At 42.1% G+C, this 59,713-nt stretch overlaps 1 protein-coding gene across 11 annotated transcripts; it reads right to left on the bottom strand.

Moving 5' to 3' along the window:
* Positions 1-11,630: 11,630 nt before the first annotated feature.
* Positions 11,631-59,211, bottom strand: PLEKHA1 (pleckstrin homology domain containing A1). Of its 11 annotated transcripts, none has more exons than XM_016149077.2 (13): positions 59,110-59,211; positions 47,825-47,985; positions 44,081-44,137; positions 41,889-41,934; positions 36,909-37,006; positions 31,132-31,260; positions 26,543-26,686; positions 25,084-25,152; positions 19,011-19,075; positions 18,337-18,400; positions 16,612-16,701; positions 15,262-15,526; positions 11,631-14,023 (listed from the first exon to the last, which is right to left on the bottom strand). In XM_016149077.2, exons 2-13 carry the CDS (start codon positions 47,963-47,965, stop codon positions 13,821-13,823), a joined length of 1,371 nt encoding a protein of 456 aa, XP_016004563.2. In that variant the 5' UTR covers positions 47,966-47,985; positions 59,110-59,211; the 3' UTR covers positions 11,631-13,820. The 11 variants fall into 11 exon arrangements, with proteins under 11 accessions (XP_016004563.2, XP_036078172.1, XP_036078174.1 ...); XM_036222279.1 differs by having other exon boundaries at positions 15,292-15,526; XM_036222281.1 differs by having other exon boundaries at positions 15,262-15,367.
* Positions 59,212-59,713: the final 502 nt, after the last annotated feature.

Raw genomic sequence — 59,713 nt, 5'->3', positions numbered from 1 at the left:
AAGATTAAGCAAGTGCGGTTAACATTTCAGGAATCTGGGCTAAGAGTAAATGAGAGTTTTGTACTAGTTTTGCAACTTTTCTCTAAACCTAAAATGATTTCAACATTTAAAGAAAAACTTTTTTAAAAGGAAAAAATACATACCCTCGTCAATTGAATTATAACCTTAGAGGCGTCAATTAGTACATGAAAAGATGCTGAACATCATTAGTCATCAAGAAATCAAAACCACAGTGAGATGCCGCTGGGATGGCTACAATCGAAAAGTCAGGAGGTAACAAGAGATGGCAAAGACGTGGAGAAATGGGGACCCCCCCACACACACACACATCGCTGGTGGCAGTCAAAAATGGTGCAGCATGGCCATTCCTCGGCTCACCACATGACCCAGTAATTCCACTCCTACGTATGCGCCGAGGAGAAACAAAAGCAAACGTTCACCCACAAACGTGTCCAGGGCGTGCCAAGCAGCAGCATTCGTTATAGCCAAAGCGTGGGAAACCCCAACCGTCCACCCGAACAATGGAATATCACTCAGCAGTGAAAAAGAGTGACTCGCTGGCACCTGCTACAACACGGACGAACCTGGAATACGGGACCCTCAGTGAAAGAAACCTGTCGCAAAGGACCACGTGTCATGCGATTCCGCTCACGTGACATGTCCAGGATAAGGAACCTACAGAGACGTAAAATGGATCGGTGGTTGCTGAGGGCTCTGGGGAGGCTGAGGGGAGACAGGGGTCATGGCCAAAAGGTGAGAGGTTCTTTTTGAGGTGATGGAAATATTTTAAAACTCGATGGTGGTGACGGCTGTGTATATCCATGAATACACTAAACCATCAAATGACATACATGGTGAATGAACTACATGCTATCAATTTGAATTGTCTCAATAAGGCTGCTTTAAAAAAACAGCCTCTAGGGGGTGTGACTGAGCATCCCCGGTGTCCGGTTTTCAGAGCCCCCAGGGACCCGGATGAGCGGCCGGGCTGAGCGCCAGCAGACCCTGGCGACGCGGCGCTGCTTTGCGGCTACGTGTTCACACTATCCGTTTATTCCACGGCCAGGGGGACGTCCTTAGCGACACAAAACGCGGCGGCACTGGGAACCTCGTCTCACTCCAGCCCTCATTCAGCCGGTACCCTGTGTGCAGACGGGCGGCCACACCGCCCTCCCCCAACGGCTGGGGCGGCCAAGCGGGCGCTGCCGTCGCGTTGGCTGAAACAGACGCCCGCGCGCGGCCAAAGCCAAGTGCGGCCCCGAAGCAGAACATCTTCGTCTTGATTCCCACTTACGTTCTCCCCTTCAACCGGTTCCTCTTTTGATGTAACCTCCAGATGTCGGCACTCCTGGATGGCATGGCACCGGCCGAAGCGTTATCCCTGATGAATCATGGCCCAGGTACTTTTCCACTGGGCTCATGGCCACAGGCTGCTCCATCCTGCGTCAAAGGCCTGTCACCTGGCGTGGTAGAGACCGTGTCTTTCCCACGTCTTAGGTGCAGTTTCTGGGTGCTGAAGCCCAGGGCCAGGCACCTACTAATTAAATCAGTTGCTATTTCTTTAAAAAAAAAAAAAAAAAGAATCATCATCATCATCATCATCACTTTTAGAAACCAGGCCTGAAAGCCAACAAGCTTTTGCCTTTGCACCAGGCTTCCGGTCCAAAGACCAGCAGCGTGATAGGGGGCCAGGGGGAAACGGAGCCAGCCCTCCACTGAAGGAAGACCAAGCCCAGCCGCTGCGCCCATTCAAAGGGAGATCAGGAACTCTTCACTAAAGGCCCAACTTCCCCCGAATCCCTTTGAGATGCAGGAGGAAGCAAAATAATGACCCAGGGAGATACTTAAAGAAATGCAGGATGTGAGACTGTGAGCGCTGTTCGCTCCTGATTGGTCACTCGAACCTGGAGGAAACAAAGCCTGAGTGTTAACAGGGGAGCTTAGAAGAGGACCCGCCCCCTCTCCCCAAAGCTCCCCTCCGCCCCGCCCCCACCCGCAGGTCATCTTATGGATGACGGTGGGGCAATAACCAGAATGTCGGCTCCCTGCGGACAGGTACCCGCCTCACTGCCCCACCCTGGCACCAGGCCTGGCACATCGCAAGAACACAGCACCTTCTAATTTCTTGAGACGTGGACGCGTTGGTTGTGTGTGAAATGCGGGACTTCAGATTTTCTGTGTGTCTTCATCTGAATTTAGAGGAAAATCGTTTATACTATATTACGTGAGCTTTAGCAACATGCTGTCAAGTAAGGTTTGGGAGCGGTTGCGTAATTGATGGACAAGCATATCTTTTCCCCCTGCCCCTGCCATGACCAGCATTTTCCAGAGGGAGGCTGCTCGTTCTGCTTGGGCCCCAGGCCAGAAACAAAGGGCGGCGCTGCGGCCAGCTCGCCCTGGACAGAGCGTAACCGAGCAGCAGGCCTTATGGTTACGAGCCGCTGAGGTTTTGAGCCATAACTTGACTTAGTCTATCAGATAGCCTTTAGTCTGCCTCGTCGCAGGGCTCACTTTTGTGTCGCTGCCTCACTTATTTCTTATGCTCCAGAGTCCAGCAAAAATGTCTTGTCCATAGGAAGCCCTTGAAAACTAGAGATTGAATTCAACTAAGCACAGCATTTCTTCTGCTGGGAGGAAAAAAAAAAAACAAACAAAAAAAAATGGCTGAGCACAACCAAAGACATTTCGTGGCATTTTATTAATGCCTGTTCTAGCTTTAGGGCGAAGGACAAGAATCAATCATGAGCCAAGATCCATCACGTCAGCACAAATACCGGGACAAGTAAGGCTCCTTCAGAGCGGGGAGGGAGCTGTTGCAGAGCCGGAGTGAAATCCTGCGTTCAGCGAGTGCTGGCTCCTCTCCTTGGGGCCCTCCTGCTACTCTACGCAGGAGGGTACGACGCCTCCTCTGGCATTGACGCGGAACCCAAAGCCGGAGGAAGTCGGACTAAGCTAGGAGTAGATGGCACTGGCCCGGCCTTCTGAGGCCACGGATATGGCCATTGTTCTAAGAACAATGGAAAACTATCAAAGCGTTTCACTCAGAGGAGTGACAGTCTGATGTTTTAAATGTGTGAATAGGTTGTAGGGAGACAGTAGAAACTTGGATGGAACAGAAATTTTCTCAGAAATCATAAAATATGAATTCTGACAAAAGATAAAAAAAAAAACCTTAAATAAACCAGTATTTATGGAGAAAAAGAAATATGTGTCAAAGAAAAAAAGATCACCTCAAAAAATTCTTGAGGCCAAATGGTTTCATGGTTGAATTCCTTGAAACTTGAAATGAAAAGATAATTTCATGCTCTTTACACAGATAAAGAGCATGGGGAGGGGATGAAAAACTTCCCAATTTGTCTTACAAAGACGCACGTTCCGACATGACAACTTATGAAGGACAGCATCCCTTCTCTTCTCTCCCTTGCCGAAGAAATTTGCAAATCAGTATCATTTATAGGGACAGGTAGGGCCTACTAAATCCGAGGAGGTCTGGCATATTAAAGACTAGAGTAAGAATGAAAGAACGATACAGCATTAATTTTTCACATCATCTCGGTAAATTCTCACATCCCAAAAAGTATCTAATATTCATTCCTGAGAGGAGTTTTTTGGGTGGGTAACTAAAAAAAAATATAAAGGAACTTCTTTAACATGATAAAGAATATCTCAAGTCAATGACCATCTCCATACATAATAAAACACCAGGGACATTCTTGTTACTATCTGGATACTGAGCACTAGAAATTCAGGCCAACTCCATAAGAAAAAGAAATACTAAAAATAAAAAAGAAATGCCGAGGAGGAGGTTAGAGGGTCATTTGTTGCAGATCGGATTATTGTCTTACAGAAAACACAAGAGATTCAACTAAAAAAAAACTGATAGTGTTACAGGTGGAAAATTTTCAAATGGCAACTTCCGCTTCCATTGTTTAATGTGAAACAGGGTGTAGTTCTAGGAGATATTCGTGCAAAGATATGCTAATGTTAAGGGTGTCGTTATCCTGTGTAAAGATGTGTTAATGGCCAGCCTCTACTTCTGTAAACCTGCTTGCTTGCTAGAGGGGGTTTTGGGGCTTTTTAAACTATCCCCTCTAGAGGCTCGGGGCTGATCTCTTCTAACCCTGGTGGTAGAGAGCCAGTCGCCGGCCAGCTAAATTCATCTCGATTGGCTCCGTGCATCTTAGATTTGATCGCAACACAACAATAGTACGGTAGCCAGTTTTAAAAATTAATTTATATAAGCTATGAGCTTGGCTGTGGACCAGCAGTAAGTGGCTAGAAAATAACAGGAAAAAAAAGACGCCATCCAATAGAAGGAAGAAGATAAACTACCTAGGAATTTACTTAACAAAAATTACCTAGGAGATGTATGAATAAAGTTACTGAAGGATTTTTAAACACTCTTGGCTGAATGGAGGGCCTTACTATAGTGTTCCTGGATGGGAGAAATGTGACTGGGATCTGCCAGTTTTCACCCCGGGGATACATACGTTTCACCACCTCAAGGCCCCTCCTGCAGGACCGTGGGACCCGGCCCCACCTCAGAGTCTGCTGCCTGCACTGAGTTCACGTTGCCTGAGGGCAGGAATTGTCTGCCGAAGTCCAAGCCCCGGGAAGACAGGCCTGTCTTCCCGGGGGCAGAGTCGCTGCCGCCCCCAGTGCCAGTGAGTTTCAGAGAGACAGACCAGCATACAAAGGAGCCCGAGCCCCTCTTCTGACCCCCTACGATCTGTAAAACCCCTGAAAAACCCCTGAAGCAGTGGCGTCTGGGTCAATGTTTAGCAATCAGTTCTTTCAAATTTAAAAAAAAAAATTATAAATGTTGCTGAGGGATATACAGCACATGATTTATAAACCATAATAAAATATACAATGCTCTTTAGTGCCGATTCCATAGAGCGGAGTGATTGTCACAGAATGCTTTCTGAATTAGAGACTGGAGGTAGCTGAGGCTCGCAGGCCGAACCCAGCCCGCCTCCTGCTTTTCGACAACTTGCAAACTAAGAAAAGTTTTGACGTTTCTGAATGGCTGAAAAAAAAAAATGTGAAGAATTGGATGCTGTGACACATGCAAATGATACGAAGTTCGAAAAATTCAGTATCCACAAGTAAAGTTATCTGGGAACACGGCCCTGCTCATTCGCTTTGTGTTACCCTCAAATATGTGTTGAAACCGACCCCCAAGGTGGTGGCATTAGAAGGTGGGGCCTTTGAGAGGTGACCAGGTCATGAGGGCTCCGCTCTCACCCTGACACAGGGGACCCCAGAGAGCTCACTTACCCCCTCTACCATGAGAGGACAGAATGACAAGACGGCCGTCCGTGAGGCAGGAAGTGGGTCCTCACCCGACACGGGGTCCGCCGCCTCTTGATCTTGGACGTCCCAACCTCCAGACGGTGAGGAACACATTTCCGGTGTTTACAAGCCACGCAGCCTGTGGTGTTCTGTTACAGCAGCCCAAACCGACTAAGACACTGATGTTAAGCAGGATTTCAAATCGATGGGAGGAAACAGATATTTAAAACCAATATCATGGAGAATACTGGCTGATTTTTAAATACCAATATCAGAGAGAAAACTGTCTGTGTTGATGGGGGAAGGGTAGTATAGTAGATTTTTATATTACTTGCCAAAATTAATTCTAGACGTATTTAACTTTTAGAAGTAAAAAATAAAAATATATTGAGAAATGTTATAAATATACATATGTGTGTGTGAAATGACTTTCTAAACATGACAGCAAAGGCAATATCCATAAAGAAGAAAGATGCTCATAAATAAAAGTGCCATCAATAAAAGGTAAATGATAAGCAAGGAAAAGGTTTAAATAGAGGCAAAAATAAATTTAGGACAACGATTAATATTTATATACAAAAACTTAGAAATAAGAAACATTCAAACAGCAATAGAAAAATAGATAAGGACAAAAATAGGCGACCCACAAGAAGAAAAAATAGAAAAGATCGATTTAAAAAAAAAATACTCCCAATAGTTTTCAAAGAAACGTAAATAAAAATCACAGGGTAGTGTTTTTTCTAACCAGACTGACAAAAATTAAAAGTGCTCCGCAGGATGTGAAGACGTGGGTGCTGTCACGTGCTGCTGGCGGGTGCAGGCGCCCCGCCTCCCTACGAGATCGTCGGGCGCGGTCAGCACGTGATGTGCACATACCTGAGGGAGCGGCGAAGCCACGCGCCGCCGGGAGGTACCGTCAGCAGCGGCAAGAACGTGGCCCGCGGGGCTGGTCCGGAAAAGATGGGAACAATCGGAACGTCCAGTAAAGAAACGGGCAGAGAATTTTTCAGAGCTATACAAGAGAAAGACTACAGGTTTAAACCGTTGCAAATAGCAGGGTGAATACATATGTATCGATATGTGAAAGTGTCCATAATGCTTCGCTGGGTGGAAAAAGCGACAAACAGCACGTAGAACGTGGCCCCAAATACGTAAGATTCCTGTGGACGTGTGTAGACAGGCAGAGTGACGGCCCAAGGGCAGTCACGCGATGGCCATCAGGCAGTGTTCACGTTCATCATTTAGTGTGAGCTGTGTGTGTGCACATGGGTGTGATGTGTTGTTTCCAGAGGCTGAGAGCACTTTTACATGCGTGCACACACACACGCACACACACGCTATTTACATACACATGTACGAAAAGACTTGGAAGCATAATCACTGAGATGGGTCATTTCTTGATGAGATTGCAGTGATTTTCGTTTTTTTGCTTATGTTCCACAATAATGTGTTCGCTTTAGAATCAGAAAAAAAAAGGCATCGAGCATATTCTTCTTAAACAACAAAACATCCTTGTCTTAAGCAATTCTTAGTTTTGCAACAGAAAAAAAAAATGGAAGCAAAATAAAGTACGATGGTGGCCGTGGTGGCTGTGTCCCCGGGAGCGTGGAAACCAAAGCACCGGCCAGCAGGGGAATGCAGGGAGGCCTTCCGAGGGGCTGTGACATGGCACCCCGAGTCCCAGAAGGCGAGAAGGAGCTTTCCAAATGGAGAGAGGGAGGCAAAGGAGTTCCACGCAGAGGGAACTCCTTTACCAAATTACTCCCCATGGACTGTCCGGGGTTCCCACGGTGAATATAGAAATTCACTCATTTTCCATTTTCTACAAAAACTGCCGTTGAGGACATTGGTCCCACGTCATCCTGTGTCCCTTGCAGTACAACCCACATGACAAAAGCTTCTGAACGTTCATTGCCAAGAAGAATTCTCTTGCTCAGAAAAGATGACGTGCTTCTTCCCACCCAAGAACAAGCTGTCACAGGACTCGCTTTGCCTTCCCCGTTCCCAGGAGGTTCAGGGTGAAGCCGTGTGTGCGCAGTGAGGGCCTTTCCTGGGTTCCTGATGAAAGTCTGTCTATAAAGACCACGAAAAGAGAGAAACACGTCTTCTAATGTGAGTTTCCTCCGTCACAGCAGGTTGGTGCATGGGCTGAGTTCTCATCGGAGACAAAGGATCTGGAAGGTGGTGGCTGTGGGTTTTCTCAGTTCTGCTAACGGGGGTGCAGGGCTACGGGGGTACACCTCCAACTGTGGCCTTCTGAAGCACGGGAGAGGAGTTCACCACCTGCGACGCATGCCTTCGGGCAGCGGGCCTCAAACTTTAAAGGGCATCAGTCGCCTGGAGGGATTATTAAAACAGACCCGCTGGCCCTGTCCCCAGAGACTCCGAGGGGCCCGTAATTTGCATTTCTAGCAAGTTCTCCAGTGATGTTGAAGCCGTTGGTCCTGGAACCACACTGAGTCAATGTTCTCAGGATTCGTTCAGTTTTTCTCACTGCAGGTGGAGAGGAGCTGAGCTTTTGAGTGACATTGAGCTTTTGGGTGACACTGAGCCACCTGAAATTCAGTGTAACATGGACCGTGCACGAGTGTGACGGGAGCCGGGGCCCCTCCGGCAGCTGTGAGCAACAGCATAAAATTTCGCAGTGACCATTACTACTGGGATGTTTGCATTTTGCTTCCTGTTTTAATTTACTTCTCTTTTAGGCAAATCTAAAATCAGCAAAGAGCTAGATTTGGCCTGTTTCCATTTTCTAACCTTTTCCAAATTTTGAAGTCATTGGCTTTTAAAGGAAACTGCAGTGGAGAGAGAAAAAGCTATTTAGATTTAAGAGCAAAAGCTTAAATTGAATTCTAGTTCCAATTAACTGAATGGGATGCTGGCGTGGGAAGAGAGAGGGAATCAGCATCTTTGGGGTCATCGTGGCTTATGTCGTGGGGAAGATGAGAAAGCAATTCTAACACCTCAAGGAGAAAACTGCCTCTTGGCGAGAACTGAAGGACAGGTGGAAAGGAAAAGCAAAGACAACCCAGAAAGCGGCATTCGGACTCCAGGTAAGAACTCCAGGAAACAAAGACTGGTTCGTTAGAACTGGAGCGAGGGACGTACAAGCAGCATCACGTGAGAGTGGAAATGCAGGGCCTTGACTCTCAGCTAGGAAGTGCAAACACGGTTCTTAAGGAGAGTGTTTCTCAAACGAGACGCTCAGACTTGTTCTTCAGGGATCATGGGCAATGAGAAATTACACAGTGCACACTCGAATTTTAATTTGTAAAGATTTAAATGGCCTCCTTACCCCTGATTGCTACCCTTTTAACTCCGGGGTTCACGTTTGGGTTTGTAACCACGTTGGTGCCAGGTAAAAACCAGATGACATCACAACTTGTCTTGTAAATGGTCTTCACATTCATTCATATATTTTGAGTTGCAGACAAGGTGAATCTTGTACTATTTTGCTCAGTCCCATGCAAGTACATTTGAAAACTCAGAATGCATAATTTTCTAATATAATTTATTAAAATTGATTCCAGAAAAGATAGGAAAGCTAAGCACATCAAATTTCATAGAGGAAATGAGGAACTTGTCAGATGCACCCCTCAAAAGAAGTCTAGGGGGCTTTATAGGGGAAAGTCCACCAACTCCTTAGAGTATAATTCCAATTCTTTTTAGGCTGTTCCAGAACAGCTTAAAAGAAAAAAAAAAAATCTTCCAAGTTCTATGAAGCTACTATAATACCATAAAATCTACAAAGACTAGAACCCCTCCACACATTAAAAAAAAAAAAAAAAAACCTCCACAGGCCAATATCACTTATATTTATGCAAAAATCCCAAATAAGAGCAAACAGAACAAGCAACATATCTAAAATACATCCTAACCAAATGGTATTTATTCTAGAATGGAAGACCCTATATGGAAATAATAGTAGATAAGGTTCCGCAGGGGAGAGACCAAGTTCGCATCATGCGGGTTACCAAAGCCAGGCAGAAACGGGTTTTGGCGGCTGGTTCCTAAATCATGGTAAGTACCCGCGTTTCCCACCCATCCGTATGCCACCCCTGACACACACACATTTGCACGCTCACGCACACACACATGCACACACACCCCTAAAGAAAACCAGTCTGACTGGTGTTAAGCCCCAGAGTTTGAAAGGAAGAGGCAGTGAACCTCTAAGAGGGCAATTTAAATCTTTAATTACCAATTTGGACCTTTCAAATTCCAAAGCGACATTTACAAACTTATTGCCCCGTCACAGTTTTTACTTAGAGGACTTTTGTCTCTTCTGGGACCTTGTAAAGGCCCCTCCAGCACAACGCTTCTCTTACCCGCTCCGTCACTCATTGACCTTCTCGGTCTCTAGATGTGTGCGCAGTTTTCCACGCTTGATTTTATCACACATTGCACTTTATATTTCTTTGGGCCAATTCCTTGCGGATGTCTTCATCTTCTTTCCCGTGCGCTGCATATTGTACACTGACAATATCCATTTGACCTGAGACTTCATCAGAAGGTCAAAAGCTTCTTTACACAGAAAAACAGCTCACTCTCACCCTACACCAAGTGGCTATAACCAGTCTCTACAACTATTTCTAATGCAAGGATTGGGCATCCTAAAGATATTTTATTTTATAATCCTTATTCTAGTAAACTTATTAATTTATATAATGTCAAATGTCAGAGCTTGAAATCTCTCAGGGAGATTATGAACAGGATATTTAACTATTATTCTCAAACATTAAATTTAAATCTATCACTTGAAATATGGTTCTAGAAAATGTTGACAATGGATTCAGTGAAAAGTAAACTCATTAAAAATCTAGATAGTACAACATAAACAAAGAGGACTTTTTAAGACTTCTACTGAGGCAGTAATACCATAACAGTTAAGAACCCAAACTTGGATATCGAAAAGACTGGGTTATAAACCTAGTGCGATTTTTGGCAAGTGACTAAGTTTGTTTCTAAGCCTGTAGAATGGGAGATAGATGTTACGATAAGGGCAACGATGAGGGGCCCTTGCGATGGAATTGCTCTGTATCTAGACTATATTGATGTCAATACTCAGGTTATATTGTACTATGGTTTTTTCAGTGTTACCATTGAGAACTGAATGAAGGGTATATAAGAACTCTTATTTGTTCTTACATGTGAATCTATAAATTATCTCCAAGAAAATAGCGTAATGAAGTCATCTGCAAAGTTTGACTTAAACTTTATATTAATTTCAAAACAATCCTAGGCGATATCTTCTCTAATTTTCTATTGATGAATAAAGACTCCAAATTGCTTTAAATTTTGCAATGACATAACCAGAAGGTGGCGCTATTACTACATGACTATACCATAGTAAGGCACTATTCACTTTCAATGTCATAAAAATGGAATACTAGGATTTTATCAATCAAAACTAAATGCTAACCCAAATTCAGCAGTATTTGCAACACATGTCTTAAGTTTGGAAAATGCACAATTCTCAAGTCATTAAAAATAACAATTTTAGAGCTGTGTAACATGCTAGGTTGCAAATACAAAATACAAACTCTTCTATATTTTTCCTTACGTCCTATGTAGACTGGCAAATCTTTCTAAAGACTAAGAAGATTCTCACCAAATCTGGTATTAAGCTGTGATATCATGGTGCTTTTTATACAAATACTTCCTGCTTCACCAACTGATAAAGGTCTGAGCATCACCTTTAAGGAAAATTCTGCAACTAGAAGTAAAAGGCAAGCTGAGGAAGGGATTTCTTTTGTGAAAGCAACAAAGTTTAGAATGTTCCCATTTTTAAAAAAACTAAAACATTTAAAATACTTCCCAGAGGAAGAAAATGACATTGCGCCAGTTAATAAAAATTACCAAGACAGAAGTCCTTTATCCGACTCCATTATTATTAGATGCTGGATACACAGCAGACACAAACTATTAATCACTAAAAGTGGGGCTGCAAGAGGGGGCTCTAATGCCCGACGAGGAGTTCCTCATAAGTGCACGTCCACAGCCCACTTGGGGGTGAAAACGTCCTCTGCACGCCTCTTCCTCATGGCACGTCCAGTCTAACCAATAAACAAGCACTGCGAACGGCCCGGATGAGCCAAACGATGCTCTGAAGCCAACACATTTGATTTTGCTTTTGAGACCATTTTTATTTAATCAAAATAAGCTTCCCCCGCCCCCCCCAAAAGATTCGTTTTCCGTGTGCAATACCATATCGAACTATGCCTTTCGAATGTTACTAGTCTGTCCTTAAATATATAAATGCAGGTCAATTAACCTAACACGTTTTGTACTAGTTCTATTTGTTTGTTCACACAGAGGCCGAACCAACCGAGAAATAAGTTAGAATTAATTTGAGTAGTTTATTCTCAAGTCATTACAGTGTTCAACCAGTTTGACATATAAAGATAACAGACGGAGAAGTAAACACTGGGAAGCACACATACGTTCCCATCCTGAACGACGTTATCTGTACAGAAAAAAACAATTCAGCAAATATTAAAGTATTCGAAGTAATTTTTGGACAATTCAGATGTGACGTATTTACAAGAAAAGCATAAGTTTTAAAATAATTAAATAATTTTCATAGAATTATAAAAGTATTGAGATAAATATTAGGAGACCCCGACAATCACAAGAACACTTTCCTATGCTAATGAATACAAGGGCAGTTGCATAAAAAGTCCCAAAATAGAGCTAGTATTTGGCCTCTATGAAATATATCAAATTATCAATACCAAAATACGCTAAAATAAACATGCATTGTGGAAGCTGTACCAAAGAAAACAGCATTCGGCTCCTGAATATCACAAACTGTCTACACACAATCTCTTAGGTGTGCCATTAAAGAAGAACTTTCAACAGAGCCATTACAATGGATGAAAAAACGACAATCACTTAAAACTTTTTCACTTCTCATTTTCAAATGTAGCTGCAAAAAACCAAAAAATCTAAATATGTTTTAAAAATATTAGCTTATGAATAAAAAAAAGTTGAGTGGTGCATCATTATGCAGCTGAGTTTTGAAAAGGATGCTATAATTCTAGTATAAAAGACAGTCACCTCTGGACCCCACACTCTATAGCAGGAAATCTCTTTCCAGAAAAGAATTCATCTTAGAAAATGAAAAGGAGAAACATGACATGTGTGAATTTAAAACAAAACAGTACTGTAAAATGGTAAAATTAAAAAAAAAAATAGCAGCATGTGAAGTTCAAGACTATATTCTTAAAGCAAATGTTTAAGACTGAACCGCAAAAATGGTACTTGCTCAAACTGGTCCAACACCTCGACCTCGGGTTTTTTAGAAGGGTGCTTATATTTATGACAGCCCTGTGATTAATGTATCCTCAAATTTGTGTTTTAAAATATATATATTGCACGTGTGGTAGTAGAACACCAGTGTTCTGGTATCTCCAACATAAAATATCTTATTTAACATATTAAACTGTGCTACTGGAAATTAAATTTATTCCAATGTTTAAAGCCAATCACAGGACTTTCGAGCACGTTAACAAGATGGAAAACACAGGCACTTGCATAAAGGTTGTTGGTGACAAAAAGTAGAGGCCACAACAGCATGACTCTGGGTAGAATGTCTTTACGTATAAACGTGAGGTCTTCCACTGATCCAAATATAGAAGTAAGAACTATGTACAAAACTTTGATAAGAAAATCAGATCTCCTAGAAATCTCATCCTAAATCATTTTCAGTGAATAAAGCAATGACCGCTTCGAGTCCTATTCAAGCTTTTTCAAACGAACATTCAAGACACGGCTGCTTCAAATCGAATTTCCCCCTTTTCTCCAGAGTACAACTCACGAGCCTCACTGGCAGCCCAATAATGTCCTCTATGCAAAACTTAGCACTCACCTTGAGAGCCAGGGCATCAAAAATGGTTATCATGTCAAAACAGTCCCCACTGTCGTATAAATTTTACAGCACCACAGACATCATGACTTTAGATATCTTAGTCTGGTAACATCTCATTCAATAATATTAACCAGAAAGAATGTGTAAATATCGACATCTAACAGGAAATCATAGTAGCATTTGAAAAAGGACCAAAACGATAAACATTTTTAATGTTTTAAGTTGTTAAACATTTAAATTGTCAAAATCACTAGGAAAGAAGGTCACGCTCACATTTTCATCACCCATATGAGAACACGCGAAACTTCAGACAGTTGATACTGAGACGCTTCAGGTTGTTTGCTTTCTTTCCTTCTTTTGAAAAGAGATGACATGTAGTTTGGCCACTCCAGAGTCTTGGTTTACCAGCTTAGAGAGTACATCGAAGAGGCAGGAGAGCATGTGCACGAAAACCGTTTCACCCTTTCTCATCTTTGGCTAGAGGCCCCGTGAAAGGAAAGCCAGGGGGCGAGGGGGCGAGGGGCTGACTGGGCTCCGCGCGCCTCCACCTTACACGTCGCTGACGGGGAGGCTGGCGTCGTCCAAGTCCACGGGGTCGGGGTCGCAATCTTTTTCCTGAGGGCCGTTTTCACTTTGAGGTTTTAGCAGAGCTTGTTCAGTCACTTTGGAAGCTGGTTCTCTTGGAGAGACAGTCTGGACCTTGAAGTTCCCTGGCTTGACCTTGGCAAGAGATTCGTAAAATCCTCGCTTCTCCACGGTAAAGCTTGAGACCAGAGAGTGGCTGCGAGAGGCTGTGGGATGCGCGGTGGCGGGGGCAGGGCGCAAGGCGTGCTTGGGCTCTGGACAGCTGGAATGCTCCTGCAAAGGGGAGTGCTGGTCAGACAGGGTCGGTCACAAAGGCCCGGGTTAGTAACTCAGCGTGAGACTTTACTCTCTGAAAAACAAACCACACACGCGCACACGGACAGAGCAGAAGCGTGAGCCATGCAGCAGACGCGTGCAAGTTCTCTCCCAAAGCGATGCATTTTTAGGAGTGAGTTTAGAGCGAAGACGGCCAACATTTCCACTAAGAAACCAGTTCTGTCACCAAAGCCGAATTTGGCAGCTTTGACACTGAAGACTCGGCCAGCCTAAAATGGAATACGGCGGTCCAATTGCAAATGAAGAGTGTCTGAAAGGGGGCCTACCAGCTTTATCATTTTATTTAAAAGTTTATTTTCAATCAGCCGTAGAAATTATCCTACGTATTTTAGAAAAATAAAAAATGAAACGCAGCATATAAAAAGGAAAGGCCATATTTAATAAGCAGAATTCAACATCTTTCAAAATCCTATTTTATCTGGCAGTCTGACAGTTTTTGCTTCCTTGAATTTCACTGCAACTCACTTACTAGTCTTTTTTTTTATTGCATTTATTTAGTTTTGAATATGTCATACATTCACATGGCTTAAGATTTTAAATGTAACAGGGTATGTATGTATTTAATCATTTGTGACTGGCGAAATTAACAGTTGTGAATGTTAATTTCGATATAATTCTAACGATATCAAATCTGAAGTTATCCTTAAATCTGACCATTCTGAGTACATGGCTACAGTTAGCTCCTAGTATATCGTGTTCATTTAAGATACCAGTGGCTTTGAAAAAAAAGCGCTATAAACTACTAACATGGTAGATTCCTATGAGATGGCTAAATTTTACCTGAGATTTAAAATGCCACGCAAACTATAGTACTGGCGAGTTTATCCAATGCGCGAGTTTGCACCTATTAGCACGAAGGCGCATTTCAAGTGGTAGAGTCCACAAAATTTTTCAAAATACGTAAGATATAAAAATTGAAACTTCTACGGCAATTAGGTGAATTTATTTTAGAAGACAACTTAATGACTTTCTCAATTAGTAAAGTTCTGTTTTTTCATTATGTATCTTTTCTTTTTTCCCTAAATGCATCTCCAACCTGATGACGGTAGTGACAGTTTGCGTTAGTGCTGACGAAGTCAGTTACGGTGACTGCAAAAGGCAGTTTAGTGAACTCGACTTTCTAGGGTGAGCTGTGAGTAGTGTGAGAAGGCACGTTTGCGTGAGAGCCCACGTACGTGCTGCACGCCCCCGTCCTTGATGTATACCTCTGTATACAGGGGTTCGACAGCCTTCTGGCCTGCCGCATCTGGAATACAGTGCAAAGCTAAGATTAGAGTCGACCTGTACTGGGGAGAGGGAGGAAAAGAGAAAGTTCTGCTGACAGTCACAGCTAGATAGTCCAGTTTGCCCCCACCACGAAGCACAAAACACAGACGCCCTTCTCCGAATTTTCCTCTTCCCAAGAGACACGGTTTTTGCAGAGGGTCCCATACTTGACTGCTGAAAGGGTCACGAAAGACACAGGCAGTTACCAAATGAACCCAAGAAAGCAGCTTCTGAGATATTCCAAAAAAAGGTTGTAAAGAGAACGAATTAAGAAATGAGAAAGGTGGATTTGTATATACTGATTTGTAGTTATGAATAGCAAGAAACTATTAATAGATAATATTACTACCAGGAAAAAACTAAAAGAACAGAATTCTAGCTTTTACAATGAATCCAGATAATAAAGGTTATCATGCTGCATATCGTATTACATTCTGCAGACCAAAGTGCTACATTTCAAGACACGTCAAATATTTTTCATTCCTTAGTAGAATCTGTATTTTCATATCAGACCAGTGACGAAAGTATCTTAAAGGCACATCTTAGTCCTATGATGTTCTTGAACATGACAAATTCTAAATTACAAATATTTTTCTTACTGCTTCTGAGAATGCTCAGCTGTTTCAATTTTGTTATTCTCCTACCACAAAGATAATTAGGATTGTGGAAGGGGGAGGCGGCCTTTTAAATTAACCTACTAGAAAATGAGAACGAAACATGAAGTGGAAAATGCTGACTGAGCACACCAAATTGCATTTAAGATTCCAGCTGCTCGATAGTCTTATGGCATTACTGAGCAAAAACAAACAAACAAACAAACAAACCCCGCAACAAAAACAGGGGGAAAAAAAGTTAACTGAAATTACAAGAAGTAAAGAAGAAATGGAGGGGTTCCCTAAAGGTGCCTTCCACGATTAGGCCACGTCCCATACTAAGAATTACTTGGTCCAGTAATGCCAGATCTAGGCTTACTGACCAGTGAGCGCTCCTGAAACAAAGGACGGAGACGGTCATTCTCTCGTTGCCCTGCTCATGCACTGAAGACAGTACAATGCGCAGGAAGTTATGTTTACGTAACACTACACGGAAGCACCACACTAGAAACACGTTATATTTTGCAAGTCCAATTGGTATGAAAGTCACCATGCAAATAAATCTCAATACAGAAAGAAACCAGGAGGATTAGGGGGACAGAAAGAAAAATAACTGGACAGGATGGAGGAACTCGAGCGTGTCACCCCAGAGAGCAGGACACATACAGAAGACGCCGAGCGGCCAGGCCCCCGCTGAGCCACGATGGCCCCGGACACCGCCTTAATCCAGCTGTGCATCTCTTCAGGGCTGTCGGCCTGCGGGACAGAAAGGGCTTGTTCAGTCCACTTTTCCTCAAGATCAGCTCCTGTGGCCGTAAATCCAACGTATGCATTTTGGTAATTAATAGTGTTGACAACGAAATCATTCTAAGGCCACCAATGGTTTCCGAAACAATTTATAAATCGCTTCTTTAAACCAGGCTTTGCTGGATAAATTATTACACAGAGACGTAAGTTGGGCACTTAACATTTCAGACCAGACATATCAAAACATGTCAACATGCACACTTCTGTAGGGAAAACGAGGAGAGGAAGAAGTCAGTGAGCTCATTTTGCTTTATCGATATTAACTGCGATATTGTCTGTAGTTGCTACAAGAATATTTATATCATTATATAGAGTAAAAAACCATTTTGACATCATTTTATATATTTTTTTTTCCTAGAAATAATTTCTAGCAGTGCCATAACCCTAAAAGACATATTCCTTTACAGGATCTTGGCTTCCAATGTGAATTAAAAACCTTACTATGACTTTAATCTAATTAAATTAGGTCCTAAGAGGGGTATAGAGATATTGGCCTTTACTTCTAGATTCTAGAAGTTCAAAAATTTTAAAGATATAAGGTAATATTTTTAAACCAACAATATTAACAAATACTTTTTCAAAGGAAAAACTCAAAGTAGGCAAAGGTAAAAAGCACGCTTTCATTCAGTGCGAACAGGAACACAAGTCTAGAAACTCATTTGGCAAAATAAAGAGGTTCGAAAAATTTTGCGCTCTAATAGTTATTCCTGATCTAGAAACTCGCCCTAAAGAAGAAATTCAGGCACCTTTACACACACAAATGTTCACCGCCACGTTATTTATCACAGTCAATGTAAGAAAACTATGTACATGAATGATCAGCGGCACAGCAGCAGCAGAGACACAGTGTAACTGTGGCGCGCTCAGGCGAGAGCACGAATGCACCTCCAAACGGTTTCCAGAGAATTGTTACTGCTGTAGAAAAGTGACTACAATTTATTCAACAAGTGAAATGTAGGATTGTACTTCATATGCCCACTTGTTATAAAAATATAAACCTTCAGAAAGGCAGTAAAAAAATAAGAGCAGCTCCCTGACGGTGGACGTCTGTGTTTTACAGACCATCCCTTTCTTCGTATTTTCCTATATTTTCTAAATTTTCTGCAATAAGTATATGTTTTATAAAACAAAATGTTCTTTTAAAAATCTTCAAATTTAATTAATGTAGTAAGTATTTTAAATTTAAATACGGAATGCCTATCTACTGCTAGTGCCACCAGGAGATCTACTGTCTACTTGTACTGCAGGTATTTAAGGTCGCCCCTTTTATAGAACTACCAAAAAAATGACATAATTAATTCCAAAACACGTGCAAAAATAATCCAAGCGGAAAGCAGGCACTTGGCATCTAAACTAAAGCAGCACTGCCCTTCCTCCAAAAGCTACACATTTCTGGTCAACTAACTCATAGTGATGAATACCCTGACTTGCTGAACATACGACAATCTTAAATAATTTTTTTTATTAACTTGGCAAATTACAGTTGTCATATGTTTTGTTTATTTTTATAACCACCAAGTTCGTTTCACCTCTAAAATTATTAATTTCTTGTTAAGAGGATCTATTATCTCCAAAGTATCTTACCTGCACATAGAAAGTTCGAGACGATGTTACAATTTCAAAGAGGTTGTCTCTCATCATTATGTCACTGTTAACAAAAACATTTCCAATTGTACTTAAATAGCAATTGTTTGATATTTTTTCTTTCACTTATTTACCCAACACCAAATATGTGTCAATAAGAAAATAAACATCAAAGTTAAAACACCGATATATTTTAACAAAACTGAATCATCTTTTCAATTCATGTTTGCATTTAATTTTACTTATTTTATGTAGTTATATATATATTTTTAGGAAAGGGTCATAAAACGACATTAAAATTTAAAGTTTTCAACTATGAAGAAATCAGTTTGCTCAAAGAAATGCTGGCACAGCTAACATTTTCTTACAAAGCTCTAATCTAAGGCAACCTTGAAATACTAAAATTACGAATACATCGATTTGTCAAATGTGACTAAAGTTGTTCATATGAAAGTTTTTCATTTCCACTGTCTCCTAATTTTTAGTTTTCAAACAAAAAACATCTCAATACTTTAATCTGAGGGTTTTAAAAGTTCTTGCATATCCCAACTATTCGGAGTTAAAAATAACTAGAAGTCATACAGAAAAATAGCATGTCGGCACGTCAGCCAAACTACGGCTCCACTGTGCACTAACGCGCAACATGATAACACGTGGGCAGAGCCGGCACTTACCTCTGCTTGCATTCCTGGACCTTGTGAACCTCCTTAAGTGGTATTACGCGGAGAGGTTCCTTTTCCTGATCACCCCCAAAAAAAGCAAACGAACACATATGAGGTACATTCTTAAAATCCTTTTAAGGGTTAGTTGTCTTATTTGGAGATCTACGTGAAAACTATGCTTCTTTCTTAAAGCACATCTAAGACATAATCTACCTTCTTGAACTATCCAGCATCAGAACAGCTGAAACACCATTAACTTGTGCACATTATGGTTTGAAACAAGAAAGCCAGCATATAACCCATATTTACATTATTCCTGGCCTTAATCACAGCGGAGCTATGAAAAACCATTCACTATCAGACCTTTCCCCAAGGAAGCCCTACGCACCAGCAGAGGAACACTTTTGGAGTATTCTTCTGATAAAGAAGGCATAGGAGTAGTGAATATCCAGATTTCTTTAAATTCGTCATTTTAAGACTGTTAGTTTTATCTGAATACATTTTAACAAGAACCATTTACTGAACATTTACTAAGTGCCAGGTCACCCCCCCAGATTTTAAATGTGTCTCATTTAAACTTTCCACAACCCACAACACATGCGCTGTTATTCACCTGGGGGAAACTGAGGACTAGACATGCTGAAGACCTCACCTAAGGTTGCAAACTAGACCTAAGATGTAAATATAAGAGATAAATAGTTCCTAATAGCACGATGTTTATACTATACATTCCACGAAACACTATATACTGCATTTCACTGATACCATGAGATTAAGACATACCATTATTTTATACAGCACTAAAAAAAAAATTGAACCATGGCTGACCACTTGTTATAAAACCATGATTCTTTCAAGTTTTATAGTTTATTTTAAAATAATTTCAGACTGTAAAAAATTAATAAAAATAATACCACACCGTTTTCCAAGATGTTAGTATTTCGCATTTTTAAAAACCATTCTGTTTGTGTACATGTATATGAATACATGGATATGTATTTTCCCTGAAATGTCTGAAGGCAAGTTGTAGATACACCTGTACTACTGAATACTTCAGTGTGTATTTCCTAAAACAAGATGTTCTCTTACATAACCAGGACACAATTACGAAAACCAAAAACCCCACAGGTGATGCGACACCATGACCCAGCCTACACACTGTATTCAGATTTCATTCACTGCCTTGCCTTTTCGGCAAAAGAAAAACTATGTTTTCTGATGCGGGGTCCAATCCCAAGCCACACCTTCCACCTCGCGGTTGTCCCAGGCCCCTTCGCAGGGGAATGGCTCTCCAGTCCTTCTTGGCCTCGACAGTTTTCAAAAGCCAGGCCAGTTGTTCTGGAGACTGTCCTGCCCTGGGGTCTGTCGGGCGCTAGCCGTGCTGAGTCAGGTGATACAGTCCTGGCAGGAAGCCACAGATGCGAGGCTGGTTCTTCTCGGCACATCGCCCTCAGGGGGCGCGTGACAGTGGTCTGTCCCGTTACCAGTGTGTTAACTCTGATCTCCTGCTGAAGGTCATGTCTGCCAGACTGTACGATCACTGTTCTCCCCTTTGTCATTAGTAACTATCCTGCGGGGACGTACATGGAGTCTGTGTAATACTCAGTCTCCCGTTGTAATTTTTCCTCTGGTTTTATCAAACACTGAGGATTCTTGCCTAAAACCACCATTACCATAGTGGCTACCAAATGGTGACTACTTTTTTAACCTCATCAACTCATGGATATACATTAGCCAGAATTTTACTCTAAGAAAATGTCTGTCCTCCATTTACTTATTCGTGACTCACTGAACACTGAGTTATGATCCATATTCATTATGTTGCTCAGATTGTCTCACTTTGGGGCGGTGGGGGCCCCTGTGTCCTTTTGACACATGTCCATTGTTCTCTGAGCCACGTCCTTATTTTCTGTCAAAATCAGATATTCTAGATGGGCTCAGCTTGTACTTAACCTGCCCTAGCTCTGAAACTGGCCATTTCTCCAAGGGGCCCTTGTGGTACACAATGGCATGCATGGCCGCTTTTCGGGGAGAGCATGCCCCCCGCCTCTTCACTCAGCCATGGCCTCCCATAATAGATGAGAAGTAACATTTCTGTTACATTTTAATCTGTGCTTCTCTAATTATCAGTGATGTTAAATATCCTTTTATATGTTTCAGGACCACCTTAATTTTTTTTAAAATGAACTATTCGTGTCTTTTGCTCATTTTTCTACCAAATATTTTCTCCTCAAATTTCTCTTTTTAAACTTTGAACCAACCACAAACTTAGACAAAGGTTAAAAACACAGCACAAGGAGCTCATTTTCCCGAACCATTTCGGAGCGAGCTGCTGGCCTGGCTCCCACTACCCTGAGTATTTCAGTATTTCCTACAAAGGCGTTCTCTTCTATTATCACGATACAACCATCAAAATCAGGAAGTGTCACCCAAATGCCTTTTAGTAAAGGAAAAGAATTCAGTTCAGAATGACACTTGTCTTGGAAGTATGTGAGAGCTTGCTTCCCAGCAATTATCAGTTTGGGTCATATAAACTCTTATAAAAATTCAAAAAACAAAAATCGCACCAGTCTTCTCTCTCTCCTTTCCTTCGGTCATTCTTTGCCGTCCACGGTCCTGACTCCGCTGGAGACGGCAGGGCAGTTACTCTGCAGCCCGCCCGCGATCAGAGGCAGGCCACGCGCCCTGGGCAAGAATCACAGGAGCGACACCGTGGTCGTCTCAAGCTATCCTGTCAGGCGGTAAATGACTTCGATTCATCTCTTCGCTGCTGAAGTTCCCTGCAATCACCTGACCACCCGATGGAAGCAGTATCGGCCCGGCCTCTTCCCCGCGGTGACTCCTTCCCCCTTCGCACTTAGTGCCTGTGCTGCGGACAGGCACTCGGGAACTACGTCGTCTCTCGTTCTCTGTCCTACGTACACCCGGACCACTGTTCGCTCATTCACTGTGTCTGCACGGGTTCCTGACTGCGATTCCATCCAATGGGCAATAATCTGCTACCATCATTACTTATTTTAATCTTCGAAATGCTCCAAATTTGGTGATGGGGAGATTTTCAAAAGTTGGGTTTGGGGTCCTACCATGTCCCTGTCGTTCTGCGAGCACTAATCCTTGTAGATTGTTTCAAATGATCCTGCATGTCTGACACAAGACATCCCAGGATCATTTTACATTTATTTCTCCCATCCCAACTCTGAAATCTTGCCTAGGTTTCTTCCCGTGGAAAACGGTAATTTTTTCAGTGCTGAGAGCTAGGGAGTATATTATATGCATATATATATATGTAAACACATGAATACATTTATATTTGTTTCTACATCTACGTATCTTAAAAGTTCACATCAATATTCCAACTCCAATCTAAAAAAATATTTTTTTTATATTACTCCCTTCTTCAACAGCGAGAAGGCTGGTTTTCATTACCCTTAACAAATGTCCTTATTTTACCAGTGAGCACAGATGGAACATTCTCCCATCTCAGCCTCCACCGCCTCCCCAGAGTGGATGCCCTCGTCTCTCCACCCCACGCTGGGCGGACTCAGATGGCCTCCGCCCCGCAGGGGCTCGGACGGCCCCACCCGGCTACTCTAGCTCCTTCTGCGCCCGTCCTCCGCTCCCCTCCACCCCGCTCCACCAGACACCTACACTGGTTCACCGTGCCTAAAAAATGTAGGTCTTAATCATTTAGGATTGATGGAAGAGGGAAAAATGGATGAGAAAAGATCCCCTCCTTTCAATTTTAAGATTCCTTATATGTTAGAAACATTAACGTTTTATCTGATATATGCTACAGTTTTGCACTTAAATCTTTTATATTGAAAAACTTTTGGTTTTTCAGTTGTGTACTTAAATCTTTTACTTACTGAAAAAACTTTTAAGTCTATCTTTTAGAGATATACACTAAAATAATTATAGATGAAATTATGTCGAGGACTTGCTTCAAAATATGGAGGAACTGGGTGGTGACACAGAAGATAATTGTAAAATCTCGGTGACGGCTACGCAGAGGTTCAGAATACTGTTTACATTTATATTTAAACTTTTCCATGATCAAAACATTTTGTACTTTAAACATTAATATCATAAATCGTTCTTGAGCATACAGAAAAACAGATAAGCAAAATAAGCCGGGTGAGGCTGTCTGAACCTTCACGTCCGGAACCCAGCCTTCTGACGCTGTCTGATCAGGAGCCGGCTACGCCTTTCCCTGCAGACCTCCCTCTGCGCCGGAGTGCGCGGACGAGGCGGCATTTCTTAAGAGTGTGTCACCATGTCCCTGAGATTTCCGTCCAAGCCACCAGCACCTTCCCCGCAGGTTCTGATGCTGGTGTCTTTCAGATCTTCCCCAAAGGTGCTGGGCACACGAGGGCTGCCGCCTGGCGGCCCCTCCCCCACAGGGACGCTGAGACACCCTAACATTTCAGAAAAGCTAAAATGTTGGGCGGGGGGAGGATCATATCAATCTTAGCAATTACTAAACATCAATAATTATAAATATCTTTAAGTTTTCAATTATATGTTTTCTGAATATTTGACATATTCCTAAATACATATAATTTCCCTATCACCTATGACAGTTCAGTGTTCTCTCAGATTTTATAGCATAATGTGAGAACACAGGTTTTCAAAATTGAATAAATATTTCTATAATAGCTCGTCTTATCGTAATTACTGCAGGTAACACAGGTACATGTCAATTTCTCTGGCAAAACTGGAACCCTGAAGGCCAGAACGTTGCTGTTTTTTACTCCCAGTTCCCAGAACACTGCACCAGGGCCCCGAGAGCTCAATGGACACCTGCTGCATGAGCGCCTCTTCCCAAGAGTACTGGTATCTGTTAAAAGCACTGACTCACCCTCCGAACAAAAGCACGCACGCTGCCTTCTCAGGCACCAAGGCTGGTAGTTTTTGAACCAAGTAACTAGTACTTCCAGGCGAGGTTCTCAGAATTTGAAGTCTGAGAAGAATCCCAGGCTAAAATGGCCACTGTTCATTCATTCAAAAGCACTTACTATCTACTGAATACTGGAAGCTGTGTTCATGAAAGGGTATGTAAGAACACCTTTGCTCTCGGGAAGCTTGTGTAGTTGACTGGTAAAGACAATCATACGATTGCAAAACAGAATGGGGAATACGACACCAGTGGGCATCAGGTACCACAGCGTGCAAAACGAAGGTATTTAATCCAGGTCCAAAAGCTTCCCAGAACAGACGCCCGAGACGATTCCCTAGAACTCCACTGTCCCACGCAGGAACCACGAGCTACGTACAACTATCTAAATTTACATTAACGAACATTACACACGATCGGTTTTAATCTTAAAATTAAAGGTCTGTTTCCTCAATCACACAGACATATTTCCAGTGCTCAAAGGCCACATGCAGCCAGCAGATGTGGCCACTCAGACATGGCACGTTCCCGTCAGCGTAGAAAGCTCTACTGGACAGAGCCGTTCCGGTGCCTTCATCCATGTAAGTAGATGGTTCCCCTGAAAGGTCCCGTAAAACAGGAAGAGGCAGGACAGATGTGTGAAGTCGAGAACTGCATTTAATTTACCCAAAAATCTACTGCAGAACTCAGGTCACATGACAAGAATATTTTAAATAATGATGTTGCTCAAATGAAAAGGGAATTTCGATCTTTGATTTTACCTTCGGATAGGACAGAAACATCTCGTATAAAGAAACTTAAAAGTCAACCTGAGAGGAAAAGAAAACGTGAAGAGGGGCGGGGAGGAGAAGGCGGGGCTCTGGGGTTAAATGCGGACTTTCGGAGACTTAACTCCACCATCTCCGCCGGGGTCCTTTTATGACGATCTGTAGACTGAGGGACTGACATTTTTAATTCCTTCAAGGTGGAATGTCTTTGAAGATATGACTTTTTTTTAAATTTAAGATATATTTAACATCAATACCATTAACGAAAAGCATCACAACAAAAACTGAATTGTATGTACCTCTCAAAACTGGAATTTAATTATTGAAAAAAGAGAAAACAGGACAAAAATGTATTTTCCACACTTCATCACAGTATAACGCTTCTCGAACATGTTAAAGTAACATTTAAGACACGGCAACATACCAGGTCAGACTTGAAGTAGCCTATTGTGTTTTCGTCCAATTGAAAATATCTTCTTTTCCAGTTTTTCATCTACCGGAGAGGAACACAGACATAAGACTTCTACGAACACCAAATGGTAAGAACCACTTAATTATTCTGCCGTGAGCCCACACCCAGAAATGTCGAGCCCCGGAAAACCTCGCCGCGCCGTGCGCAAGGAGATAAATGTTTGCTGCTCGGGCCTTGAGCTCCTAATGCGACTTTGGGGTCTGGCTTTCAGCTTTTATCATACAATTTTATAACGCAGTTTCATTTTTTTTAATGCTCTAAAATTTTTTTTTTAAAGAGCACTTCCCCATCCTCCTCATACCCCAACCCCCACAAAATAAATGCTCTGAAGAGTTCAAGAGCAAGAACAGGAAATGTTATTAAACCACATCAAGTTTCTCCATCTGCTAAAATGCACAAATCTTTCTATAGGTACTTTATACTTAAGTAGTAAAGCAACAGAAATTTAATATTAAAGTGAACCTATTTTGCACGAACTTTTTTTGCAGCGAAATATAGTTTTTGTGGAAGCATTTCACTCTTTCTAAAGGTTGACATTTTAGCCTTAAGAGTAGAACAGAAAGAAAGGAACGTCTCCTTGAAAACCCGGCCACACAAGAGTCACGGCCTGATGTGCAGGCTGCCTCTGCCCACAGACATGACTGAAGGAGAGGCCTCCACCCTCCCCTCCATTTACCTTCGCCTGAAGGTCGAACGATTAGGAAGAAATTTCCCCTCAGCTGACCTAAGCTAACGAGAAGTGCTGTCTGAAGCCAGAACTGCCAGGAGAGTTTTAGTATTTCCTGACTCACAGATTTTTTCTTTTTCAAACGTTACTGTACATTTTCTCATAAAATTCTAAAGATGTAGTTAGAATTACTGTACATTTTCTCATAAAATTCTAAAGATGTAGAAGGAATGGCCTGGAAAGGTACTTCGGAACCTCCGCAGTACCGACAGCTTTGCCTGCCACAGGTCTGCCTCACCAAAAGAAACTGAGAGCCTGAGAGATTAAGTAAGCAGCCCAAGGTCACAGAGCTGTCAGCTGTCAGCCCCACACCCAATCGAGTGCTGGGCTGACTCCCGTCCCCCCCCCCACCCCCCTGACACCCTCTTCCCTGTCCCCTCCCTGCTAGAGCGCTTTCCCTGGCCCACTACCAAGTCAGGGAGATCAATAGAAAAACTTTCTGGAAAAATTAAACTGTTAGAAAAGCTCATTTAAAACTGAATGTCAGTGACAGTCAGCATTACTCTCCCAGCCGCTCACAGACCAAGAAAATAACAGCACGGAGGTACGGACACAGGACAAGCCTCACTCCACCTCCCCGCTGCCCCGCCGAGCCGCCCCTCACCCCGGGTCTCTCACAGCCACGTGTGCGCAGAGTGCTGACACACACTGTCGTCACCACGCACGCGTTGTTAAGCTACTCACCACTGCCCCTTGCTTCACACAATACCCAGCTTTGATGACCGCACTATCTGAAGGTGGTTTAGACGTAAAGTAAGGAAGATGGCTTTGCGATCGCTTCAAATTGTTTCTGTCGAGACTTTCGGCACATTCATTGGCTTCTTCTTTCTAAAATGAAGCAAAATAAAGAAATTCTGTTCCTGCTTGTTTAGCTTCAAAGCATATTTATACTTCATGTTGTTTATTATTCTAGTATAAAGTCTTAAACCCTATCTTAGTTCGGTTAGGAACATAGATTTGAAGTGAAAAGTTTTCTAATTATTTTGAGATACTTAATCATAACTCACGTATTAGTGATCAAACCAAAGATTTCTCTTTCTCTTGTTCTGTAAAAGTCCTGCCGCCAGTGCTTTTTTCTGTGTGGGGAGGCTAACTTTTATTTTGAAATAATGATATAGATTCACAGAAAGTGATAATAAAAGGTCCTGTGTCTCCTTCGGCAGGTCCCCCAAACAGGGGAACTGTGTGACTGCAGCACATTATCAAGACTGACACCGAAACACTCCACAACCGTATGTGGATTTCGCCAGGTTTACATGAACTCACTTGTGTGTGTGTGTGTGTGTGTGTGTGTGTGTGGTCATTCTATGCAATTTTGTCACATGCAGATTTGTGCAACCACCACCACCACCAATGCACAGAAGTGTTCATCACCAAGAGGCTCCCTGGGCACCCCTTTTGAACCCCAAGCCCTAGGCAAGCACTGATTTGCTGACCATCTTTATTATTCTGACAGTTCGAGACTATAATGCAAATGGAATCATGTAGAAGGGGACCTTGTGAGACTGGCTTTTTCAGTCAGCGTAGTTCTCTGAAGGTTCACCCGGGCTGTTCCTTGCATGGGACGCTCACTCCCTCTTACCGCTGGGCGGGCGCCACGCTCTGGTCACCACCGGCTGTCCGCCCATTAACAGGCACTCGAGCTGTTTCCAGCTTTTGGCTATGAGCAACAATGCTGCTATGAATGTGCGTGTACGGGTTTGCTGTGATCACTGATTCTTCATTTCTCTAAAATGAATGCCTAGTGTAAATGGGGTCACGTATTAACTGCAAGTCGACTTTTATAAAAATCTGTCAAACCCTTTCTTAAAGTGGCTGTGCTATATTTTACATTCCCACCAGCAATGTATGAGTGATTCTGTTTCTCCTCATCCTAGTCAACATTCGTGTTACCATTAACTTTCAGTTGAGTCATTCCGATAGGTGTGCAGGGATACCGCACTGTGGCCTTCATTTGCATTTGCCTACTGGCTAATGATGAACATCCGTTCTGGTGCATATTTACCATCTGTGTATCTTTTAACTTTAACTGAAATCTCTGTTCACTCGTTTTGCCTATTCTCTAATTGAACTGTTTTAGTGTGCAGTTTTGACAGTTCTTTATATACTCTAGGTACGAGTGCTGTGTTAGATATGTGGACTGCAAATATTTTCTCATGATATACAGCTTTTCTTTTCATTCAGTTAACAGGGTCCTACGAGAGCAAACATTTTTAATATTGGCAAAGTCAAAGTTACCAATTGTTTCCTTTTATGAATTGTGCTTTTGATATCGAGTCTAAAAGTTCTTCACCTAGTACTAGATCCTGAAGGTTTTCCCTTTTGTTCTTTTCTAAAAACGCTGTAGTTTTACTTTCATTTTTTTACATGTAAGCCCAGTGCTTTAAAAAAACTAACTATACTCAGGTTTTCATGTCTCCCAAAGCACTAGTTTCCTGTTTATTTATAACATATTAACATGTGATAATCTAGAACACCACATATCACCAAAGGTATATTTTTAAGGATGCCTAAATTGCAAGAGAAAAACTAAATATTCAAATCATAACTTGAGGAATTCTCAACTTGTCCTACACTCAGGTCAACAGCACTATTATGTACTTAACTTTATAATCCCAGCCCTTAAGTAAATGCTAACCTATAGGTACAGAATAAATTAATCATGCAAATGAGATTTATTCAACATTTTCTTGATACCATGTTGTCTAAATACTTTTATAAGTAAATACTGCTTCACCATTAAATAAACTATATTGCAAAATGACAGAGCAATAAAATTCTTTGGGATCTTTAACAAGGCACCACAGAGTCTTAGAACCTACTCAGTACTCTATACCGAAATTAAAACAAAATCTTAATTCTGTTCAAAATTAAAACAACCACATATAAATAATGAAAACAGCCTAATACGACTATAAACAAATTGTCTTGGAATCACGTATATCCACACCAGACAACAGAGGCGAAAGCATCTTAGTCTAGCTGTATCTTAACGAGGTCTTATGGGTTAAAATTGTTACTTTAAAAAAGTAAACATACACACACACAAAATCCTAGATTATTTCTTAGTGTATTTTGATGAAAAATGTAACCTCTCCCTAAATCACAGAGTTTTTACTCAGTATAACCCTTTGCCTGGCATACAGAAAGCACTCAATAATTTTTTTCCCTCACCCAGAATCATGGGAGGACGGGAGTGAAAGGGTTCCCGGCCTAAGTGGCATGGTAAGACCGAGGGGTGGGCCCCTCAAGTGTTTAATGTAGTAGGAAATCTCTTTCCGCTAATCACTCCCCGCTGACAAAAGTCCTGAAAATCATGGTGGATGGTACGATTGGGTTTTAAAGGTTTATAAAGTGTCAAAAGTTTATAAAGGTTTATAAAGTATCTGTGTACCTTTTAAACCTTTAAAAAGTAATGAAAATGTCCAACACTGGCAATACCAATTAATTACTTGAAAATATTTGGTTTATCCACTGCCAATAATTTAATTTACCTTACAAACTCATTCAATAGCAACACCTGAATATGATTTAGCATATCAGTACTTTTGGAATAGAATTGAGTCAAAATTCCAGTCCTTTCTTTAGCTCATCTAGGCCAGGTTGTTGAAAACCAGGTTTAAAAAATTATATACATTAACAAACACTTTTGACGCAGCAATTTTATTTCTAGGAGTTTATCCTTTAAAAAAGGTTGTTTATGTCTCTGAAGCTCATGCTACAAGAATGTTCATCACAGTGTTTATGATATAATAGAAAAAAATATATGTTTGTCTCTGCCCTGGTTCCTGGCACAGAGCTCCTAAAACCCTTGCAATTTCCTCCATAATAACAGCACAAGGAGCATCTTTTGTTCTGATATTTGGTGTCTGATCCCGGTTCCTGACACAGAGTCCCTAAATCCCTTGGAATTTCCCGGGTGAGAGCAGTGTCTTCTGTCCTAGTTAGGTGACGGCTGGTGGGCTAATGGACGGCTCCTGAATCACGGCTCGTCACCAGAAAGACCAGGCCATACCTAGGAGCGAGGCGTTTTCAACCCATCCCCCATTCTCCACAGAGGGGCGAGGGGCCGGAAACGGAGTTAGTGATCGATCGTGCCTATGGGAGGATACGGGCTGCGGGGTTCGGACAGCTTCCGGGCTGGAGAACTTGTGGAGCTGCTGGGGCAGTGCTGTGTCCAGACAGGGCCCCTCCCGCGATCTTGCCCCACACGTCTCCTCCACCTGGGAGTTCACCTGTGCTCTTTGTCATACCCTCTTGTAATAAACTGTAAATGACAAGTACACTGTCTTCCTGAGGTCTGTGAGCTGCTTTAGCAAAGTAACCGGCCCCAAGGAGGGGGTTGTGGGAAACTCTCGCTTACAGCCATGGGTCAGAGTGCAGGTGAGCACAGCCTGGATTGCGACTGGCACCTGTGGGGCTGAGCCCTTAACCTGTGGGGTCCAGGGAGACACCGTCAGAACTCAGTTAAACTGTAGGGCACCCAGTCGGTGCCACAGAATGGCATGGTGTGTGTGTGGAGGGAGGGGACCCACACCTCTGGTACGTGCTGTGACTGGGACAGTAGCGTGGGAAACGCAGGAGAGAGTGGGTTTCTCCTGATCACGTCGTTCATTTTGAGAAAAGAAAAAGGAAAGAACTGTCCGGCAACAGAAGATTTGCAAATTGTGTTAAATTTGTGGCAAAATATTACACAGTCATAAAAATGAGGCAAAATAATCGCCGACATCTTAAAAAAACATTTGCAATGTTAGTGAAAAAAGCTGTTTACCAAGTACAGCTGAGCCTGAACAACGGCTGAGTCAGGGCAACCGAATCGTAGCTGCCCCTCGGATCCGCAGGGAGTCGATTCCAGGGCCCCCAGACCCCAAAACCCACAGTGCTCAGGCCCCCGATATAAAACGACAAGCCCTCTGCGTGCGAGGGCTCCGACCGCAGAGCAGAACCAGTGCAGGCACTGACTGAAAAAATCTGAGTATAAATGGACCCGTGCAAGTCGAACCCATGCTGTTCAGGGTTCGACTGAACGTCCGCTTCCAGGCGCGCAAGTTCACAGAAGGAGGCTCAGGGAAAGCATGAGAAGTGCCAGGTGCTGTTTATCGGTGATTTTCAGATTTTTTACAATAAACACTTGAAATAAGAAAAAAAGGTAATCTTTTTTGTATTCATTGACTATTATGTTAATTTGATGAAGGTGTACTGCTTTAGTCATATTAACAATATGGAAATCGATAGACAGTCATTAAATCACACAGTAGAAGAAGTAATGTTACCTGAGTTGGAGTGATGATGGGTACACCGCCCACAATATCAGTTCTGTAAGACACCTGCTTCTTCGAACCACACTCACCTTGGCGACTCACGTTCTCAGAATGAGGCTGTGAGTCCGACTGCTTTGGTACCTAAAATAACAAGTCAGCGTGAATGGTTTTGCGACCCACATTACACACGATACCCTCGTTTATCACAGCATTTCCAACTAACAGTCTATTTACATGTAAGAAACATATATGAAAATTGACAGTGGATGTCTCTGCTCCCCTTTAAGTTCTCACCCTAATTCTTTTCACAGTTAATACTTCATAACGCGGCCACCCTCTACGCAGTGCTCTCCAGGGCAGGCACGTTTTCTCCTTTAACCCTCTTGCCGCACACTGTGCGCGGAGAGCCAGCCCCTAGCAGTCTTAAGAGCGAGCCGCAGAGGCCGGGGCAGCAGGCTCGGCTCCTGGCTGTACGACACTCTCGCCAAGTCTGTGTGACCCTCGTCCACACCCCGTGCATCAGGGACTTAGCACTCCTGCGCTCTTACCTCTCCCTTCCCTCCATCCCTACCCAGGATTCTGAAACACCTCTGAGGACAGGGATCACGGCACGGTCATTATTACTGGCTTCAGGACAGAGTCTATCACTGAAAACGTACTGAGGAAATGGTGGAAGACTGACTCAATGGATGAATCCAACATCAGCAGGAAAAAATAAAATGTTTAATATAAATTAAAAGTCAAAATGTTCAAAATAACTTAAAGCTTAACAGGAATTTAAAAAAGGAATGCCAATACTTATATCAGTGACAAATCAGAGGCATGAACGAATATGACTGTGGCAGCAGTGGAATTTCATATGTTAACTCCTCACTAAAGTAGAATCAAAGACATTGAAAATGTTAAACATATATTTTCGTTTCTCTTATGTGGCCTAATCAGGAAATAAGGTACTTGGCGAATCGTTATTTCTGCCAAGAGACTGTTTCATGTAGTCTGTATTTCAATTATAAATTTTTAAGGCTTTGAATAAAATGTAATACAGTATGTTCAGCACCAATTATGATGCTGAACATGATATTCAATCTCTCTCCAATGATTGAAAGGGCATTCGAGGATCTTGCAGGTTTGCAGAAACATTATAATAAATGCTACCCACAAGCACAGGAGAAGTGGTGCAAAAACGTTTAATTTAAAATTAAATAACCTGTCGTACAGCTAATCCCCGTTAACAGGGTACTGCACAGCTACAGGGAACATAAACCCACTCGCCCTGCATTCACAGACTCAAAGCATTTATGAATATGACTCCAAAGCAGTACAGCAGTTTCTCAAGCTTTAGTGTCACCCAGGACCATTATTACAGACTTCAGATTCCTAGGCTCCATACCCAGGAATTCTGATTCAATAAACCTACAGTGCAGTTGGCAACACTGTGCTTTAAGCAGGATCACCAGGCACTTTGATGTAGGTGTTTCGTAAACCACGCTGCTGGAAACACTGCTCCCAAGGCTGAGCGATTTTGTGACGCTGCTCCCACTGGGGCTGCGGGAAAGCAGGTGCACGATGGCATCTGCAGACAAGGCTTTACAAAGGAGTTTTTTTGCAAAATATTGGGCAAACACGATCTGCGTGTCTATGAGAAAACGCTGAGCTGCAACAGGTCCCAATCCACATAAATAAAATTTACGGACATAAATAACTTATCTCTTGGTGACTTCTGAAACTTCCTCTCATTTGCCGCACCTCCGGGTCCCCAGAGATGCTTCCTGTCAAGGCTTTCTCCCAGGCCTCGAGCCACCCTCCCCCACTTCAGCATTATCTACAGGACAATGCCAGGGACTGGCAGAAACAAAAGAGAGCTAGAAACAGGACAGGAAGGGAGGAGAAACTCATGCTGAGGGGGATGCCTCCTGAATCCCACAGGAGTTTTTTCTAAGAGGCTGCACGTTTTGGAGTGCTTTTAAAAGGCAGTACCACAATGGACAAATTTTACTTGACAATTTTACTTCACATGAATACATAAATGCAAAAGAGCTACAAAGGACACAACACCCAGAAACAATTCACTAAGGAGGCACACGGTGTTTCCTAATGAAGAGCAGCATGTATTCAAATTACGTCGACAGAGAAAATGTGGTCAAGTTACCCATTAAAAACAGAAAACAGCATTAAGAGAATTTGAAAGGAGAGAACATTACCAATGCAAATGTATTAGCTGAAATGTGCTAAAAGGCGATCCATGTGAAAAAGTTATTCCCTCTTTCGAGAAGTTAGTTTAGTCGTACATGAGACCTTCCTAAGAAAAACCTCTAAGATCACCCTAAAATATACTGAAATGTACATTGATTTTTCTATTTTCCTTCTAGAAATGGCAATATTAAAAATCCTTGCCTATGCTGTTAAGTGCACTGCTGGTTTGTCCTTATAACAAAATGCTTATTTAATGTAACAAAATTCCAATGTTAGAGGTTCAAGAATTAACTCATCTGCATTTTAAAATAAAACTTAGCTAAATTATAATCATCTTATACAAACAAAATACTCACGAATATAGTAACTCCCTTAAAAGTTCTGAATGAGAATTAGTCTAAATTCAGCCATTAAAAACACATATTTTCAGGGGTAAAAAGAAAGCCAGCCCACCGTGTCATGAGAATCAGAAAAGTGACTCGCTAGGCTGATAACGAGTATCAAAGACCTGCTCAGGCTTGGTTTCACTGCTACTGCTTCTCCTCTCCCTTGCTTTCTACCCTTTTTTACTGTGACTGTTTTTCTGTAAAAGATTTAAATGTATTTTTAGTAGGCATTTACATGCAATCCTAATAGTAGAAAATTCTAATAAAGAAAAGGTAAAAAATGACCTGAGGGTGAAGAGATGAACAAAATGGAGAATAATGACAGAGCTTGAGGATCGAAACTTAAAATGTTCAAACACAAACGCCTGCTAATTATGACCTTTCTGAGGGCTGCACCCAAGGCCTGCCTGCCGGGTGGAGTCTAGCGTCAGGCAGAGAGAGGCCTTTTGCTCTGGGCACATGTGTTAGGACCAAACTCTTATATTCCGCCTACTCTACTTGCTCCCAGTTGCCAATTTTTAAACAAGTGTGGAATTTTGCCACATTTTCAAAATATTTTTAGATTAAAATCTAATATTGATTTTAAATTAAAATCTTTGGTGAAAAAAGACACTATTTTTAAATAGAGTGGCTTTCTAGGGATATACCACATACATCTCAGACGTTTCTTAATAATAAGGAACCAGAGACCACCGTATCTGTATTGTCGCTACTATAAATGAATAGTTGAAAGCATACTTTAAAATCTGATTTTCCAAACCCTAGTCACTGATACTTCAGGGTTGGTTTCTCTACTACTGCTCTTTTTCTTTTTTTAAATAAGGAGAACAATTTTTTAAATGGCAGACACCCACGCACATTCACACAGACTTCAGGAAAGTAATGAAAGCCACAGGCCACGGTGTCAGAGGCCAGCCCTCAAAGACGGCATGGTGCCGCCGTGAGGAGCCTGTAGCTGAATCATTCCCATCCCCACTACCCCCCGGCCACCCCTATTCTGAAACGACATACTTCCAAAATCTAATTTTGGATTTTCAAAAATTTTAAGTTTACATGACACACTGTATTCAGGAGGCTAATAAGGTACATAATTGACCGAAACACTATTTGGAGTGATTCCACAGAGAGGTAAACTGCACGTATATTAAATTGTAAACTCTAATTTTTCAAAGAAACCTACATGTACATTATCAGCAATCTCCACAGAGAAGTAGGGCGAATTAGATGCCACACCCTAACCCACTTCGATGTGTAAAACGCAAGTGATTTAAAACTGCTAAGGTTTTTAAAGACTGAAATTACATAAACTACCTTATTAAAGCATGAGAAATTCTTCCATTGCTATCTATGAGGTAAATGTGTGTCTCTGTAAAGTTGACTTTTAGTAAGTGTTACCCGTTCTATACTCACTTTAATAGTTCAAGCACTCTACTGATATGCTAAAAATGTCTATCTTATATGTATTTAATTTCCTAACTTTGAATTATAAAAACGAATACCAACAGATTTATCTTCAAAACTATAAAAATTCAGTATGTCAAATAAAGGTGCCAGACACAAAAGCCCTTTGAGCCCGCATCCTTCTGAAGCGTCCCCCAATCCCGCCTCAGTTTCTCTCCCCTAGAGTAAGCTGAACCCTGTCACGTGTATAAGACAGTTTTAGACCATCGACTCCGACGGTGAAAAGCCTGAGATCATTCATTACTTTTTCTCTTAAAACACCAAGAAACAGCGCTGCTTTTTATCAAAAATTGTAAAAAACGAATAAATTCAGTAAAATTACCGGATATTGTCTTTCTAAATAAATTTTCCAAACAGGGAATACTTATTGGGAGAGTTCAAAACCACCAATGAAAGCCTTTGAAGAACGTGCACTTCCGATGAGCTCAAACGCCTGCTTTCCTGAAGCTGCACAGACCCACGCGGCTTCCGCGGAGCCACGGGGCAGAGGCGGCGCGTGGGCGGCGGTGCGTGGTGCCAGGCGGTGCTGGTGCGAGGCCAGAAGCCTCCCGCAACCCCGGGCAGCTTAGTTATGTTAACTCTGCGCTGTGTTGTGATATAAACATGGAACCATTTGTTTTAGATGGAAACTGACATATGCTGACTTTCAGAGCATTTTTTTTTTTTTTTGAGAGTAAGTCGTCTGAGGTCAGTTAAATAACTGCACGTTAGTAAAAACGTTTGATTTACACGGAGCTCACAGAGGACTTCCTTCCTGAACCTTTCCATGTGGGCTCCTACGTGCTTCTCCGCCCGTGTCAGGTAAGGAGGACGACCAGGGACCAGAACCGGTTTTCTTGCTTATCATCGCCAGCAGCGAGCTGTCTCAGAAAAGCTTGTTTTTGGCAGTAAGCACAGAGAGGGCTCTTCTTCAGGAAGCAGTCAAGGCACTGTGCTTTGGTTGGGCTCTCGAGTCAGACAAGACAGGGTTTGGCTCACAGCTCCACAACTTACCAGCCATGGAACCTGCAAAAGTTACTTAATCCGTCTAAGCCTCACTTTTCAGATAATTTAGGTAAAACTTTCAGTGTAAGGCCTGCACACTGTAAATAATCAACGCATATTAATGTTCGCCAGAAACCCAAGAAGAGAAAGAAGGCTGCTGAAAGCAGAAAGCTGTAGCACAGAAAAGGGGTGCGAGGGGAGCAAGCTCTGAACGCAAGGGGAAAAAGTGGGCGCGGCAAGAAGCTCAGAGCCTGAGACAAACTCCCCCAGGGCCACGTGGCGGGGCCCCCTGGCTGCCACAGCCCTCGGATCAGTCCCTTCACAGGGTGCTCCTCCCGATGCTCCTCCCGTCGTCGGCTTCCATCTACCCAGGTACCAGTCACAGCTCCGAGACCCGAAAGCCCCCTCCTGCTGCCTGGGAGGGTGGCAGGAAGGCTCTCACTCTTCTCCAGGAGGGAAATACACATCCTCAAGGAAGAACTTGACCATGCACTGCCCCTAAAACATTACTGTAAGCAGGGGCTAAAATCTACAGTGATGTGTACCCTTATTAGGTGCCTAATGGGTCAAAGAGGCACCTAAGGGCTGATTTTACAGGCCTGTACTCACCATGTATAAGAAAAGGTGTTCACATTATAAACACCTGTCTTAAATAAATTTTTGGTATGCAACTTAGTAATTCAGTTATTATTCAGGAGGTGTATTTTCAAAATGTAAAGATTACTTCCAGATGTTAAACTTAAAAAAATAAAAACAAATACTTACTGTAATCTTTATAGCTTTGTTCAACACATTTACCCATTCTACTAGGTCCTGCTGATCATTGGCTTGTAGGAAATATTTCCTCATCCCTGCATTCATAACTGTTAAGAGAAAAAACAAAATACAACACATGAAAATTTGCCCTCGTTTCCTCTAAGTTTATGTTTGCAGCAGGTGAAAAACCACGCTAGGTTCAACACTGTGACTTTCTCGGATTTGACAACATGTTACGCCACATATAGCACTACTATTATTACTTAGTAACATAGTAAACTCTTACTTTTAATGGCCATGTTTGTCATTTAATGAAAATACCACAATGTACTTAGCCAATCTTCTAATGATGCACTTTTAGGCTATTTCCAATTTTTGAAATTACATAAAATATCCCAATGAAACATCATATACATGTTTTTCCATATTTGGACTAGCATTTCTATAGGATAATTTCTTTCTTTCTTTCTTTCTTTTTTTTTTTTTTAAGGATAATTTCTTAACATAGACTTGTTGAATCAAAAGAAATTCACATTTAAAAGTTAACCGGCTAACTGCCTTCCCAAAAAGTGAGCCCCTTTATATTCCCACCAACAGTGCATCCAAAGACCTCCTTCTTCTAATACTCCCGGCCACCTGTGCTCGTTATGGGCCTGTTGAGCCCCAAGGACTTGTGACGCGGGGGCTGGGAGCCTGCAGACAAGAGTCCCTGCACTTCCTTGCCAGCTCAGGTCATGTTCTGCTCTTGGGACGCTCTGAGGGGATACTGGAAGGTGGGAGACAAGGGAGGAGAGGGGTCTCTTGCAGCTCCCTGCTCTCGCTGACCTCCCTCCAGCAGCAGCACACGAGCAGCTGCTTCAGCCCTCGACCCGTCCTCGCAGGCCCATCGCCCGCCACTCACCAGCCCCATGGTGGCCCCTCCAAAGCTCCTGGGAATACCACCTTTTCTCCTTCGTCTCTCCAGCCCTGGGGGTGGCAGCCGCTTCATGCAGTTTCTAACTTGTGGGTCAGTTCAACATTCCCTCTGCACTTTTTCAGCCTTAACAACATTTTGGTGACCAATCCCTTTAACAAACCCCCTGGGTTTGAAGTACCTGGTTCCCGGTGCTTTTCTGACTGGACCCTGACTGATACAGCACTCTGACCACCCAATTGGCGAATAATTATACCTTGTTTAAGATTGAATTTCTTCGATTATTGAGATAAATTAGTTTTATATGTTTATTGGCCACATGTATTTGTGAACTTTGCATATTTTCTTTACCCATATTTCTCCTGAGTTGTTCATTTATTTTTTTGTAAGAGTTTTTATATGAGTCCTTACTTCTTTATTTCAGGTACTTTTTCCAGTTTGTCATTTGTTTCTTCACTTTGTTCATGGTATCTTTTAACAAACATATTTAGAAAATTTCCCCAACTCAAAATTATAATAACACCTTTACTTTCCAGCGCTTATGTATTTCCTTTATATTTAAAATCTTAATATATTGGGGATTTTAATGCAATTAAATTTATATACACCTCTTTAGTGACTATCTACTTGTATAAAGCAAAGCCTACCTCTGCATATACAGTTGCCTACAAACTACAACTTTTGTATTAAAACTTACAATTACATATCATGTGCATTTATTTTTAAAACAAATATTCTAGGAATATTTGGATAGCTACATTTGAATAGCTACACTGTTGCAATTTTTGAAATATAGGAATAATTTCCAAAAGTCTCCACTGAAATTTTAAATGGTATAGCAGCACTCAGTTGAACACGACTAAGGGAAGGGGGAAATGAAAACCCTTTAAGGAAAATAAGTTATTTCTCAAATGCACAGGATTTTGAAATTGGAACTGAGACCAAGACACTAAACCAAAGCTTCCTTGAATTGAGATGAGACTCTCAGAAAGGAAATCAAATAATTTCTTGTGAAGTGCTATAAAACAACTAGTCTGAAAACTAAAGAAATTTAAAACCCTGTAAATCAGTTCTTTCATATCTTACTAGAGGCTGGAGAAGTTATAAATGCCATAAAGATAAACTAAGATAAATTAACTCGCTAGGACAATGTCAACATTCAGCTTCTGTTTTTAACCTCTAACCATCGGTAAAGCATCCTTTCCCAGCTCAGGCTGAGTCCCCATGATGGCTTCTTCATCTCACGGCTGTTTTGGGAATCGGCCTAGAGCATCCGGAGAGTTCGAACTCTAAGCACTTAGTGATGCAGTACACCTGCCACCAGGTAAGTGTTTAACACATTCGCTTTTGCATGAATAAAATTTATATAAGCATCTCTTTCATGGGAAAGAAGAGAGGCAAATACACCTCTAAAAAGACTCTTAGCTCACCTTGCAGCCTGAATAATAATTCGTGTGCTTTACGTATTGTTTCAAGAGGCATAGTGATATGATGGGTTAAAATACCAGAGCCCGGAGTCAGACCTTACTAGCTCATGCACTGATTGGCAGCATCATCTCATAAACATTACTGAACCTCTCTGAGCCCTGTTATTCTCGTCTAGGACATGGAATGCCAGCCATCCCTTCCTGGAGGGTTAGAGGTGATGTATGTAAGAAAACTGCACAGTGCATGGGACAAAATAAATATTCTTCAGCATCTTTACTTTCCAGTGCTTATGTTATCTGGAGATTTCCAAGTAAGAAAGCTTGGTGGAAAATTACTGAAAAGTGGCATATCTGCATTGCTGGGGAGGAGACAAAGAAAGAAGGAAATAAATCTTTGAATAATAATAATAATAAAATGTATGAAACTTCAAAGTTGCTATGCTTTTATTTAAAGCCTACAGTACCTGGTCTTTCTAGGGCACCTGGTCTCCCTAGGTGGTCTCCCATCCAAGTACTAACTAGGCCTGACTCTGCTTAGCTTCCGAGATCAGACGGGATCGGGCACAAAGCTGCCATGCTTTTAAAGTTTCATCGTTTCTGATAAAGGAACATATCTCTGAGGCTTGTGTTTTCACTACCTTTTCACTTGAGCACTTCTTTATTTCATTTCGAATCTTTACTATCAGAATGAATAGATCAAAACCTGAAGCGCAAATACTGGCATAACTGCAAACAATAATCATTTCACAAACCAGGATCAACCTCATTATGGGTCAAATATGGTTATGGATCAAATGGGTATGAGAAATTACATCACATTATTTCGTCAATTTTCTCTATTTCCTCTATTCTTTATCCTCTCCTCCTCTATTAGTCAGACGTTGGACTTTCCTAGTGGAACCTCTAATTTTCTTTTTTCTCTCCTATTATCCATCTGTTTCTCTGTTCTCCTTTTAGGTTTTTTTGACTTTCTTTTCCTGAGTTTTGCATGGTCTCATGTTCCTTTTTCTATTTGATCATTCTCAAAAGTCATGTAATCCTGGGTTGTCTATTCGCGTTTAAAAACAAGGTACTAAAACCCTGATTAGAAGCTCTTGAACGCATGCAGGGCTGTTGACTGGTGGACTTTGCTGCGCACACTCTTTCAGCAGAAACGCCCAGCAGTCACCTCCCATGGCTCTCTTCTCTGGGGGGTTCAGATGCTTAGCCCACCTACCCCTGGCTCTCCGATGCTCTGGGGCTGGATGCAGGAAAGGGCTGCTCGCAGTGGGCAGACTTTCATTTAATCCTACCTTCAGTTTCGTGCTTCACCTCTCTCCTTCTCTGAACTAGTGTTCGCAAGCACGGAGCCTCACTGATTCTATTTCTGGAGATGCTATACATGCCATTACTTGCGGGAAAGGGGGGTGGGGGGCTGCCTGACTGAGCCAGATGCAGGTAGAGGCTAGAGGTTGTTTCTTATACAGATGTTCAAACGAAGTCCCTTTTTTTGGTCTCTCCTCACTATTGCTTCCCTGACAAATCCAGCATCCGAGTCCACGTAGAGTTGGAGCAAGGGCAGGACACTGCAATGGCCAACTCTCCCAGGTTGTTTATCAGCTCTCCTCCATCAGCCTTCCTTCTTTATACGCTGGGTTACAGATGTCTGCTGGTTTCATCAAAGATGGTTTGAATGTTTCTTGTTCTCACTGTTTTTGAGCAGTTTGAGAGGAAGCAGAGGCGGGAAAGTCTATGTTGCCATTTTGAGTGGAAGCTGTGGTTCCATTTTACAAGCTAGAGGCTCCCTCTCCAAAGGCAGGCATTTATGAATCTTTTCTCTACCCTCTCAGTAGCAGAGAACTAACTATTAGCAGACCGATAAATGATCAGTCTTTAATCTTTGATTCCAACTAAAATTACCCATTCTAAATACTCCTATAACTGAATGTCTAATCTATTACTATATATTCCTATTCATCCAAAATGTAAGTTTGAGATTTTACATTAAAAAGACTTACCAAGAATATGTGTATGACAAATTCTAAAATACAAAGTTCTCTGTTGACTTGCCCCCGGAAAAGTCAGAAAAGGAGATTGCGCACTCTTTTTCTGACCGTGATAAATGCAGGAATTGCCTGGCACTGTATCTGCCTGTGGGACGCCAGCCTGTGAGAGTCACAGGGGTGGCAACCGCATCCTGCCGCCCTCACAGCCCGAGATGAGCAAGGTGCACATACATGAGACGTTCACTAAATGTCTGACGAACGAGTTAATCAGATACCCTCGATTACCCCACACTGTGAACTTCTCATTACCTACCAGCTGAAAAACAAATCCTTTCATTATTTATGTATTAAATATAGACTAATACAAGGTAGGAAGTTAAACATTACCTGAAACCTTGCAGGAGGTGATCACTGTAAAGACCTAGACAATGATTACATATGGACAGAGGGAGGAGGCTGTGCACGGGACGGGACTCAGGAAAGAGGCTTCGGGGGTGAGAGAGCAGTTTTTTCTGCACCTGGACGGTTGTTTCAAGAGAACTTGCCTTAGAATAATTCATTAGCCATTAGGTTTGTGCTGTGCTGTTTTTGGTGACTGTTTTACAATATGGTGTGATTACATTAATCTAACTTCAAATAACTCACATGAAATACAGCTACTTACCAAAGCAGAACTCAGCCTTTGGCCTCAGCTTAGTTGCATCGCTAACCTAACGAGAGAGAGAGAGAATCACTTACACTTCTTCATGGGCTACGATAACCAGCCTTAAATACTGTGCAACTTCCGAGTGTACAATTTCCCAATAATCATACACATCTAGCACACAGATATAAAATTAAACTTTAAAGGCAACTGAAAAAGAACTGCAAACTAAAAATAGGATGAGTCCCAACTGTAAGGTGTTTAAAACAAATGATACTTCAATGTTCTCTTTGAACAAACTTGTTTTTTTCTTCCAAGGAAACGTGGAGCTGAAAGTAAATGATTAAGTTTTATGTCACACATATTAATATTTTTAATTTAACATAATTTTCAAAATACCCTCACATGAATACTGTACAGAAATGATGAATCCTTCCCAGACTGTATATTTCTAACTTAGCTATCGAAGATAAGAGAAAAGGATGGTGAGCCAAGGGGAGACTGTGTCCTTAAGAAAGTCCGAAACCCCAGAAGGCATTCGTCTGTAATGAGGAAACTCGAAACGGCCCTGGATCCCCTCCTGTACATCAGAAGGGTCCAGGATGGCGGGGTCGCCGTGCTCGATGGCGCACATGGCTCCTTTCAGAAGGCGAAGCGACTGACGGCGCCTGGTGCCGCCGGCCCCGCACGGGCAGCAGCTGCCGCGGGAGCCTGCTCGTGCCGGCTGCTGCGCGGCTGCTGCCCAGTGTCAGGGCTCAGAGCTGCGGCCTCTGTTCTGTACCTTCAAAAGCACTTCTAAGTCTGGGGTTCCTGACTGATCCCAACTATAAATTCGCAGCTCTGAGTCACACTGAAATTTGTTCCAGGAATAAATTCTGGAAAAAAAAAAAAAAGTGGCGTGTCTAGAGTACAAAGTGTACGAGTCAAACTTCCGTAGGCTGTGGCACAGAGATGAAAGTTAACAGAACTGCACAGAGGTTATATTTTAAAAGGCGAGCAATGGAGGAAAAACAGCAGCTGGCCAGTCGGCCTGCCTGCTTAGTTAATCGTTTATTTTTAAAAAGCACTCTCATTTTTAAAAAGACCAGGCAACGGGCAACTGAAACAGATACCAGCAGATGGGCAGTCTCTCTCTCAACTCCTTATTTCAATAAAACAGGGCTTTCCACATTACGACATTGAGAGGCAACAATGTTTGCAGCGTGTTTGCGTTACGGTATACATATAGTGTAGGCATCAAGCCAACTGAGGACCTAGAACTTATTTTACAATGACATCCTACACTTTCTAATAGTCTCTATAGAATTGAAGTTGCAAGCTACCCAGACGCAAATTAAATGATGTAAATTAAATGTTTTAATTTACAGGAACACTTGAGGCAAACAAACAATATTTGTTTTATAAATTTACATAACATGGCTTTAACATAAAATGTTTCCCTTTAAAGAATGTAATCTTGATTGTCCAAGGGCTAATTTTTTTCTCATCAGTGAGAATGAATAGCCCTTTTGTTACAGTGATACAATATTTTATTTAAAAAATATCTTTTAGACAGAGGCACACTTGCAAATTCGTCTCTGACGAAGACCTGTGCTAACAAATCAGTCTGTGCAGAACAGTATCCACATGCGTATTACTTCATCACGCTGCGTTGCTCCTCCCATTTCACACATTAAGTCATCAACAAGTGTATAATTTTGTGCAAAATACAAAAAAACTCAGAGGACTAGCTCCTCGGCACGCAAAAATGCCAGAAAAATCAACAAGAGATTTAAGAAACAAAATGAATTGAAGGAAAAATCATCTTTTCATCATGAAGATGATTCATATTTTCCCCAAAATAAAATATAAACAAAAAGTCAAAGGTTATGGAATTAAAAATTAGAAATGGCTTAAATATAAGACTTAGGAAAAAAATCTCCATTGTTCCCAAAGACAGAACCTAACTGTTAACTGATTTCCCCCTTCTAATATTTATATACCTGATCATAAAAGTTAATGTTAACTTTCACGATTTGCCACACCTCTTGTTATCTCCATATTTTTTCTAATTTTATCACACAACATCAAAACATAGTAATCAGGTACTATTTTCGGCATTATGTGAACATCATCATTAAACAACACAGAAAGGAAATCACTCCTTTTATTCGCACGCCCATCCCAAGAGATTCTGATCCAAGCATAAACATAATGTGATATAGAAAGACTACCTTTGAAATGTAGGTAAGTTTGATGGCTCCAACACGTGAAGATCCAGAAGGCAGGTTCTGGAAATAAATGATTAATGTATAATTAATATCCACCACTACAAATTTATGTTATAATACTGTACACATACTGAAAAGTTAATAAATTAGATTTTTCAATGTCACATATTGCGAATCAACTTTTCAGTTGGGTATTTACTATGTCTGAAATCAAGCTGACAATGTGGATAACAAAAGTGAACTCTATTCTGTTTCACCTTAATACATTCTACAACTAAAAGGCTATTTTTCTTGTTGTAGTTAAACTTATTTTCTGTTTCCTGGACTTAAAAAAAAAAACCTTCCAAAGATAAACCCTAAATAAATATGGATATAGAATTATAATTTTTTAATGTGTAAGTAACTTTAAACGATTGTATTCTTATACAAAGTGTTTTATGGTTTAGAGGTGTTTTTGTTTTTCTTTTCTTTAAGTTTGGATAAGGAAACAAAATGTTAAAGTGTCTTCAAGACCTAACTACTATGAAAGTGATTTTTTTCAAACACTGCTACCCTTCCATTCAAAATTGTTATTTTTCTTTTAAGTCCTCCATAACTCTATTACCTTGCCTAGATGAATACAGCTCTAAGCCTTTGTGTGAGGAAAAGAAATGAGAAGCTATCTCATGGCTGGATGACATAAAGGGTCATAGATTAAACAGTGGCACAGTACAGAGAAATGCAAGTAGCTGAGAAATAAAGGATATTCAAAATATCTAGTTCCTATGACCAGTATAATTGCTGCCAAGTTCAACCAGGAAAAAGTGAGTTTCAAAATGTGTTACTTGACAATGAACAAGAAATAATAAACTAGTATGACATTTAAGATAAAAAGGGAAACAAGCCATTTGTTCTCGCGAGCTCCTGCACTCTTCGCCAAAACACTTTTTCAGATGTCTTTGAATTCACTTCCCAATGCAGCTACTCAATTATTTAATATTTCACCATTAATCATGCCCTCACTATATCACAGAAAGCCCCAAACTGATCCCCAGTAATAGGCCAGAACGGACTTTCAAACCAGTAGTGGTAAAGGAAACAAAACGGAAGAATGGCCAACGTCCTTTCACTCCCGGGGTTGTCACGATCAGCGGGACACGTCACGGCGCCATCACATTAGTGACCGTGTTGCCTTTTTTAGTACATGAAGGGGCGGTGGATACATGATCAATGTCATGTGGTTGAATTCAACACTCTTAAGCAAGACATTTTACTGGCGTTTCCATGAAAGAGCTGCACGTCTTGATTAATACATTTAAGAGTGACACAAAGGTGGTACTGGTGGCTAATACAATCGCTGGCAGAATCAAGACTAAAGAATCTCATCAATTGGAATGAAGAGATAAAATTATTAGGAACTAAATAAAAAACTGTATTTAAAACTGCAGTGCATTCAGAAAAACCAATGCACTAATGATAGATACCACAGAAATCTGGCTTCAGGAGCGCTCACGTGAGGAAGCCCTGGCCGAGCGCCAACTCCAGCGCACACCCGCCCTGCTGCCGCCGAAGCCGACGATCCTCTCACACGTGCCAGAGTGTCCTGCTTCGGTTTCTTTGCCCATGCTGCTCTTTGAGCACCGAAGACCCACTTCTCCGTCTCTTGGCCGAAATCATACCCATACTTTTAGGTTAATTTCAAATGTTACCATCTCCATGAAGACTTTAACTTCCTCTTCTAGCTACAATCACACACATCCTCTGAATTCCAAGTTGATGTTCCTGTCTGTGTAACAAAATACATTCTATTTTGTCCTCATCATCTTTTAGCTCTGTTTAAGTAGAAATTACTGGTTAAGGGAGAAATTCTGAGAACCTATTACACATGAAGACGGAAGACCAATCAAGCAGTTTTAAATAAGATTCAGGAGGAAGCGTATCTCGCGCAGAGGGACAAACGAAGGAGGAGCGGCAGAACTGCGTGACGGCTCACACGGCTGAGCGGCCCAGGGCCTGGAGCGCGGTAAACGGCACTCAGAGGCACTCAGCGGGAAAGGCGTTCAGGAGGGGACTGCGCCACAAACAGAGATGAGGTCGCAAAAGGGAGGAATCTGATTCATGTTTTTGTTTTTTAAAAAAGGTAAAGATGGACTTTGGCTTTCTGCTGACCTGCTCCTTCTCCCACTGACTCTGGTCAAGGAACCAAAGCATGAATCATGCGGTTACAAAGCCAGGTGACTACCACCGAGAAAGCTGGTCACGCCCAGAGATAAGGGACTAAAACAGGTGTCTGTAAGCTCTGAAGGGTAAGGACACAGACAAGGCAGTTCCTAGCAAAACAGTCTCCTACAGAGTCAGCATTAAAACAATATAAACTGAATTAAAATACAAACTATCCTCCAAAATGTGAAAGGCTGCATATGGATAATGGTCTAAACGTAACAGAGAATCAGAGGGCAAAAGTACAATTAATGGGTGGAAGGTATAAGAAAGGAGATATGGCTCACAGAACAAATAATAATTAAAGCTGTCTCAAATATAACATGTACTTTCTAGTAATGTGTAGTTCAAACAACAGCTAAAGTAAAGATCAGGGATAAACGAGTTTCTGGCTGAATTAGTACCAGAGTCCGTCACACCTCGAAGTCCACATAAACGAAGCAGCTGCACCGGCACACGCCTATTCCTTCGCATCTACCATCGGGGCAGGGGAGCACGGGGAGCGGGACTGGCCGTGAGCGCCTGCTCTGCGAACCGGCAGGGAGCCTGCGAGCACTGGCTCGCGGACGTCCCCTCGCCCGCGGGTTCCTCATCTGCGCCAGCCCCGGAGCCTGGATTAGTTTAGAAGTTTGCAGGGGACCCGTCCCTCGCTTTGCACATACTTCTTTGCAATATACATCTCAATGTGAACAGCTTCCCAGGTAGAGAGAAGCTAAAACTGTTTAAGAGGTGATCTCTAACCCAAGGTCTCTCTCACGGATCCTAAAATTAGGATTCTCATTTTTTCTAATGTTTAATTTATGATACCTAACCCAGCGACATGCAAGGCAACAATAAAATCAAAGTGGATTTCAACTCACGAATGGCATTACGATGGCTGACACGTCTGACGATATGAGATGAAAGACAGGACTGCATAAATGCGAGAGGGTCAGCTAGTTTTAGTAGTTTATCTATCAAAAGATAGTAAGTGGTCTCCATCCTAGAGATGGTGTCTTAACTCTACCAGAGATAGCGTTTCTCCCCCAAGGGAAGAAAAACAGATACGATGCATAAATTTTTATCAAATAAACTTAGCATTTTATCTCCCTATAAATAGGACCGTAGGAGCTGGGGATGCAGGGCAAAGAGAGTGAAACCAGAAATGACCTAAACACAGACTGCTCAGGAAGACGAATCCTGACGTCACTGTAGTATATGTCAGGTTGGAGCCCGACACGGAATCCTGATGCCCGACTGGTAAGGGCCCACCCTAAAGCCCTGGCGCCTCTACCCCAACCCAGATGCTCAACTGACACTCCCCACTCTACACCCTACCGCCACATAACCCTATAAAAACGACTCCCTCCCATCCCAGGGCACGACTTCTCTGGCCCCTCTTCTCTCGGGACCAGTGAACCTCGCGCGGGAGCACTCTCCCACTAAAGGCTTGGCTTTTGAAACTTCTCTCGGCGTGTTATGCGTTTACCTTACAGTATATCAAATACTTTAAGAATTAAAACTCTTAAGATGCTTTTTAAAAAAGGTAACACTTTGGATTTTACAAACCTGTGGATTATCCATGTACCACACAAAACTATCTTCTCTGGTATCCAGTATGAAGTACCTTCGAAGAAATTTCCCACTATTTTCATTTTCTTCAATGTCTAGAAAACCACAAATGCGATTCTGACGATCCACATAAGGCATTTCTGAGCTTGAACATTACACTGTAAAATAAAAACACGAACAGTAAGCATCTCTCAGTGGACTTCAAGCATAAAATACGCTTTGGAATGATTTGTTCAACAAGGAGCTTACTTTCCAACACTGGTGGGGACTGGTTAATGTGAATACATACAAAGCATGGGCATGGGCAAAAATCACTTTTGAAATTAAGCTTATTACGAGTGGTTATCAAGTGTAACTGTTCACAGTGATGAGGACAAAGGAGAAATATTCGCCTCTGCTGAATGTTGAAAAATTCACTTTTTACCTACACAAACCCAAGTGAGTCAAAAAATTAGGTATCCAAACTTTAATTTCCTCACTTATTAATCGAGATAATCTACTTTTCAGACTGTTTTAGAATACTTTTAAATTCACAAAACAGTAGCTAAACTTTATTGGCTACTTCCTATATGGTAGGCTCTGTGTGATTCTTTTCCATGCACTTTCTCATTTAATCCTCAAAATAACCTTATGAGTAGGCACTGATTTCCCTATTTCACAAAGAAACTTAACAGTGAGAAGGGGAAGTGACTTTCCAAGATTAGAGACCTAGTAGGTAATGGATCAAAACATGAATCAGATTCTTGGACTTCAGAGCTTACATTTTAATCTCTACATCATCCCATCTTTCCAAAACCCTCTGAGATGTTAAAACTATAAAAAAAAAAAAAAAAAATCAAAATAACACCACAAAGAGAGATAAGTAGGTATTACGTGTCTCCTGATGGAAGATACAAATATCACCAATGAAGTGAACATACTATAACAAAAAAATTTTTTTACCCGAGTCTGATCAAGTCTCTAGATCTCCCTATGTCCAACTACCAATTAACAGGTAATAACACAGAGGAACATATTAAAACGAACCAGAGGAATTCAATTAGCGAAAGCCAAACTGTGGAAAACAACAGGACAAAACACTGTTTCTTCAGCAAATAAATTACTACAGGGAAAAATAAAACAAAGAGAGAGGTTATCGATTAAAAGAGACTTCAGAGGCATATCATATTCTGATTCTGAAGTACTGAAATTTGTATTGTACTGAATAAAGTTAAAAACGATGACTTGGGTAAAAAAACAATGTTTATAGTAATTTTTTTCTCTAGAAATTAGATCTGTAGTTCCTTCCTGACGTTATGCAAATATGCAGACTGTTCCTATTCTGGTGCGTCTACAGCCGGCACCAATGCCTTTGGGCAGGCCGAATTTATTTATGTAACTAGTTCTTCATTTAAAGCTCAAGGAAAGTTTAACTGACAGTGAAAATTCAATTAGTATACACTCTGATATACTGCATATCTAAACTGCCTTTCTACATGCAACCAGAGAAACGGTGAAATACACCAAAAAGTTCTAAACCAAACTACCTATTAAGTTTGCATGTGTGTGTTATTATAAATCTGACATTTAGAAAAGACAATGTATTTAAAGAATTTACCCAAAGTTTTTAAATTTTTCTAAAATGTAATCAAAACTAGCCATACTATCCTAACACTCACTATAGGTAAAAACTATGAACCTGCCCAGTACTGCCTCAAGACAGACACAGACCAAAGGAACAGAACTGAGAACCCAGAGACAAACCCATACAGCTATGGCCAACTGATTTGCAATGAGCCAACATCACACAATGGGAAAACAGCCTCTTCAACAAATGGTGCTGGGATAACTGGATACCCACATGCTAAAGAATGAAATGGGAACCCCCCCCCCCCCACCTCACACCATATAGAAAAAATTACTCCAAACAGATTAACAGCTACATGTAAGAGCTAAAACTATAAAACTTTAAGAAAATATAGGGGTTAATCTTCATGACCTTGGATTTGGTGATGAATTCTTAGATATAACAGCAAAAGCACAAGTGACAAAAGAAAAAAATAAAGACAAATTGGACTTCACAAAAATTTTCAGCTTTTTTTGCATTAAATGACATCGAGAAAATGAAGCAACCTACAGAATGGAAGGAAATATTGCAAATTACATATCTGATAAGGGTCGAATATCCAAATATATAACTAACTCTCATGACAACAAAAACCTAGTTAAAAAATGGGCAAAAGAGATATACCAATGGCCAACTAGAACACAAAAGAGATGCTCAGCATTATTTGTCATTGGAGAAATACAAAAGTAAAACCACAATGAGATACCACTTCAGACCCACCAGGGTGGATACAATTAAAAGAGAGGAAAATAGCAAGCTTGGCGACCGCGTGGAGAAACTAGAACCCTCCGACACTGCTGGTGCAAATGTAAGATGGCACCAGAGCTGTGTAGAACGGTCTGGTGGCTCTTCAAGAGTAAAACAGAATTACCACGCAACCCCATATTTCTACTCCTAGTTATTTACTCAAAATAACTGAAAACAGATACTCAAACAATTATACATGAACGTTCACAGCAGCACTATTCGCAAGAGCCCAAAAGTGAAAACAACCCATATTTCCGACAATAGATGAATGGATAAAAATGTGGTATATCCACACGATGGAATATTACCCAGACATAGAGAGGAATAAAGTGCTGCTACAATCCAAACAATTAAAATTCCAGCAAAATATTTTATAAAAATTGACAAGGTGATTCTATTATATATTGAAATGCAAATAACATAAAAAAGCCATATCTACTTCCCAAAGAACAAACTTAACACTACTTAATTTCGAGACTTAAAACTACAGCAATAAAGACAGTGTAGAAATGGCGAAAAGACAAATAGAATAAATCAACGGAACAGAACGACATCCAGAAACAGACGCACACACATTCTGTCCATTGATTTTCAACAAAGACGCTGAGGCAGTGCCATAGGGGAAGGATAGTCTTTCAACAAATGGGACTGGAACAATTAGCTATCCATGCAGGAAAAAATTAACTCGGAATGGATCAGAGACCTAATGTCAAAGCTGTAATAGTGAAGCTTCTAAAAAAAAATGTAGGAGAAAGTCTTCATGACCTTGGGGAGTAGACAAAGAGCCTGAACCATATAATGGTTCATGTATTGAACTTAATCAAAATTAAGAACTGCTCTTTGAAAGGAACCATTAAGAAATCAAAAGACAAGCCACAAAATGGGAGAAAATATTCAATACACATATATCAAATAACAGATATCCAGAACAGGCAAAGAATTATTACAATTCGATAAAGAGACAAACGACCAAATAGAAAAATGGGCAAAAAATATAAACAGACAAGCCAGTGAAGAAGATATGTAAATAGTAAATAAGCACGTAAAAAGGTGCTCATCATCTTTAGTGAGGAAGGTATCACAAATAAAAACCATGATATACCACTAGAATGGCTAAAACAAACAAACAAGAAATAACCCTCAAACTCTGGCAATACCAGGTGCTGACAAGGATGAAGAACACACACTCTGGTGGGAATGCGCTGCCGGTGGGAACGCACAACAGTCCAGCCACATGGGAAGGCAGCCTGGCACATTCTAACAGAGTGAAACATACTCTTACATTTGGACCCGGCAACCCCACTCGTAGGTATTTATCCAATTGAACTCGAAGTTTATAGTCACGCAGAAACCCGTATGGAAGTGTTTATGGTCATATTATTCATAATTGGCAAAAAGCAGAAACAAACCAAATGTCATCAAAAGGTAAACAGATAAATAAAACGTGGAATGCCTATACAACAGAATAGCACGCTACAGTATAAAGGGAACACTGCCACCTGGAACAATATGGTTGAAATTCATCGACTTGCGAACTTTTAATGGATATGGTTCATTGCATGTAACAAACTCCAAAAAGTTAATAAAAAATCAATAGGAACAAAAAAAAATTAGAGATATTTATTGACACAGAGATAAAATAAAATGTTATCTAAATAATATGGAAGGAGGGCATGGAAGGAGGCATGGCCTGGGTTGATAATTCTTGTTCACAATTCTTCATAATAGAAAAGTTCAAAAAACCTATACCACACAGATACCATGTCTCACATATCGGATTGGCAAAAATTCAAGAGTTTAATAACACACTATATATTGGTGAGACTGAAAGAAAATAGGGACTCTTGCACCGCTGGTGAGAAAGCAAAATTAATAAATGAATTTAGCACGATTTAACAAAATTGCATAACCATGTATTTCTATACCTGGTGACTGATAAGTATTGTAATTCTGAAACTACTTTATGTATTTTATGTGCATTTAGAATAATGCAAACATATTGATACCATGATTATATTTAAAATAAAATAATTATTTGTTATTTGGAACCAAGATTGTCACATATCCCCTTTTGTACAACAGGAAAAATTCTATGTAATGCATCTGAATTAGAGACACTATTAATTCATGATCTTTGAAAATACACTAATAGAAAATCTTCACTTTATGATCCCAATATAACACTAATTTAAGGATTTTTTGAACACCAAAACCACCAGGTAATAGGTTGTTAGAAAGCAGAATATTTGTATAGTTTCAAGTATCAACCCACTGTTTTCTTATTAATTACACAGAGAAAAATGTATCTTTATAATGGAGAAATCTTGCAGCCCCTTTACTGATTCGGTACCTAATAAATTTATGAGCTAGGCATTAATGGATGCCACTGTCCTCTAAACAGACCACGTACTATGATTCCACTGATGTGAAATAGCCAGAATAGGCAAATCCATAGAGATGGAAAGTAGATTAGTAGTTGCTAGGGCCATGGGGGAGGGGGATGTGGTTTCTTTTACGGTGATAAAAACATTCTACTGATTATTGTGACAGTTGCACAACTCTGTGAACATACTAAAAGCCATTTAAATGGGTGAATTATAGCCAATAAAATTTTTTTTAAAACACTTTTCATACCAGAGCACATCGGAAACCCTAAGAAATATTTCACCTCCCAGACCTCTGAATGTTGGGGTGGCCCAGGGGGTGGTCCACAGATCTCTTCTCTATATACCCACGGGTCTAAATACTGATGACTTCCGAACTGCCACCTCTCACCCCAGACACTCTGCTGAACCCGACTCATGCGTACAGCGGCCTCCTCTACCCACCTCCTGACTTCTCTAACAGGCGCCTCGCGCTTGAACTGAGCTCCACATGGCCCCCTTATAAATCCGCTCCGCTCCGCCTTCCCCAACTCAGCGAATAGCCAGTCCCTTCTTCCAGCTGTTCGGGCAAAATATCTTGGGAGTCACTCTTGATTTTCTTTCTCTCTCATTCTGTGTCCAATCCTTCAGCAAACCCTGTTGGCTCCATCTTCAAAACACACCCGGAATCCCGCCACCTCACACCACTTGAGCTGCGGCCACACCGGAGCAGCGCCGTTGCCTCGCGGCTGGATTCCTGCAAGGGCTTCCGTGCCCCCGCCCCTGCCCCCCTCGCCCTCGTGAACGGAGTCAGAGGGATGCCATGAAAACGTGTGCAATCAACACTTGCACACACTGCTACTTGCCAGGGACTATTCTAAATATTAATTCACTTAATCCTTTCAACAACTTGACAGATGAGAAAATGAAGGCATGGAAGATTTTAAAAATAACTTGTCCAAGGTCACACCATCACGAGTGGCAGAGTCAGGATTCAAACCGGGGGAGTCTGGCTCTAGAGCGGCATGCTCTTCAATACCATGCAATGCTGCTCTACTCACAACTTCAACTTTGGCTGCTTATTACGATAACCTGGGAGTTTTTGAAAATCCCGAGGCCTAGACTGGACCCCCCAGACCAATTAAATCAGAAACTCTGGAGATGGGCTCTAGGCATCGGTGCATTTTTAAAGCTCCCCGGAAACTCCAGTGTTCAGCCAAGGTTAAGAACCACTGCTTTAATGCAATCCACTCGGAGTAAAAACCAAAGCCCTTACATACAGGCCTCGCCTACCCTCCCCCTCGCCCCACTCACTCATCTGGCCACTGGACTCTCGCTGCATCAGACAAGCTCCCCGCTCAGGGCCCTTCAACTCAAACGTCCTTTGCTCGGTGAAGCCTTCCCTTGACATCCCATGTAAAACTGAGAATGCTCCAAACTGTCCTGCCCTCTCCCAACTCCCTTTCCTGCTTCTCCTGAACATTTCCTTTGCATATTCTACTCCTTAGCAATGACTGCTCACAAACAATACCATTTATTTACCTGTTTCTTGTCTGTTTCCTCACACTGAAATGCAGGCTCCATGAGAGCAGGGATTTCTTTTTTTTCCCATTAACTATTATTTCTCCAATGCCTGAAACAGTGGCTCGCCCATGGATGACACTCGATAACTATATGTTGAATGAAGCATTAAGAAACCCATAATTACTGTAGCCAATATGAATGTTTAATTTTCTAAACAGTTGCTTTTTCCTCAGCAAACAAGAAATCATTTAGCAGATTTAACTGACTGGTTTGTTTAGATGATGGAAGGAAAAAGGTTCAAAGACCATTTTCTGTTTAGATTTATATTTTTAGTAAAGCTAGTATGAGGCAAAAATAGATAAAATCATACTATTAAAACTTCCTGAAAATGTATCCTTCGGCGTTACTATGCTCTAAGATGCAGTTAGACAACACAATCAGTAACGAAGTAACAGATTCAGTTAATACTTCAGTCAGGAACCAGGAAGTAAGCCAAAAAATAAAAACAAAACAAAAATCAGAAAGAAAAATTAAATTCTGCACAGTGAGACCTCACTAGGCCCACAAGACTTCAGTATTATTTGTTAACTAGATGTTGGGCAGGACTAACCTTGTTGTCCCCAAACTGCTGACAAACACAAAGCTGAGGATACACAGACATCAAGGATCCAGCGTCTGTGGGGTCCAGCACAGACATGCACACGCACACACACGCGTGCACACACACCCTCAGCGCTCTCGCACCCTAACCAATGCGTACCGTCATTCCACACCATGCAAGAAGCTGACAGAAAGAGAAAAAACTGGCAGTTTTCCACATCTTCAGGGAGAGAATAGGGAAAAGAAGGGGGTATTCACCCCAAAACAGCGGCAGGGGGCACCCAAGAGAACCATTTGCCAAGATAAGTGCCCAGAAGGAGAGACTGGCATCCCAGTCTGCTTATGAAGTGGACAGGGTGACTGACCCCGTGCCCACCAGAGAAGGGGGAAAGAGAGAATTGAGAAATGGCAGGGCGCAGGAAGGGGGCAGCCTGCATGCCACCACTGGCATCCAAAGGGAGTGAGTTTCCAGTGCGTTACGTGGAGACTGCGGAAGGGAGCTGGGCTTGAGCTATGTTGCTGGTATCGAAATCGGGCTGCAGAAAGAGAAGATCCCCGACCTATTTCCCGCTCACACACTCCGAGGAGCCAGGGGGAGACTGACAGGGCAGGAACGAGGAGGCGGGAGCGTCGGCTGGCAAAGATCCGCCCACAGCAAATCTCACACTCAGGAATCCGTGCAGGGGGGACTCTCCCTGAGAAATCGCACCCCAAATTCCTGTTTGGATGCCTATCGGTGGACCTCGGTGGTTCACCACTGTGAATCAAGAGGGCGTTGATGGTACCAGGTAAGAAATACTTGTCCTTTTCCTTGTCTTCTGACTTGTCCCATCCAAGCAGATCCCAGAAGACGGAAGAGAAAAAGGTACCCTAGGGACACACAACCACCGCTCCCCACTGCGAGTGCTTCAAGCAGTAAGCGGCCTGACACGGGGAAGGGAGGACAGGAGCTCTAAACGGAATAGGAGATTGCAGGTTTAAACTGAAACAGATTACACTGGAGCTTTTAATAGCTGTAAATGTAGGAAAGCTATCATTTGCCCATGATGTCATGGGAGAGAGAGGGAAGAATATCCTACAAATCATGGTCGAAAGCAGTGAATGCTGAAAAAAAACAACAAACTTTCAAGTTTGTCCTCCCCAAGAGCAGACTGCTGGACGGCCTGAGGACATACGGCACTGCACTGCCGGGAGGGAACACCTGACCTGGGAACGCCCGCGAGGGACTTACTGGACCCGGGAAGATGCTACATTGGAAGTCCTCTGCGACGGCGTCCGATTCTAAGTGTCGGTGATTATCCTTTCTTCAAGAAGGTGAATGAAATACAGGATCCGGAGTTCAATGGCTGAACTCATAAAAAGGTTAGGTTGTGAAAAGAAAGGGGTAAAACTACAACTTTTAGAGACTAAAACTATCAGATTGATAAGTCTGATAAGGATTCCATGTAGGCAAAAATATCTGACTTAAATTTTTTTAAATATTTAAGACTCTCGGACTTATTTAAATGTTTAAAAGTATCCCAACTAATTTTCTTTTACACTCAACAGAAATTCCGGTTCAAAAAAGCTTATGATATACCAGATCCCCAAAACACAATCTTCCTGAATCTAAGCAATTCAACTAACCAAAGGCTTACCAAAATAAACGGCAAACATATTTACTCAAATGTCTTCTAGGAATTATAAGATCACACAGGAGCGAATAGGAAAAAACATTTAAGAGCTGAAATGGTTTAATGTTACAACTACCAACAGAAATTTCGATTTTATATAAAAATACCCCCTATTTTTATATTTCTAAAAATTAAGCATTATAGACAAATATCTACATCTACCAAAAATTTCTGCCCTAAGAACTTCTGACGGCACATCAATAAATTTCCAAATCTGTTTACTTACAAATGGTCAGAAAAATTAATACTACACTTCAATATTTATCTACTCCTGAAGCCATTTTATTGTATCATTGCAGAGCTGAAGCGAGAGGAGACTCATCCTTAAAGTTAATATCAAATTTTAATATTACCAAATGGTCAAGCATATGAAAAGTAGTATTTTGTTACCACCTCAGCTCACGGCTACTTGAACTTTTCTAATACAAGTAGAGTGTAACTATTGTCACGTCCGAATAATCACTACATTCTATTCTGAAAACTACTTATCTTCCCCATTCTTAAATGACAGTTATGAAAACAAGAACAGCTATTTAACACCAAGCAATATTTTAACTGCAGAATCTGACTTACATTATGCTAGTAAATTACTTTGTAGATCTCATCCTGGATTACAAATTACCAGAGTCAAAATAACTGTGAGCGTTACAGTATGACTATAGGAATTTAGGATTAAGTAAAAGTGATTTTTTTTAGAGCTACATTAAATGTTTTTAGAGAAAAAGTCTCTATAAAATTATAAACTGTTTCCATCTTTCCCAAGTCTTTTCCCAGGAGTCTTCAGTATCATTTCCGATACGTTAACAACATGAGAGAATTGCCACAGTAACTTTTTAAACAAAATAACCCAATGCTATTCTTAAAGTCTTTAAACACTTCTAAAAAGGTCCTTCCGGCTTATGAACTCATGGCCGTTTCCTAACAATTGTATACTTATCCTGTTTTACTGTCTCTCCTAGCCTATGACCAACTCAAATTTACACACCGCCTCTTTCCTATTTTGTTACATCACTAAAACTGAAAAAGATACAAACCTACTACTTTCCCCCAAAGCAACAATAAAAATACTAATTAACTAGACAAAGTAAGACATGAGGCTGGTTCAATATAAAAATCACATCTTCTTAATCTCCAAAAGTTAATCGCTGCTTACCGCGAAGGGCAAATTCTCTCTTCAAGAGAAACCTGTCAATGGAGGCACTGTAAGGTTTTATAGCACTATAAAATAAATTAACTATTACTTCAAAATTTGCTGAGCTTAAACACACCTGTTTAAAACCATAAGTGTTCTAAAATGTCACGTCCCTTGGGAAGATTTTGCCGGCATAAGGAGTATTAAATGAACTCTATTTGGGGAAATATTTTTTGCCTCAAGTGTGTTAATATGAAAACTTGGGTGTGCAAAATAATAGGCATTTTAGTAAGAACGAATCGTACTGCTGCACAAGATATGAGGCCGGTTCAATATAAAATAACAGTTCAAGTTCTTCACATGGTGAAGAAAAATGCCGTTTTACAAAATGATTTTTTAAGTTTTTCTCTGAATCATATAAAGCTTACTCAAATTTTGCCATCAAGTGTTTCGATGGCATTAAACTAACATAGAAAGTATGTAAGCTGAGTCCGTGGGGGAAATAAAGCAAACTGATCAGCAGTTCTAAGATAAAAGACAATGCTTTAAACCTCACACTGCGCTATTTGTTCCAGTCATTAAACACACAGGAAATAAGATTTTCTAGTTAGAAAACTAATTGGCAAAGGGCAATGACTTCATTAAAGCAAAGAAAATCTTATTAAAACAGACAATGATCAGTCGAAAAATAACAAAACAAGTACTACAGGATTCGAAGAAAACAAGAGGAAAGTAGCACAAATTGCCTGCATATTTCTCCCTTAAACCTCCTCCTGGACCAGCCCCCCAAACACAGTCCTCGAGTTTCATTATTTACATGCCCGGCAGACGTCGGATGCTGTGCTTTGCAGCACGAGATACCTCGAATTCTCCCGAAGGCAGGGACCACCATAAATAACAAGACCGTTCTCATTATGACACTTTCCCCTCTGATGGTCTATCCGGGAGTCAATAGAAAGCTTATGAGCTAAACCACAAACCACTCAGGACCGCCCCAGAGCGGGGCTGCGGGCTGCTGGCCTCGAAGCCCAAAGACCTGGGCTCTGGTCGCCTCCGTGGTCCCACCTGCGTGACCTTGGGCACGCCACTCTCACCTCTCCCACTGGTTATCTGCACCATTAAGGTGCGAAGGTGAAACACTAAGGCCGTATGATTGATTCTATGACACACGGCGGAGTCGACTTCTGGTTCGGCGAGTCCTAAAGTGAAAGCGCATGAAAAGATCAGCGGACGATGCCCAGGGCGGCGGGGCCCCGGCGGGCTCAGCCCTGGAGCCGCGCCACTCGGGCAGGCGTCGCCCGCCGGGGACCCCCGGACAGCTGGCCGGCGCGGGCGTCCGGCGGGAGGGCGCGACGCGACGGCTGAGCCGAGCCGCCCAGAGGCGCGCGGGCGACCGCGACGGCCGCCGGCCTCCCCGCCCTCCGCGGCCGGACGCCGGGCCGAGGTCAGGAAAACAATACAGCGGCCGCGGGAACAGGACGCCGCCCCCGCCCGCCGCCCCCCGCCCCCTGCCCGCGCGCGCAGGTGAGCCGGCGCCGCGGCCTCGCCCAGGTGCAGCCGCGCGGGGCGCGCAGGTGCGGAGGGGGCGCGCGGGGCGCCGCCCGGACCCCGCCCGCCGCCCGCCGCCCCGCACTCACCAGCGCCCGCTGGCCCCTCGGCGGACGCGCGGCCGCCTCCCAGGTCGCCTCGGCGCGCGCGGCGCTCCCGGAGCCCGGCCCCGCCCACCCCGCCCGGCGCGCCGCGCTCCTCACGCCCAGCTCCCCCACGGCCCTCGGCGCGGAACCCCCGCACCGCCTCGGCCGCGGCTCCCACAGGCGCCCAGCTGCCGGACGGAGCCCGGGACTGCCCGCCGCACACTGCGCACGCGCGCCCGCGCCGCCTCGGCCCCCAGACGCCGGCCGAGATTCCGGAGCCGGCGCTCCCGGCTCGCGAGACTACAAGTCCCGGCAGGCGCCGCGCGGGCCCCGGCAGCGCGGCGCGCCGCGTCCCGGCCGGCTTCCTGGTCCCCGCGGGGGCGGCCGCGGGCGCGCGGGCCTCTGCGCTGCGCAGCATTCTGTGACTCGTAGTTTTCGAGGACCACGGCGTCTGGCTCGAGAGTGGAACTCGGGGGTTCTCTGATGTCATCGTCTAGAGCGCCGAGCCACAGGAGTCTTTAAAAATAGATTTCGTTCGTTTGCAGATAATTTGTTTGCAAACTATCGCATAATCGGTCCGGGAAGCATAAATCCATAGGCTGCTACG

The sequence above is a fragment of the Rousettus aegyptiacus genome, unplaced genomic scaffold (assembly GCF_014176215.1).
Source record: "Rousettus aegyptiacus isolate mRouAeg1 unplaced genomic scaffold, mRouAeg1.p scaffold_m13_p_6, whole genome shotgun sequence".
Taxonomy (NCBI): domain Eukaryota; kingdom Metazoa; phylum Chordata; class Mammalia; order Chiroptera; family Pteropodidae; genus Rousettus; species Rousettus aegyptiacus.
Note: the sequence above shows the minus strand (reverse complement) of the source record. Positions and strands in the feature narration are given on the sequence as shown.

What these genes read in the sequence shown, in the direction of transcription:
- PLEKHA1 (XM_016149077.2), bottom strand. Translation starts at nt 47,965, where the DNA reads ATGCCTTATGTGGATCGTCAGAATCGCATTTGTGGTTTTCTAGACATT. An exon ending in AACTTACCTACATTTCAAAG is followed by an intron (nt 41,935 to 44,080) that starts GTAGTCTTTCTA and finishes CTCTCTCGTTAG; the next exon opens with GTTAGCGATGCAACTAAGCT. An exon ending in AAAGGCTGAGTTCTGCTTTG is followed by an intron (nt 37,007 to 41,888) that starts GTAAGTAGCTGT and finishes TTCTCTTAACAG; the next exon opens with TTATGAATGCAGGGATGAGG.